The sequence below is a fragment of the Lissotriton helveticus genome, chromosome 9, assembly GCF_964261635.1.
Source record: "Lissotriton helveticus chromosome 9, aLisHel1.1, whole genome shotgun sequence".
In the NCBI taxonomy this organism is placed as follows: Eukaryota; Metazoa; Chordata; class Amphibia; order Caudata; family Salamandridae; genus Lissotriton; species Lissotriton helveticus.
In genome coordinates this window covers 37,023,245-37,095,333 of record NC_136070.1, presented here as the reverse complement: position 1 = coordinate 37,095,333, position 72,089 = coordinate 37,023,245, and the positions used below count along the sequence as shown (strand labels likewise).

Here is a 72,089-nt window from a genome sequence, read left to right as displayed (position 1 = left end):
AAAGAGTTATTTTGCATCCAGAATGCCCTGCAGTCAGACTTTTTTATATTGTGTAGCATTTTGGCCCAAAAGTCGGTGACTCGGTTTTTCTTTTCAGTCCAAATTAGATTCTTATAATGCTTCCTTGTTAATCGGACTGCTTGCCAAGTTTTTGAATTTGCATTGTGCCCTTTTGCTTGCCTTGTGAGCTTCCGCAGGCATCTTCTTAAGGATAGTGTGGACTTTGTAAAAGCGGTGCCTCTCGTTGGATGGATTTTTTTTTATGATTGACACCAGTCCTGGGTAATTTGTTCAGGAAGTCAGACCAAGTTTCTGGACACAGATCTTTTCCTTGGGTTAGCGTTTGGAATAGATTCTTTGCGCCCTGCGCTATTTGTGGTAGTGTGTTACTAGTCCATCTTAGTCGCTTCAGGTGAATTGATGTAATTTCACCGGCTGTCGTTGGTGCTTGTGAGTGCCTTGATGGAGCCAGTTTCATTTCAATGTGCTGCATTGAGTAGTCGCTGTCTAGAGAACATATTATTTGGAAAACTTTTGTTAGTCTTAATAAGGGTAACAAGACTATGGTATAGTCCAAAATTGTGCTTGTACTATGGCCTATGTAGGTGGTAGAAGGGGGTTTGTCCTGATTAGTTCTTCCATTTATCACTCTTAATCCTAATTGCTCGAGGTCCCACATCAACTGCCTAACCACTTTGTCTGTTTTCTTTGCGGGTGAAATCTCCTGGATTTCAACGCCCCAAAATTCGTTAGCTGAAACTCTGTTGTCCTCGTCTTCCGGGCGATGTAGGAGGTTAGTGTTGAAGTCGCCTGTAAGGATAATCTCCCATGCTGGTTGTTCAAGGCGGAAATCTGATACAACGTTACAGATGCGTTTGAAAAGGTCTTTTTTAACCGTGATATTCGGATGTGCGTATATGTTGATTCGAATAATGATTCCAGTTTTGGTCTCAGTTATCGTTTCCAATTTGATGATTTGCATGTCTGCCGCCGGTGTGGCCAATTGGGAGGCCTTAATATTCAATGCGGTGGTTATGTAGACCGACAGTCCCCCTTTCGCACGGCCATGACGTTGAGTGCGGGTCGCACTGACGTGAAAGCATAATTTGCCTGGTACATCAATTGGTTCCATTAACCAAGTTTCCTGTAGGGCTATGATGTCGTACTTATCCCAAAAGTCTGCTTTTCTACTGTCATTTAAAATGCATTTTGCACCGGCGATGTTCCAAGAAAGAAGTTTTATTGACTGTCCTTCAGTTTTACCGACCCAGCTATGGGTTCAGTCATCACTGGAACGCTGTTTCTGTCTGTTCTGGTGTTCGTTATTAATGAATTCAACCCCCTTGGCACCTTGCAAGACTGAGTATACTGGTCAAATTGCCCATGTGTGGTCTTCTATTTTATGACGCTTCCTGAGTAGGGGAGATGGATAACCCGGTTTTACTTCTTCTTTGATGGTGATTCCCCACTCTCCAAATTTGGCGGATTCCGTAGGATTTTTTTTGACAATTCCCACATTCCTCCAAGTTGCTAGGGTGCCTTCCTTAGTTGCGTTGCCACTAAGGGTGATGAATTCTATTGCTAGTAGGCCAGTGGGTGTTATATGGCTAAGACTAGGGATCGCCGTTATCAAGTGAAGGATATTTCCTCGATTTAGGAAGTCTTGTGTGCCTTGTGCTTTGTAATTAGGAATAAGGAGTAGCCTTCCTACTGGTGCTGTTTTCATATCGTTAGTTTGCTCACAACTGATGTATGTGTGGTCATTCTGCCTGGATCTCCTCGATTGGTGTCTTTCATGATTCTTGTCATCATCACATCGGTGTTTTAATATTTGGCAATGTGCATCGTTCTGTGAATGTTCGTTTAGTGTAATTGCCTTAGCCTTTACTTTTCCCTTTACTTTTAGGCAAGCTTGTTTTAGACCACCCAGTTCTGTGTAGTGCTCATGTTCACTTGCAGTGATCGCAGGGCAAGGTTCTGACCTTATTGTATTTATAGATCCTACACTTTGTTTCTGTGATTTCTGATCTGTAGTGATCGTTACATGCAAATGATCCTTAACATTCTTGACCGTATTTGCTATGACTAGCCTGATATTCTTTTTATCCCTATTTTCTGATATATAATTGGCTCTTGGGGTTATCAACGGGATAAAGGAGTATTTGTGGTTGTTGTCCACCCTTTCAGCGACCAACCTTTTGCGTCCATGTCTATTTGACTCGTACTTGTTTTGATTGTGCTCTAATATATGATGTTTTATACCAGGCTGGGGAGTACGTCCTATTTGTCGGGGGTTGTACCCCGTGTCTTGCTGTTCGTACTTTAGGCTCCCTGAGATTCTGTTCAATTGCGTGACCTGGGAGTCTGCAATTTCCGGACTCCAGTCTGTGCCGCTTAAAGTAGTCGATAAGCTCGCATGCTCAGCGTTGGTTGTGTCCACAGTTCCTAAACTTGTTACATGGACAGTCCCCTCTGTAAGCGTCGGTGTTTTTGATGTTACCATACAAACTAGGTCTTTTAGTATTTTGGGCGTGCATTTTTTCCTTCGTTTTTGAGCCCCCTCTTTAAGGTTTTGTGCTCGATCTTGGTCTTTGTGAGTGGCTGATGTGGCCCCTCTTTGGAATCAGATAAGATTTTTGATCGAGTTTTTTCACAATTAAAGATGGGAAAGTTGGGTAAGGCCTGCTTGTTGACAGATATTCAGTTTGTCAATTGATTTCTGTTTTTTATCGCACATTTTTTCTGGCGTTTGGTTAGACCTTTATATTTGTTTGGGTTTTTTTCCCCGTCCTGCTCAGGTTGATCTTTCTCTAAAGATTTGTGGCTGTTGTTGTGCCATGAGTCGGGTTTGTCCCCTGCTGATTTTGTTTCTTCTGTAATATCATCAGTTATTTTTTTTGTTGGTTTCTCTTGCTTCGTTTTTTGGTCTGTTATTTGTTGTACGACTGCTGCTGTTTGGTCTTCCTTCCTCTTTTCAGGTTTAGCTGTATCATTTATTGAAGAGTTTTTACAATTGGCGAAGGTGATAAGGTCACTTCCATTTGATATACTGTTGGTGCCCTGATTTGCATGCTTGCATTCCTGTAGGATATCTTTGAGTATTGATGGGAGGTCCTTTAGTTTTTCCAGTATAGGACTACAGGTACATATCGGCGGCGGTGCCCAGGGGCGAATCTGGTCCTGGATGGTATCAAATGTGTTGACCATTAAGTCCAATTTTTTGTTTATGCTAGATATATGTTCAGCTATTGTACTCATGAGGTGTATTTGAATATAAAGTTTGTCGGACTGCATGTTTAAGGTTTTGATTGTGGTTTCAAGGATGCTACCCAGAGCGCCATGCAAAATGATTATGGATTCCAGGTTTTCAGTGAGGTCGTGTTTTCCTACTTGGTGGCATTGGTTTACGTTGTTATTGTTTACGATGGTTTTCCGGTGTGCGTGCTCTTTAGGTGTCTTATGGATTCGCCCGTTCACACAAATTGTTTTGTATGCTTTATCGGGACTTTTTGATGTTGCTGGATCCGACAAGACCAGGACACTTGAGATTTCTATTACTGAGGATTCCTTATGGCTGAATGAGTCTATAAGCACGTCCTGATTCGACCCACTGAATATCTTTATCATGCTTTTGTCTAATAGCTCCGGGGTTGATGGAAATTTTGGATGCTGTACGTTTTGTGTTATTGCCAGCTCCGGGGTTGATGGAAATTTTGGATGCTGTACGTTTTGTGTTATTTCCAGCTCCTCGGTAATTGTGGTTGCTGATGTGTTTTGTAGTTTTGTCTGCTTGGAGCCACTTACATTTCCACTTATTTTGTTCTCCTGCTTTACTTTGTTTGCTGTTACACTTCCTTTATTGTCTGGGAGTATTTGGTGCTCCAACCAGTAATTAGACTCCTTGATCTTTTTATTAGGGTTTGTCATTGCTAGGTTTAAGCGCGACTCAAACCTTGGGGTTGAGTGGCTATTTGGATGTTCCTTGTAAACTGCGTCATGTATGCTGGTATTATGACATCCGTCATTGTTACCTAAGACCTGAAGGCTAGCAACCATTGAGTGGTCTAGATTTATGTCACTTATTGATGGAACTGATGGTGTAGATGTCGTTTCACTTTTCTTCAGATTTTTATATGATGGGCTCTTTCTTAAGGTTTTTTCCATGGCGCAGTCCATGGTTTTGTTTGTGGTTCCTGATGGTGGTGGACGTTTCACTTGTTCTTGGACTACGTCATGGCTTTTGTTTTCCGTGTGTACTTGAGCTTGAATTTGTATTGTGTACTTGTGCTCTTGAGTAACTTGCATACTTGTACGCGGAAATCTTTGTTGCAGCTACTCCCCATACAGCGGACTGACAGACTGAGGTCGAGCAGAGGAGGAGAACCACGCTATTGGGTTTCTTAGCGCTATTTGGCAGCGCTTGTTCGTCACCGCTCGCGTTTCCCACTCCGCGGGAAACGCTCGTTGCTGGGGGTTAGGTGGCCAAGAGGGAGGCCGAAAAACATCATTGACAACAATTCAACTGGGCCTGGAGCACCTCCCCGCCACGCCCACCACAGGTGATTGAAAATCGTCTCCAGCACCGTGCATCGCGGTACGTGCGCGGGACGAGCCGGGCGAAGCCCGGGCAAAGGGCGGGCCGTCAGTGGCCGTCCGGGGACGGAGGAGGACGGGACGGGCCACCCCTCTTTTGCCTTTACAAGCCCCCTAGGCTGTTGGGAAGGTAGGACATTTTCACTATGTCTACAAACTGTGATAAATCGGTGTCTGCGGGGGGGCAGTAAAGGAACACTAGAGAGCTACTTTACGAGGGCTGCTACGGATCTGGATAAGGATTTTGTGATGGCAGAGCGCAGGACTGAGCGACGCCGCTCCATTGAATCCCTGAAAAATAGACCTTTGTCGGATTTGATGCCTGTATCCGTTTTGCCGGACTCAGTCTCTGACTTTTCCAGCGAGGACCCACTGTCTTTGGACAAATTCCCCCTACTCCTTAGCGACACCTCGCCGCTTCAAGTTGATGTAAATACTGCTCCTTCGCCCAATGTGGCGACCCCAAGTATTCCTAGTACAGGACTAGATGTAATTAATGTGCCTTCTCTTCCAGCTAGGGAGTTACCTAAAAAGAAGGGCAAGTTGCCCTACGTACCCAAAGCTCATGGACCTCCACCATCCAAACGGAGAAGGGGGGGGGTACCCCAGAGGTGTAAGCTCAGTCATTCTGAGTTTGGCAAATCACTAAAATCTAATGCATCAGCTGTATCTATGGTCAAGGCCTCAGAAATTTCTGCTGTAGTGCCACCGGCTCCTGTGGTGCTGGTGCCACCGGCTTCTGTGGTATTAGACACAACTGATATAATGCCTGTTACCGATCCATTATGTGAAATGAGGCCAGCCCTTCCCCCTCTAGAGAAAGTCTTATTGTCTGGTACCCCTAGTGATTCTATTGAGCACCTATTTAGGTCCTTTATGCACCCAATACTAGATATTCTGAAGAGGGTGGAACAACGGCTGGGGAACCTTGAGTTATTGTTTGCCGATAATGCCGGGGCAGGGCCTTCTTTGATTACTGCAAAACCAATCCCCCCATCGATGGTTACAACTCAGGCTCTAATTGCTCCTGTCCCGACCCCGGCTGCCCCCAAGGGCCCCATTAAGGGCATTAATAAAGTTAATAAACCCCCTGTTAATACCCATTCGGGAGCACCAGCAACTTAGCAAGCTCACCAACAGGTCCCTCTGGTGACAACAGTAAAATCAGCTGCACTGGCTGCTAGAGAATCTCAGAAGGGAGGGGATAATTCGACCTCCCCGAACAAGCGAGTGGGACGGGGAAGGTTGAGTCGATCTACTAATGACAAATTGCAGGGCCCTAATGTTGAATTGCCTCCCGATGCTGTGCCTTTTGTGGTCGTGCTCACAGGAGTCCCTACCCTAGAGGTTGGTAAAAGGGAGGGGTACTCCCAGTTAAAAAACAAAACATTGCACTGGTTAGGACTAAACAGACCACTCCCATATTATGTCAATGGAGAGATTGTTCACGTCAGGCGTCTCCCTTGGTTGGGCAGTAGGGAAATTTTTTTAAAGGGAGACCTTATTGTAATAAACTTTAGAGACCCAGAGGCAGTCAGATGTATACTGAATGGGTCCTCAGGGAACTTGAGCGATGCCATAGTTCCATATGACTTAACATACTTTTATCCAAGATCCCTTGTGACCCCCCCCCCTTCTACCCGGGAGGACTAGCTGATACACAGCCTAACATGTATATGCCATCCAATAATAGTTACACGGGGCAAGTTCTTAGACCTTTGCCCATCAGGAACGATCTTGGGTGGAATACAGTACCCGTTAGAAGCTATAGTATGCCTCCAGGGAGGTTGGATCACTTACATGGGAACAGGAGAATGGATCATTTGATTCCATTTACCCCGTTAGAAGTATCTAACAGATTTAACATTTTCTCCTATTTCGATGGGTGTGATTGACAGCCGGGGTACTTTGTTGGCAGTCCACTGGGTACGGTGACTCTAACATCAAACTTCTTATTACATTCAGCATATGAGAGTCCTTTATCTGCACAAACCACTGAGCCTAAAACTGTACTCCCTTCTGTTGACTGTTGCTCATTTTTAGTGGGACCTGAACAGGGGATATCTGTTGGTTTAAATGTTGATAAAGCCACCCTTGGTGAAACATTATTTTCAGTCTTACCTGTAAGTTCCCTACCTTCTTGTATTGATGCTAGCCCAACTCTCTGTCCATCCTGTCCAGCCATATCTAGCTCGGCAGGAGTTGGGAAGGGGGCAACTGACCAGTGTTTACCGTTGTTACGGATATGCTCCTGGAATATTGCTGGCCTTGAATCAAAGCTTGATCTGCCTGACTGGGGGACTTTCATAGACCCTTCTGATATTTGGACATTCCAGGAAACCTGGGCTACCCGGCCTATTTTTCGCGCTGGCTTTCTGAACTATTCTAGACCAGCTGTGAAAGGTGCAAGGGGCAGACCAGTGGGTGGTCTAGTTATTTGGGTACGCCAACATGTGGGAGTAACAGTGGAGGAGCTCCCGTTGGATAACCCCGATATGTTGGCCATACGGGTAAATTCGTCTTCGGGACTGAATATGGTGATTGTAAATATTTATATGCGGGGTATCCAAGGGGGAAAATGCTCTCCTGTTGCACTGGTGTTGGAGGGTCTCTTAAGTTCATTGCCGGTGAATACAAATAGGGTGGTATTGGGAGACTTCAATACCTGTTTTGAACCTATGGGGTTGGACGATGGTATGCTCACCGAAGATGAGGATTCTTTATGGGGCATTCCGGGTTTGGAATTACAACCTATTAAGTAATGGTCCCAATCAGCCATATTTTTGAAGGGTCTATGTTTGAATCAGGGAATGCGTGCAGTCAATGGGCGATTGAAGTCCGATAGGATGGGGGCAATGACCTACGATAATGGCAGATCTGGCTCCCGCATTGACTATATCCTGGTGAATGTGGAAATGTGGCCCAGTCTGCTGGATATGGTGGTAGTAAATAGAGCCGAGAGTGATCACAATCCCCTGGTTCTATCGATCAAAGAAGGTACCTTTGCAGAGCCCTTGGTGGCAGAGGCGTCCCTGCCGCAGGTCTTACTATCCAATAATGAAAGAAGGGTTAGCTGGCCTAAAATAGCCCTTGATGAGGAGGCTCTGTCAAGGATTAGAACCATGCTGAGGGATACAATGATGCAAATCAGCGGATTCAGCCAAGAGTCGGCCCTCCTGGACAATATCACTACATTACATAGGGATCTTTTTATAATTTTTAAAACTCTTTTTACTAAATTCACTGGCCCTAGAAGAAATAATCTGAAGCCCCTAACCTGGTATGACAGTGCATGCAGGGAGTCGCAAAAGGCGCTGCATGCGGCTTTAAAGTCAAGAGATCAGAGCTTAATCCGCAGTTGCAGGGCCACCTACAAAGCTGCGCAGGCCACTGCCAAGAAGAACTGGGACGAGATCCGTTGGAAGGAACTGTTGGAGGCTTGCCAGAGTAATAACATGATTAAATTCTGGCGGCAGTTTAAATGGGGCAATCGCCCACAGGATAGATCCCCCTCAAATTGTGTTGAGCCAAGGGAATGGGTCGAATACTATGGGAATCAATTCAAAGCGAATGTCACTAGTTCTGCAACTCTGTTGCCCATTACTTCCAACGAAGCTTTGGTTTTTACGCCAACTGAAGTGAGGGCAGTGTTAAGGGTTATCCCGGGGGGTAAAGCACCAGGACCTGACTGCATACCAGCTGATATGTTTAAGCAGGAACAGGACCTCTGGGTCCCATACATTGTTCTTTTAGCCAATGCTTTGGCAAGGGGTGCGAAAGTCCATGACTCATGGCTGGGGGCGGAGATCCTCCCTATTCATAAGAAGGGTGATCGCTCAGTAACGGCTAATTATCGACCTATTAGCCTCATTGATGCTGTACAAAAGATTGTGTCTCGCCTTCTTTTGGGTAGGATCCAGAGTTGGATCTCTGATTATGATGTTTTAAGTCCTCTCCAGGCGGGTTTTCGGCAACATATGGGGACCTTAGAGCAAGTTTTTAGATTTATGCTATTATATTGGAAGGTGGTCCATCTTGGGGGAGGTTTGCTGTTTGCGGCATTTGTGGACCTTAGGTCTGCTTTCGACCTAGTGCCCAGGACAAAGCTCTGGGAAGTCTTGTTGGATTTGGGCATGCCCAAAGAGCTGGTGGCGCTGCTGATCAATCTGCACTTAAACACCTATGCCAAAGTAAGATGGGGTTGTCCAGGGGAGGTCACTGACAGTTTTAAAGTTGCCAAGGGGGTTAGACAAGGGTGTGTTTTGGCCCCCACCTTTTTTTCCCTTGTTTATTAATGGGGTGACTAAGTATTTTTCTAACTATCCAATGGACGCCCCCTCCCTTGCTGGAAGGAAAATTCCCCTCCTCATGTTCGCGGACAACACTCTTATTATTTCTAAAACGAGGCAGGGCCTTCAGTCCGCACTGGCCCGTTTTGAGTGTTTCTGCAGCGAGCATGAGTTAGAGGTGAATGTCAACAAGACCAAATTTATGGTTCTGCGAGGCCCCAAGGCAGCGAAGGCCAAGGTGTCGATGAGCGGAGCCATTTTGGATCAAACGAAGGTTTTTACATACCTGGGTGTCACATTAAGTGAGAACTTGAGCTGGAAACCCCAATCGGATCTTATGACCCTGAAACATGCTCAACTTGGGGGAGCCTTATTGAAGGAGCACGCAAAATCTCTCACTAAACCCCTGGCACAGTTGGTAAAAATTTATGGCTCCAAGATAATCCCTGCAACTATCTACGGTGCAGAACTGTGGGGGTATAGTGATTTATCCACTCTGAGGGTGGCACAGAATAGGTTCCTCAGAATGGCAACTGGTCTCCCACAATCAACACCTTGCTTACCCCTGCAGCTTGACTTAGGTGTTAAATCTGTCGAGGACGTGGTACGGTATAGACCACTGGCGTTCTGGCGTAGTCTGTGGACTACACCTGAATTAACCCTGTTTGCTGAGGCCATCGTTGAGGTGAGGGGGCTTGAAGGGTCCCATAGGGTTCCCTGGTTCTCTCATCTCAGGATGCTTTTGAAAAATCTGCGCCTGGAGGAGTTATGGGTTGATCCAGCACGTGCTACCTTTCCATCAAAAAAGGCACTTAAAGATATTTATTGGCATTGGATCGCTGAGAGGAGATCCACTATGGTTGTTGGTCCTACCATGTCACTGGAATTTTTGGTTGTAAAGGATGTCCCTAAATATGAAGCCTATTGGGACTTAATTACTAAGCCAAATGATCGTAAACTGTATCACCAATTACGAGTAGGCTCGTTACCCGTGCGGGGGCTTACGCACTCCTGGTCAACTGGTGGTAGCGATAAGTGTCCTTTCTGTGTAACAGCAGTAGAGAATATTGAACACTTTTTCTTCTGCTGCCCTATGTATTTGTTACCCAGAAAAGTTTGGCTTTTACCAGTCTGCCGCTTATTAGGTACTAGATCTGCTGTTGCAGCGACTAGGATTCTTAAAACTGATACTCCCCCCCCCCCCATCGCCATTGGTGTAGAAAAATTCTTGAGCTGGGCTTGGTCAATCCGTATTCACAAACTTGGTAAATGAAGTTCCTACTGTATATGTTTTTATGACTTTTAGTTCCAACGTAGCATTGTTTTTATGTAGTAAGGGGTCTTCTTGTATATCATTGTCTAAAATTTAATACTTTTCTTAACATGGTTTTAAAATGTAACGTATTTATTATCTTATATGTAAAAGCGTATGAACTGTTTTCTCACTGCATTGCTATTTCCTGTGTTCATGTTAGAACTGGGCTGAGAGGACTGCGAGTTTGTTGACTGTATGCATACTTTGCTTGGGGACATTGTTTTTTGTGGTCCGTTTGGTGTTACCGGCATTGTGTAGATAGCAGATACTGGGTCCTTCAAAAATGAAAATTTGCCAGTAGGATTCATTGAGGCAAGGATTGAATAAGTCGGAGGTATTAATGTAACGGCTGCACTATCCTCTGCGGCGGGGGTAAGGATTTTAGTCTTTGATTTTCTTTTCACGATTTGTGGGGGGTTCCTTCATGTCCTCCCAGACCTCATTTCTTCCGCCGGCCTTGATGTTCTGTTAATGTTGCTTTTGGTAGTTCCTAGTGTTAGTTTTATGCTGGGGTTTGAAGCTGCTGCTACCCCTTCGCTACCCCTTGTGGGGTTTGGTGTTGACTGTGTCTTTTGCGTGGGATGTTTTTTGCCCGCGGTTGACTGTTTCCCACACTCACTTCACTTGTCCTCTGCTTTTACACCAAATGGGCGCCTAATGTTTTGTACGAGAATTTTGTGTTTCTGTGTTGCCCGTTACTCCCTGGCCACTCCCTGGTTCACCGACACGCTGGTGCTCTGGCTCTCTGAATCTGGAGTGAAAAGTGAGTCTGACAGCTCTACCCCCTGCTCAGCGGAGCTCGGTTGTTATGCAGTTATTACACGATTTAGTTATTTCCCTTTTACCTTTTTAGGTCTCGGCTACCGTCGCACTGTGAAGCAGTGGGCGGAGCCGAAGATTTTATGACTTCAACAGTGGGGCTTTAACCCGCCTCTCGCTTACATTGGCTAGCTCCGTAAATGGAGGCTAGCCATTGGAAGAGATGTGTGTCAATTACTCTTTTCCCCGGCTTGATGTGATTCGTGGGCGTTTCTGTGTCTTTTTTTAAGTCCCGTCCCTTTTTTCATCATGTCATTCTGGGCGTTTACTTTTTTTTTTCAGCTATGTTTTGGTCATTTGTATCGTGACTTTTGCCGGGATGTGCTACGCGATTTTTTGTTGCCAGGATGGATTTACTGATTTGTGAGCAGGTAAGCAGCATTTTTTGTTATCTAGTTTGCCCGAGATTGTCCCCGCCGCACGGCGCCCGAACCAGAAGTCAGGCAGGCCGAGGGCGGGACTGTGGGACCACAGGAAGAGGCCGGGAGCCCACCCCGCCTCCTCTGGAAGCTGCAGTGTCCGGAGAGATACTGCCGCCGCAAACTCCCTCCCCCAAGGGCTCCTAAGAGCGTGGGAGAGCCCCGGGGAGTGAGAGGAGAGATAGAAGTCCAGCCGCGAGGCTCCCAGAGTAAAGGGAGAGCCACCCCGCAGCCAGTTAAGGGAGCCGCCGCCTCGAGGAGCAGCGCGGGACCGACGAGGGGGCTCAGCAGTGGTTCTAGAGCGGCCCCAGTTATCGGTCGGCACCAAACCCAAGAGGATATTTTAAAAAAGCACGCAGTTTTGCTTGACCCAAATACGGCGACCATTCAAAATGCCGACCAGCCCCGGTGCAACCTTAGCAGTGCAGTTTTACTGAACTGTAGCCGAAACTCTATGATGATCTGGAGAGCTAGCATACAGCGCTGAGCACTGTGGGATAGGCTCGCCTGGCCGGTCCTCCCAGCTTTCGCTGCCTGAGGTATCCGTAACTTGAACCAAGATGGCGGCACTCGGTTCGGGGTGACTAGAGAGTACAGTCCTCTTCCACCGCTCACCCCAGGCAGCTGCCTCTCCCCTCTCGCTCCGGAACAGCGCAGCCCCCATCAAGCTCACCAAAAGCTTTGTTCATGTCCGCGCGTTCGTGGGCTCCTGCACAGTGAGCGGCCCCAAGAAGGAGCCGGGCCCAGGAGAGGCCGAGGGGTGGCGAGGCCGAGCCACGCATGAGTTCCGATGAGCTGCCGCAGCAGCTGCAGGAGTGTCAGGGCGAAGCGCAGCCAGCTGAGGCGGGAGCCCAGTTCACTGTCAGAACGTTTAAAAACACTCACGGTTCTGTTGAGATCAGAATGTCATACAAGCGGGGGAAAACCATGGGTAGGAGGTTTAAATCACTTTTCTACGAGGGGTGTGTCAGAGGTGTCTGCTAGCGTTTTGCTTGCCAGCAGCAGAACGCAAGAGTTATTGACAAGAGCTCCATAAATATTGACTCGTATATCTAATAACAAGGGACAGCTCAGTAAATGTTAAGTAGTTACAATATTTGAGCACATGGGTTGCGTGACTGTGATGTGGTCTGGATAAGCGTGTATTCCGTACCTACTGGTACTGTGCGATTCAGAACATCAGCTGATCACCCTTTTCTTTTACGATAGACGCTTACTAGCCACTGGAGGCGCACAGTTTATAGTCTGATATGCTGGGATATGTGTACCACACACATCTATATATGTAGTTAAGATCTATTTTTAGGTTTCGCCTTGCCGTAGCACAGCTTCTTTGGCGTTTAATAGATATACGTGTTGATGTTGCTTGGAGCCCGTCTGTATTCCTTTCGCACACTTTGGCAGATATATTTTTGGGTTGGAGTGGTGTGCATTGTTGGGGGTACCGAGACAACTTTAATTTTTGTACTTGCTGAAAATTAATATCAAACAATATTTCGTGATTGCTTGACATGTTGCTTCCGTGCACATGTGTCAATGAGTAGCAATGTCAGGGCTTTAAGTATGATGGAAACACAGGGGGAGTTCTCTCAAAGGGGCGTGGTGGATGTAATTAGGGTGTGGCTTAAAACACGGAAATTAAAAATATGTGCTTTTGGTAATTTGCTGCTTCTGTCATTGTATCCAGATATATCATACAACACGTACCATTACACATCTAACAAGCCAGGAAAACTTGTCTTTGCCAATGGTTGTTAGTTGCATAAGATTAATAAGACACAACTATGGCTTCGTTGTATAGAATATTGAAAAGGCCTCAGTTCTGAAATGATGAGGCAGAAATAAATATATTGCGTCTCTTTGAAGTTGCACCGAATCAGTGAAGGGTGGTACTGCTGCAGAGCTAAGATTTTTTTCCACCCTGAAGGTGAATGCAAAAATATAGCCCAATAGCGACCCATCTCAGCATCTGATTTTTGGAACTGCCGGTGCTGAGCACAGACAGAACCTGGGCTACTTAAAGACCTGAGCAATTGTATAAACTGAGTAGTATACTTAAGATGATTATAAAGATTCGTCGCATGGTGCTGGTTGATGCAACATGCCTTAATACTTAGCTCATTGAAGATGTCATCACATGTATTCATTCATAAGCTGATGAATGGATTATTGTGCTTTGCAACCAAGTTTTACGGTCTTGTTACCACTGAGGTCCCATGCGTCTGAAACTATTGTCCACACATTTGATAACCAAGTTAGTTCCTTTGTACTCTAGATTCTCCAGGAATCGCTTGTCTGGGAAGTCAGAGCTTTGTACCCTTTCCTATGTTGTATGTATAATGGGATCCATGGTAAATGCATCCCTGGCACTAACTCAGTAGTAGTAGATTGAGAGTAAAAGAGGAGCATGTCTATTTTCATGTTTTTCCTTTTCCCTTTTTTATTCCTGTTTTTATTGTGCTTCGGTCAGCAAACGTTGAAATGTGCCATATTCCCGTTCTGTGGTACTGTCTGCGTACTTAAGTTAAGTATAAGTTAAACATACTTAGTCATTTATTGTGTGTTCTGGCTGCAGTATTTATGTAATTTATTCTTGTTTTAGAAAGATCTTAAGCAGGGCTTTAAGTCGGATGGGAAAACTGGGGGGCTGGAGTCTCCCATAGGGGCGTGGCTGTTATAATTAATGGCGTGGCTTAAAACACCTATTACTTCGTTGTATAGAATATTAAAATTGCCTCCGCTCTTGTAGGCGAGGTTGTGGCGTAGGGCTGCAGGTTCGAGCTTGGCATCCGCTCAACATCTGGTCATTCAAAAAATGAACACGTCCTTGTGTAGTGTAACTTTTGCTCATGTTTGCGTTATTAAAAACTGAAAATTAGTCACTTTAAAGTTACTTCAAAAGCAGTGACAGGTGCTACTATTGCAGAATAACGTTTTTTTTTGTTTTACCCCCACCTCGAGGGTAAAAATGGAGAGCCCGATAGCGATAGGGATCCGTTTCGGCAACTGCTTTTAAGAACTGTTGGTGCTGAGCACCGACAAGACCCCGCCTACTTAAAGCCCTGATCGTATGGTTGCCCAGTCCAAGATTACCAATTTTTGTTTTGAAAATCCGTTTCGGCAACAGCTTTTAAGAACTGTTGGTGCTGAGCACCGACAAGACCCCGCCTACTTAAAGCCCTGATCGTATGGTTGCCCAGTCCAATGTTCACTGTTAACACTTACAAGATTACCAAATTTAGTTTTGAAAGGGGGCTCTTATGGGTAATGTAGAGCAGTGTTTGGGAGGGGTGCACTTACTCTTTGAGATGATTATGTGCGATATTTTAAACACCTACTGATGGCCTCATGAAAGTAAAGAAGCTTTTTCCAATAACCAATCCTAAATAGTCTTTCTACAGCAACCCACTGGCTCTCCCTCACTAGGGTCTTCACTTTCTTTTATATAGCCAGAAACTAATTATGGGGCTGATTGGTAAGAGTGAACATCCAAGTTTAGCATTATACCAAATTTACGAGAGATATACCGGCATTTGCGAGAGATTAAGCTATTGGCATTGTAAATGACTATGCCACTTATTTATCTGTTTTCAAAACCAACACATAAATAAAAATGTCATTTACAATGCCAATAGCTCTAACTTTTGCAAAGGCGAGACCGTTGCATTGTAAATGCTTGTTACTTTTCCCTACGCCCTGTTCCCTGTGTTCTTCTAGAGGAGACCTTTTCCCCTCTCTCCGCTGTACCAACAGTCACAGCAAACCACTCACCTCGGCTTACCTCCAAGCCCGTCTGCTCTGCGGGATGCTCGCCCAACCGCCTACCGCAAGCCAGCTGGTGAGTGTAACGGCGGGACAAAGCGATACAGTGAGACGGAGATGTGGCGATGATCGACTTGAGCAGCAGCCGTCAGGAAAGGCAGCCGTTGGATAGCGGAGGTAGCAGTGACAGTGGTGGGGAGGTCCAGCCTCAGTGGTTAGGTGTTAGGAAAACAAGGATAACGTGGAAGGCGGTGCTGCCAGCTCCTGCCGTGCGCCTCCACGATTTTAAAATGAATTATGGGCACTGGGCACCCCCTACTATTCAAGCAACAGTCAGATGTTGGCAATTGTTGGCAATTGGCAATTTGCCGGTAAGAAGCCCCCAGCTTAGCTCTATCCGCGATTCGAGCCACAAGCTGCTCCTGCTGCAATTCTAGCCGCCGGCGGCCCCAACCTGCGACCCGAACCACGAGGGACTCCGGCCGCAGTACTTCTCCTCACTCGTGGTATGTCTGCAAGGCTCAAGCGGCTTCTGCCGCGATTCGGATCACCTGCGGCCCAATCGCGAACCGGACCACTAACGGCTCCGGCCACGGTCCAAGGCCCGGACTCGAGCGGCTCCTGCCGCGTTTCGAATTACTGGCGGCTCCGGCTGCGATTCAGGCTGCAATTCAGGTCACCGGTGTCTGGTCCCAGGTCCCAGGTCACATAGGCTCCGTCCGCGATTCCAACTGCGGCCGCAACCCAGACCACAAACCCCGGAGGGAGAGATACGGCGTGTCCTGGTCAAACAGCCAGAGCGGCTGCCTCCTCCCAACACGCTGCAACTGCCACTGCAACAGGCGACTGGCCGGAAAACACAAAAGGGAGAAAGAGTTCCATGACTACAAGGTACATATTCTTTGGTGCAGTTAACTGTCTTGATTGTGGCTATTCTCAAGTCTTCCACGGGTTATGCCCACATACCCTGCTTAGAAAGATTCAAGGCTCACTGAGTTCACTGGACTCCACACTGGCTTCTCGCTCCTCACTGCTTGCTGCTGCTGCCACTCGCGGCTCCAGTTGATGGTTTTGGGCATTTGATTTTGCGGCTCCAGTGTCTCCAGCGACTCGCGGCTCCTGCCACGGGCTCCTCGCTGCTAGCCGCCAATTGCGGCTCTCAGTTTGAGTCACCCGCGGCCCCTTGCTGCCGCCGCCGCTCTCCTCTCGTGACTCGCGTCACCCGCGGCTCCTCACTGTGAGCAGGCTCACTGCGGGGTCTCTGTGGGGTCTCTGCTCGCGGCTCTGGCTCGTTACCCCGGCGGTTGCACCTCAGCTCCCCGGCTCCCTCAGTGCTTAGTACTCCCGGACACAGGTGAGGACGATTGTGCAAGCAGGAAGGCTTACTCAATCAAGCAGCGAGACAAGTGAGCTGTTAAGCAGTTCAAGACACTGATGACCATCATCAATCCCTCCCTAAAGCATGTCATCTTTTCGGACAACCTCAAGACCAGAGAGGCAATCCTGTCACTGAAGATGGTCAACTTAAGTCAAGACAGCCTAGTCAACTGCTTACTGGAAACCACCTCAACGTAATAGGCAAGAACAATGCTACCAGTTACACATATGAATAAAGGCCAATGCCTATTTTTAGGATTACCAGTCAGGATACAAGTCAGACAGCTCTAAGAGAGGTAAAAAACAACCAGGTATTTGTCGGTGCTCATAACAGAACCAACAACAGGGATCCCATCTTGTTGCTGTCTCTGCAGCATTTAACACTACCGTCCAGCAAGTCCTTGATATGAGCTTTGATTACTTTGTCTTGTAGAAGTTCATCTACTTCCTGATTAATTGGTACCATTTCATCCAGATGAACACCTCAAGAACAAAGAGAATTCCCTTGCACTGCAACATACACAACCACTTCATCACGTCTCCATCCATCTTAAACCCCAACGGAAACCACTTCGGTTACCTATGGCATGCAAGAAAATCACAATTCTTCAAAAAGCCAAACTTAAAAGTCAAGTATGGTAGTGGCATCGACTACTTGGACGACTGCCGTTCCATCATTGTTGCCTGGATGTCAAAAGCCAATCATTGTTGCATGGATGTCAAAAGCTGGTTAAAGTACAGTGGGGCATGACAATCAATGACTGCAAATAACCTCAAGAAGAAGACTGCCTTATGGAATTATCTTGAGAGATGTGTTGCTCAGCTTTCTCCAAGTCTCTCCTATTTCAGGTCAAGAGCAGTCTCAACTAAAAAAACAATAATCACTAGAAAGATGCTCATTACTTGGAACCAACTCTCCTGTCTTAGAATGTAAAGCTAACTATATCAAATTAAAATTTTAAATGACTGGTAGACATTGTCCTTTAAAATCCAACCTTGCTTATGCAGGAGCGGTATCCTCTTTTTCCTGTCTTTCCTTTCTTTTTAATCTTTCTATCAAAACTGGATCCTGCCCTCTATCTTTTAAAGACATTGTTAGCCTACTATATCTAAAAAATGCCCTTGTACATTCAGTGCCTTCTGGTTCCTGACCACGATCACTTCCCCCTTTCTTTCTAAACTTCTTAAACACATTATGCACCTCTAAGTCTCTTCCTTTCTTCACTCTAACTAGATGCTTCGTCATCTTCAATTGGGCTTCTGCTCTGCTCACGTAAAAGGAGCTGCACTTCTTACTATCTCCAATCACCTTTTTTCTGCTTGCCACGTTGAAATATATTTTATTCTCCTTCTTTTTGACCTGCCAACTGTCTTTCATAGAATGGACCACTTCATCCTGCACTTTATAGTGTCAGCAATAAATTGCTGAATGAGTTCTCTACATTGCGCCTCAAACCATCAGAAACAAAAATTATTTTTCTACAGTCCCACCTCACCGTTGTCCATCCCCTCTTCAATGTATTCCCTCCTTTACATCTTTCTTTACTCCTGATGAAATCTAAGTTTTATAAATGCCAATCTTTCCTTCTCCCTGCATATTTCCACTGATATTGCTCCTGTCATTAATACTGCTAACCATCTTCTCTTTAAATATTCCCTCACTACCCTTGCACTGCTACATTGTGATAAAAACAGCAATAAGGAAAAGACTAGAAGACATCCACTGCTGCCACACACAACCTGAAAGCCCGATCACATTGCAACCCAAATGTGTCAAGTCCCATTGGTCCTCCATTTCCAGGTAGAATTGAAAGACACCTTTTCAAGGATGCTATGTGAAGCTGAGCCATCTACTTGTATGTAAGTTGTACTTACATTTCCTCTTGAATCCAACACACCCTCTTTTGAAGCTTTACTGTGCTCCTGGGTTAATGCAATGAGCTTTATAAGCAACCCTATAACTTCTCTTTTGAACAACCATACAAAATAGCACCATGTATCAAAGAAAAGACTAACAAGCTAGCCTTGAAAAAGATCACAAAGAGAGTTACCACTTTCTATTATAGGCTTCCTCACCTTTTGAATATTTTCCCTTACGTCAGACTGGAAATGGAAACTTTTCAACAGTACCCCTGCGTGCCGGTAGGTGGTGCAGTGTGGCTCTGCACTGTCACTGTTCCGCTCCAGAAATTATGCGCGGGGCGCAACACTCCTGCACTGATGTCAGTTTCTTTCTTTCCGTGCAAACAAATATCGCTGACAGATCCCAAACAGGTGTGCCTGCAGTGCCTAGAGTCGATTCAGGGCTCTCAGGCATACAGAGACTGTAGGTTAATGAACCCAAAAGCCATTCAGGACCATGATGTAAAAATGTACATTGCCAAACACAAGAACGCTACTCAATGAGAGAGGGCAAAGTTGCGGTTCAAGCCACAGTTAGGTTATAGTCCCATTCTTGGTCTAGGAGTAGCCAAAGTCTTTTCTAGGGGCTAGTCTTTGTTGACATCTAAATCATCTGATAAGTCGAAGAAGAAATATACAAACATTGAAGCGTGACTCGGCCCCCCGCTTCACCACTCGTGTTCACCTGAGAAGGCAGCACCATGGCATCCAATCTCACTCAATCTGAGTCAGTCGACTTCAGAGTCGATCCTGCAACTGGTTCTGGCAGAGCCCTTGTTTCCGGGACTGTCTGTCACTCCAAAACAGATCGGACTGTCTGTCACTCCAAAACAGATCGAAGTGATCAGTGAAGCTATCCACTGACACTTCGGATCTTTACCAACTCCCTATTGCACGCCTTCGGACCCCAAGGAGCAGAGTAGCGTTCCATCTGCAGTGCCACCGCCAGGTTTGCTCTCCACGCCAGCTCAACCCTCTCGGCATAGCACAATGTCTATGGCTCAGATTCCAACTCTGCCTCCTTAAGGGAAAACAAGACTCTACACTCCATTGTCAGAACAGACTCAGACAACGATTATGAACTGGGTGAGGAGTCTGCTAAGCCCTAGCTTGGGGGCAACTGCATGATGACTTGCAGGAGGTCAGTTGCCTCAATACTGCCCTTGAAATGGGTCTCTTATTGCCACCTGGTGCAGCCACTTGAGAACCTGCTTTCTGCGCCATGGTGATGCATAGGATGGCCAAAGTCCTCGACCTCCAGCTCCTCACTTTGGAGGTTAAAACTAATGTGCTGACAAAGGCATCTTCTGAGCCTCTCCTGCCACTCAATGACTCATTGACAGATACGTTGTTGGGTGCCTGGGTCAAATCCTGCTCTGGCTCCTAGTCAACAGATACATAGCGAGACACCATTGTCTTGCCATGGGTGACCCTGCATTCTTCTCTCATCACTTCTCCACAATCATATTTAACCCCAACACATTTCTGACACTCCAAATAGGTTATGTTTGGGAAGCAAATCTTCTCCACCAGCCTGGCTCTCCATTCAGTTACTGCCAGCTGCCTCCTGGGAAGCTATTCCCAAGACCTTTTGGGACTCTGTGGCGTCTGTTTGACGAAAAGGCTGATTCTGCTTTAGAGTGGTTCAAAGTGAACAGGGTGACTGCATGCTCTCTGGACTTAACCGCCCCATAAACCCAAGCCTTTTGCACCCTCGGCAGAGATGTCCCATATCGCCAGCCTGTCCAGAGTCAGCAAGGAACCCAGCAGTTTCACAGTTGAGGCTGTGGTGACCACAACCCCGCAGTCAGGGCCAATGGCCCGCCCAGTCCATTTCCCCCCGCATGCAGCTTTATCTACAAAACCCCTTTAGCGTGCCTTGAGTGGAGCACAACCGCCTGGTAGACATTAGGATCCAACGATTCTTACTGGATCGGCAAGCCATAACTTCAGACAAGGGGGTCCTGCAGGTTGTTTACAAAGGATATGCCTTACCTTTCCTTCCTTCTCGCCGCACCTTCCACTGTCCCAGAAAAGACTGACGGAGTCCATCTGTTCCTTTTGCAACAGGAAGTACAAGCCTTTTGACCAAAGGGGCTGTGGAGAGGGTGCCTGCTCCAGGTAGGACGTGGTTCTTATTCCCACTACTTTCTGGTGACCAAGAAGGATGGAGGCCTTCATCTTATTCTGGACCTGCATCCTCTCAAATTCTTCCTCCACCAAGACAAATTCAAAACAGGAGATTCTTCCTATCACCATAACCCCACCCTGCACTGTTCAAGAAAAGTTATTTCGGCTCATACTTCTTGTACTTAAAGGCAATCCAGCTCCGTAGTCAGTGGTGGTTTTAGTGGTATTATTATTATTATTATGGAATCTTATATAGCGCGTGGTTACCCTAGGGCAGGTATGGAAGAAATATGTATCTTCTACGCAATCTTCAGCTCCACCATAGACATGTATCTTGCTGTGATGGGAAAGAAGTGCTGCCTTGAGCTTCTAGTGCTTTTTCTTTGCTGGGCAGGTATGATTGGTCACCACTGGAGCCTACAGAATCTATAGAACATCTGGCAGACTTCATGCTCAGAAATAAGATTAGTTAGACATCACAAAGAAATAGTTATCCCCAGTTCAATTATTAGCTTAGAAGATGATGCGAAAGGCCCCTCTGCAAATGATATCTGTCACAGACTTTCTCTGTGTACAACATTCATTCCACTTCCATTTACATGACTCTCTAAAAATCGTATCTTCCTCTGTAGTCCTTTCAAAATGAACAGCCTTCCCGTTTGAATTAGTTAAATAATCTCATATTTAGCATCCTTGGTGGCAGTTATCCTTTTTAGGCAACCTATGTACCTCCTAGGAGAGAATGTGAAACTCGAGTTGTGTTTTCTCATGAAATACAGGCAATATTCCATAAACAATAAATGCCTCTGAGAAATCATTGCTTAACTCTGGAAAGTGATTTGAAATGTTCAAGAAAATTAAATCCTTTATCTACTTTTCTCTTTAGTCGTTAGTTTCCATCTGAAAGAAAAAGTCACACCCTGATTGTGAAATGGATCTTGATTGGCCAAATAAAATAAGGCAAATAAAAAAAACTACTGCTAATTTTGTTACTATTATTCATACAGGTTATGCAGCCTCTTAAAATTATTCAGCCTTATTGAGACTGCCATGTGGTATCAGGAACCTAGAAAACTAGTAAGCAGAATTAGAGCTCAATTATAAAGAGTGAAATCACTTATTTCTGCATTTCTCAGAAATGTTCCTGTTATGAAATATGTAAATCAGCCACACAGAGCTTTGTACTTATATTTGTGTTCACTGATGCCTGGATTCAGACTCCAGAACAGAAACACACGCCAGTCAAGCCTCTTCATTGGAACTTGTTTATTTGAGCCATGTTATTCTGCTCCAGTTTAGCCTCTTTAGTCTCCAGACTGTCCAACCATGTTGTGATTGATATTTCTCCAGTTACTTTATTTTTCTAATTCCGAATAATAGTCTATTCCTTTCCCATAATGCAGAGAGAAAAGTTACAGACTTGTAATCCTGAGTATCAATCAAGGATATCTTCATTATATTCATTAACAACCCTCCCGAGAAAAGCGAGGAAAGTAGATACAGAGCAAAAGGAGAGAATCCTTCCTTCTCATTGATTGTCAATGTGGGACTCTGGCAGCCTGCTGCCTTAAGTGTGATAGAGTCCACTTATTTTTCTGCGGAGCTCAGCATACCCCGGTTCCCTGAAGTGGAAAAGTGGGTTCCTACTGACTTGCCTCTGTGTCTTTCAAGCCTGGCTTAGGCTTGGCAGGCAAACCGGTGGGACATTTATTCAACAAGGAGACATTAGAAGGCTGTCAGGCTAGGGATGGCCTACAAACAGCGATGGTTTGAGTACTAAATGCAAAATTACACCTAGCTTGAAATTTCGGTTACGTATCAGATCATTAAACGGGACGTTCCAAATTCCTGAGCCTCACCTATTAGTTTGGATTTTTCAATTTTTGTTTTTTGTGTGGAAGAGGTAATTTACCTTACACTATACAGCCAAACACATACGTGTAACCAGTTTGAACCAACTAACACCTTACACCCTTGTATGTTTGGATTTGTCTTTTTTGGCAGGTGTTTAGTGTTCGGATGAGTGTGTGCGTTTGGTTGGTGTTTGGCATATAGGTGTGCCTTTGTATTAGGGTGGTGGTTTGGATGAGTGTGCTATTGAGGAGGTTGGTGTGCAGGAGCAACTGACACAGGTAAGAGCGGTGAGGCGGGAAAGTCATCAGACAACGGGATAGGTATAATAAAATAAATGAAACCACCTACTCGCCAAGTCGGCGATGTGGTGAGCGCAAGGTGAGTGGTTTTATTCATTTTGTTATTTTATTTTACCTATCCAGTCTTCTGTTGACTTCCCCCTCGCCCCACCCCACCGCTCTTACCTGTGCCAGCTACACCTGCTGGTGTGGTTGTGGTGCTTGTGGGTCTGGTGGTGGTAGAGGGTGTGAGGTAGTTGTGATTTTTGTGCTGATGGTTGTGGGTCTGGGGGTGGTTGAGGTACTTGTTGGAGTGCAGGCAGTTGTGGTTCTGGTGTTTGTGCCGGTGGTTGTGAGTGTGGTGGTAGTCGTGGTGCTTGTGCTGGTGGTTGTGGTGCTTGGGGCTGTGGTGGTCGTTGTGGTGCTTGTGGTAGTGGTTGTTGGTGTGGTGGTGGCTGTGGAGCTTGTTGGTCGTGGTGGGGGTTGTGGTGCCTGTGGGAGTAGTGTCAATAGTGTGGGTATGTTGTTTCTGTTTCTTTGTGTGAGGGTGCAGGGGATTGGGATGGGACGTGAGATTTGGGCTGAGGAAGGCACCTCTGTTGGAGCACAGGGTTGGGAGGCTGCAGTGAGTGAAGAGGCTATTTTTGCAAGCGATCTCAGCATGCCATCCATAAATGCACCCACTTGTTGCGTTTGTTAACTAAAGCCCTGGATGCCATTAACTATCGCAGTCTGGCCTACAGTGATGCTGAGTAAGAGGTCAATATCCTCCTTACTCAGGGTAGCTGGGGTGCAGGCAAGGGGTGAGGTGCCTGAAGCAAAGGAGACCCAAGCACTTTAAGGGGGTCGCAAATAGCCAACTGGGGGGGGGGGGCAAGAGGGAGGGTGGAGATGGTTCTCTGGGTGGCAGACAATGATGGGGTTGATACAGTTTCTGTAGGGTCCACCACCAATAGGGACTGGTTGCTTGTGGAGGCCTCCAAAAGGTAATGACGCAGTGGTAACACTATAAAGGAAAAGACACGCACAAGACCTGTATTTCTTCTCATATGCCTATCAAGTGCTAAAAGATTCTGGTCCCCAAATGAGATTGTGCTACATATTCAGTACATATTTTTTACAAACCAGATTTATTCTATTTTTCAAACTATCTCACGTTTGTTAAACTCAAACAACGCATATCTTTGTAGTGTCTTTAAAGAGTCTACTGTTACATTTTAACAATTCTTTCCACGTGACATAATCATTGTATCACAAACAGATTTATATTGTAATCATTGCTATAAAAACAAAAATGCAACAATGCAGAGAAATTACCAACATACCAAGACCACTCATTCTTGCATTCATTCGGAATCAAACACTACCATACTCAACATTCATACCACATCTTAGCATGCTACACATACATTGACAAGCAACAACAGAAAACAGATTGAATTTTTTGTATGTTGAGGTGTTGTAGGATGGGATCATTGTTCCATATACAGCCAATGCCCATTTCGGTGTGGGCATGAAATTCGACCAACCACCTTCTCTAGGATCACACAACAAAGTAATAGCTTCAAAGGGTGGTAAAATGGGGGAAATTGATATTTCAAAACACCCAGTTACTTAATAACAGCAATCAGTGACATATCAGGTTGGTGAGGCATCACTTAACTACTACTTAGGTGAAGATTAGCTAAAAACTGATTCCTAGCAAGGCTAAAAAACCCTGTTTCCTAAGAAGGTTTTTTTCCTTTTCTTGGATCGATGTGACATATATGTGATTTTCACCAATTGCAGAATTCAAATCATTAATGGAGGCTCTTGGTTCTAATACTGGATGTCCTCTAGTATAGTATCTTTTGTGACGTTCTCTTCATCTGGGAGTCCATGTGCGTGGTGGAGACTGACGGAGTTATGGCCCCCGTGCAGTCCCTTCGCCCTCTCTGCTACTGTGTCCATCGGTGTCTGATGTCTCACCGTCTGCAACATTGTGGCAAACTGCTTCCTTGCCCTGGTTGCCTATGTCCCCTTTGCCTGCTCTTGAAGATGCTGAATAGAAATATATATTAGTTTCATTGTATCTGTGTAAATAGAACTGAGCATAAACTTTTTTCTCAAAACATTTAACAAATTTTCATATTTCAGCTGCTTCAAGGCTTTCAAACTGTGGTTTAATTGTATTATTAGTACATGCATGTAGGGAACATCGTCAGAAACCATTTGGTCACAGTTTTGTAATTTCCCATTATTGCTCCTATCGTATTTTTGATCATTTCTCTTAACCATTTTCAATACTTAAGTTACTTTTAACGTATCACGCCCTATGTATCGACTTATGCTATTGAAGAAATTCAAAATTAAATTTGTTGCTATTTTAAAATTACTTCTACAACATAAGTAACTACATATGTCTTGTTATATGTACAATCTACTTTAGCATAGAGCAAAAACTATTTTGCATTTGACTCCAAAATATCTTAAGTTATTTTTAGTTTGTTTTACCATTGTGAAAAAAGTCTAAACATTCTGCCTTTCATTTAGGCAAACATTGCTACAACATTGTAGTAATTTTTAAAAACACTGATTTTCCTCAGTCATTTTTTGTGTGCCTAATTTATAGTTTTCCAGGTGGGATACTCAAACATATATGTAACTGAACATTCCATCTGCAGAAGTCCCTTTAATTTATCTATTTTTGTTCATTATTGATTTATCATCTGGGCATGAAGGACGTAAAACTAATGTGTTTGAGTATGTGTTACTCTGTCACCAATGTATTCACATTCCTGTCGGTTTTTTCCATAAATGTATGCCTATCAAATTCATTTTTCAGAAAACAGAATGGCTTACATGCACATTTGTGAATGAGTAAAGCATCATGAAAATCTATCACTTTTAACATAAAGTAAATTGTATTTTTAGTAAAAACCTATTTGTAATATGTTTTTAATCAAAATATGGAGCTATTTATTCTTATCTTTCTAGTCATTTTGGCTCACATGCTCACTATTGTTTGTTTATAATACCAAATCACAAATGTGGCATTGGAACTTCCGCTGTATCATAAGTGCATTATATAGAATATCACCTGTGATAGGGCTAACGTAACGTCCTTCACAATTGTGACACAGCATTACACCTGATACAATTATAATTTTTGGCCTGTTTGGTACAACTGTCCCTTATAACATCAAACAAACTCATGTGTAAGCTTTTTTAGGCAGGCATGTGTCTGCTCCAAATAGTCCTTTGGTAGTTATCCGAAAGATATTGGTTTCATTTTCAACTCCTGAACATACAAAACACATCATCAGACATCTTGTGCAAAAAGTACACCATCAAGCACTCTTCTTGTGCGTTGGACATGTGTTGACCTTTTTGCTGATTCCATAATTTGTTGCTGTAACAAAATATAGTTATTTAAAATGCAAACTCAAAAAATAACTTACCCGCTTGCTGCTGCTGTCGGGCTCTCTACTGCCCATCAAGCTTGTGACAGTCCACCGTAAGCATGCACAACATTAGGGGGAGTCAGGGTGCGGTGCACACGGTTTACATGTTGGGATGACTGGCCAAGCTAGAATTCAGCTGACGTTTTGGTCCAGCATCGTTCCATCACTTTTGGAGGTGAATGCTATGCTGCTTGTAGATCCCGTTGATCCCCAGGGAAAGCACAGTCTTGACAATGTCCTTCTTTTAATGGGAGTTGACCTGTGTGGATACACAAAATGAAAATATAAAAAAAATGTGTTACTTTTTGTTAGTTTGTATTGATGTAAGACAATTTTGAGGAATCAATCCTAAGCAATTTTAACAGCTTAATATTTGCTTATTATTTTTATTTTAAAAATGGCAGTTCTCTTATCCCTTGTTATTTCCTTATTCTTCTTATCCAGGCCAGGGACATTATCTAGGCTGATTTATTTGTGGGATAATACGAATAGCAAAAATATTTTTTCTTTGGTAAGCAAACAAATAGACTTATATATGTAAATTTATATTAAATTATAATATATTTCCTAATTTAACGTAATGTTCATTTTGTAGATTTCCCATGAAATTATTAAATATGCACATATATAGAGAGAAATACACTAAAATAAAATGGGGTGTCAAACACACAACACATACTAATGTAGTGGCATTGTCTAATTAGAATGTGTTTAAAGAATACATACCATAAATTTCCTATGTAATTTAATAGGAACAGAAACTTAATTTCTATCACTACACTTTCTTCGGGGACTAAAAGGCACATTCGAGCCTGTGCTTAAATTGAAAATAAGTCAGCCTGAATGACATTTTCATTTTAAACATGTACATGTTCCTCCGGTGAGCCATACAGCTGTCTGTACAGGACCTCGGTAGCCAGGAACTCCGGCTCCTCTGGCAATAATTTGGGGCCCTGTCTCCTCCTGTTGCTGGCATTGTGGCTCTGAGAGGTTGGAAACAGCAGCAAAAGTTGAGGAGCTGTTGTTGGTTGCAGTGTTAGGAGGCAAGTGAGCTTTTTTTTTTATCTAAAGATGGTGGCTAGTTTGTTTACATGTGCAAAATGTTAATGTTATTTATTTTTGTAACCAGAAAAGTATTATTCAGTGGTGTTTCTGGTTAAATGCGATAGTTACGCAATTTTGTTTATATTTTTATATTCAAATTTTTTCTTCTAAAAATGTGCAAATAATACACTTGTGTTATTTCCACATTTCCAGGAAAAAGTAGAAGACATGTCAAAAATGTTATTCAAAAAAACAATATTCACTAATAAATGTTTTTGAAAAATTATGTTAAACGAAATACATTTTTACAAACACGTCATTTGTGTCCTATATAGAAGAAATGTTTGCAAATTTTATAAAATGTCTTCTATTTTTGAATGTAGACATATGAACCCAGGGAGAGTGAAATGACGACAGCTTCACATTTTTAGACTTTTTCTAGATCTTTTCACCATGGAAAAAAGGGATTTAATCAATAAATTCAGATTGAATAGGCAAATTATTCTTGATTTGTATCATCACCTGGAGCAAGATCTTCTGCCTCACAATCGAAATCCCACATCTATAATACCAATTCTCATGGCAGTACTTCTTCATTTCGTGGCCATAGGGTCATACATTACATTGTGGCCGTATCTGGTGGAATGTTACCACCAACTTTCCGTGGAATGCTCCAAGAAGTTTTTTCTTCAAAAATGAGACACACCAGCAGCTTCATCCAGTTTCCACGAAATAAGGATTTTGCCAATGTGAAGGGAGAACTTTATGCTTTGGGTCGCCTACTACTTGTGGTTGGAGCAATAGAGTTAGTGTCACCACACGACAGAGAACAAGTCTACTGCAGTTGAAAGAAATTCCATACAATCAATGTGCAAGTTGTGTGCTTACCAGATTTATACATCGCAAGCATGTGTGTGCATTTTCCAGGCTCTACGTACGATTCCTTTGTACTACAAAACAGCATCATACCCTTCAAATGTCACAACTTGGGCCTGAGAAGGCCTAACTTGTTGGTAAGTACATTCTTTAAATATTTTTGGGTTCATTTAATTCTATTTTTTTTATTCTTTTATTAAACAACCATGAATCAACATTAAATGGTACAGTATCGACAGAAGGTAATTGCTGTATTACAATCTATTTTGGCAAGTGCGTAATTAATACTCTTGAGTTGGTGACAGAATCATGGCGATGGGTGATTGACAGGTGTTTGCGTGGCGGGGGTACAAATATTACCTCAAAATACATTCCAATCATTCCATATTTGGGACCACTTTTTGGGGATCCCCTTGCCACATACACTGTGTTCCTCAGAACATACACTGTGTTCCTCAGAACATACACCAGTCCATGTCCCTCTTCCATGCTGCAAAAGTCGGCGCCTTTGTGGCCCCCCACATCTGTGCAATATTCTGCTTTGCAATCATCAGTCCCAACGTAACCCATGTGATTTGTTTGCTGTTCAGGTCAGTGGGTTCCCACACATTTAGGAGACATCTTTTGGCTTCTATGTGGATGTCAAGAGTGAGTACCTCACCAAGGGTGTCATGTATTTTCGTCCAGTATCGCTGGATGTTTAGGCATTCCCAGAGTATGTGTAGGAAGGTTCCCTCCCCCCACAGTGCCTCCTGCATTTTTCATCCTCCATCTTCCCCATTTTCACTAGCCACGGCCCTGTAATGTAAATGCAGTGTAATATCTTTAATTGTACCAGCTGAGATGGCTACTTCCCTCGGGGAGGTCACTGCCGCCAGCCAGTCCTCATCGTCCAGGATTATACCGTCCCTTTCCCATGTCTCTCTTAAACGTCGAAGGGGATCGCTTGAGTTGTTTATCAGCTTTTTATACGTGAGTGAAATGGTTTTCGTCGGAAGGAAGCCGTCTAATATTCTGTCCTTGAGGGGCGAGGACTCGGCGGTGGGGGGGGGGGGCATCACCTTTCTGGAGGAGTGTCTGTAGTGCGTGTCCAGCCTGCAAGTTTCTAAAGTATTATTTATTTATTTATTTTAAGGTTTTATAGAGCGCGAACTTGACCCGTGAGGGTATCAGAGCGCTTTACATATTCAAAGGGTAGTATAGAGCGTAGTATATCACAGGACCTGTACATCATAGAGCTTACAGAATTGAGAGGTCATAAGGTGGGCAGGTGATTCCAAACAATACTATACAATTGGGGAAGGAGAGACTATACATTGGGGCATTTTACAGAGACAAGAGTCATACAATAGGCAGGAAATCACATGAGTGCTGTACATAGTCGCAAGATGAGGCAATAGTCTCCTAGATATCTGAAGAGCAGGTTTAGCCAATGAATTTACCCATGAGGAAGGATTTGGCCTCTTTTTTGAAGTGTGCAAGAAAGGGGATTGTTCTGATGTCAGGAGGGAGGGAGTTCCATATTCTTGGTGCAGATCCGGCGAAGGCTCGATAGTAAGTTTTTGTTTTCCTAAAGCGTGCAGGCCGGAGGAGGAGGGTGTTAGCCGATTGTGAGTTTCTGCTTCCTCCAGATAATACCAGCTTCTGTGCAAGATACGCAGGGGAGTTAGAGTGTAAGGCCTTGTGCGTGATACATGCCAGTTTGAGGGGGATCCTAGCCTCTACGGGAAGCCAGTTCAAAGCTTTCAAGTGAGGAGTGATGTGATCGAATTTTCTAGAGCCTGTGAGTAGTCTGGCGGCTGCATTCAGGCAGGTTTTTAAGGGAGCCAGCGAGATCTTGGGTAAGCCGGAGAGGGTGGAGCAACCATATTCCAGTCGAGAAATAACTAATGATTGGACTGCTAGTTTTAGGTCAGGAGCGTCAAGAAAAGGTTTCAATTTCTATATGTAGCTCAGGTGAAATCTGGCAGATTTGGCCATTGCGTTGACATGGTCTTGCATGTTCAAATTGTGGTCCAAGGTGATTCCCAGGGATTTGGCCGAATCCACAATGGTTGGAGAACAGTTTAAGGCAGTGATGGCTTTAATCCATGTCTGGATCTCAGGTTTGTTCTTGGGCGGGGAGATTAAAAGGAACTCAGTTTTCTTAGCATTGAGTTTAAGTTGGTTTGAGGAGAGCCATCTGAAGGTCAGCTTCAGGGCCTCATTCAAGGTGAGGATCTCCGCAAGGGAAGAGATTTTTATGTAGATCTGAATCATCGGCGTACATATGGAAGGAGATATTTGCAGTGCGAAGGACTTCGGCAAGGGGTTCAAGATAGCGATTGAAGAGGGTGGGGGACAACGTGGATCCTTGCGGGACTCCCACCATGACCATGGAGGGGGCGGACAGTTCGCCGTTGATTAAGAATCTCTGAGATCAGTTTTGAAGGTAGGAGCTAAACCAGTCGAGGACTGTACCATCTAATCCCATTCTCAGTTTAAGGCGTTCGAGTAGCATCTCGTGGTTGACCGTGTCGAAGGTGGAGGAAAGATCAAGGAGGATCAGGAGACAGGTTTTTTCTTGGTCAAGGGCTAGAAGAGCATCATTGACAATGTGGCGCATGGTGGTTTCAGTACTGTGACCCAGTCTGAATCCGGATTGGCAGTCGTCGAGTAGATGGAAGTTGTTGATGTGGTGACTTAGCTGTGTTTGGACACACTTTTCCAGCACTTTGGCCAAGAGAGGAATGTTGGAAATTGGTCTAAAGTTGTCTGGGGAGGCTGGGTCCAATGACGGCTTTTTCAGAATGGGGAGGACTTGGCCAGCTTTCAGTGAGGCCGGTATTGATCCCTGTCGGAGAGAGGCGTTGATTATCGCAGTCCAGCTGGAAATATTAGATTTGGCAACGGTCGTGAGAAAGTTCGAGGGGAGCGGGTCGTTGAAATGGTTGTTAGGGTTCAGGGTTGAGAGGATTTTAGCGACAGCGTGTTCATCATAGGGTGTGAATTCGGACCAGTGTGCTTGATTCTTCGGTGCGGACCATGGCGGCAAGGGGAGAGGCGTTGGAAGGTCAAGGTTCGGAGGGGGGAGTGAGGCAGCCTTGAGTTCAATATCTAGGGCTTTAATTTTGTTTGCGAATAATGAGGAGAAGTCCTCGGAGGGGATGAGAGACATGGGGGTTTCTTTCGTTGTTTTGGACAGTTTGTTCGATTGAGTTTGACCATCTCAAAGAGTTTGCAAGGTCTGTTCTGGGCATTTCCTAATTCTGCTCTGAAAAATTCCTTTTTTGAGTTGATGATATTCTTGTTGTAAGTATTTCTGGCCTGGCGAAGAAGTTTTAGGTGATCTGCCGAGGGGTGCTGTCTCCAGATTCTTTCGGTTTGTCGGAGGGATCTCCTCTCATCATTGAGGCAACCAGTGAACCATGGGTTTCTATCTTTGACTTGAGTTCTTTTTAGTTTAAGAGGGGCTAGGTCATCCAAGATGTTCGACATAGTAACCGAGTAGTGATCATTTAGGTCACTGACCGAGGTGATGTGGTGGGGGGGCAGGGGGGACGGTGGAGGTCGGATTTGCAGCGAATCACAAGTTCATTAAGGTCAAGGTTTTTAGTCTCTGGCCCAGCGTTTACGGAGCACCGGATGTGGTGACCATGTCCTGCATGTGCCAGGTAGCAGGAAGGTGATGGCATGGTTGTGTGACCAATCGCAAGGGTCGATCGATATGAGTTTGACGGTTGTCTCCTTGGAGATGATCCAGTCTAGAGTGGCCCCTTTCGAGTGGGTTGGGAGGGGGCAAGCTTGGGTCAAGGATAGATCAGTCATGAGGTCTTTGATGGTGTTGACATGAGGGTCGTTGGGGTCATTCCAGTGCAGGTTGAAGTCGCCTAGGAAAATGTCTTTGGTGTTGGGGGAGTACTTGGTCGTGATGACTTCCATGAGGTAGTCGGTGAAGGATTCTTTAGTGCCCGGGGGGTGGTAAAAAATGTGAAAGTTACATAGGTGGGTGGTGTTACTACGGACAGAGAGCTAGGTATTCACAGGAACCAGTGGAATCTGTTAACCACTTGGCTGCTAAGGGGTTTTCCCCTCCCGTGCTGCAGATTTATGTTTCCCATTATACATGACGAGTTGACCTTGTCATGAACACAGATTCAGTGTGCCTCATGACGAGTTCACCTTGTCATTAGCATGCAAGTGGTTAAAAGCTCTGTGACCAGGAGGTTAGAGCGATGGATGCAGGCGATTCCGCCACCTTTTTTGTTATGTGGTCTGTCTAGTCTGATAATGTTAAAGTTGGGGGGATTAAGAGATCGTGTCATGGGGATGATGCGTCATTAAGCCATGATTCTGTTAGAATGGCTACGTCGGTGTTGTTGTTTAGAATGAGAGCAGCGACATCGGCTGCATGCTTTACTGCGGAACGGCAGTTGATTAAAAGCCTAGACAGATCAGGGAGGGGTGTGGTAGCAGAGGTCGGGATGGACAGTGGTACGGATGCAAGGTTGCTTGTGATCGCCCTTCTATTGCGGAGGGGGGCTGATCTGTATGGGTCAATAGCGACCGTGCAGATGGGGTAAGCGGCACTCACGTCAGGTAGACAAGGAGAGGTAGGGCCTGCGTTATGGTCATTGAGAAGATCCTGGATTTCCTTTTCAGTGAGGTCTTGTGAGTTAGTTGCGAAGAGGGAAAAGTTGTAGGAGAGGGCGAGGTCAAGGGTTTCCTCATCAGATAGGCAGCTAGTGTGCTTGCTGGGGCGGAGATGTCTCAAGGCTGTCTGTAGAGGGCTTTTGGGAAGCTCTGGGATAGGAAGGGAGGGCAGCTGAGGCATGAAGTTTGAGAGAGCGAGAGTTTGGCGAGGTGGAGGAGGTTTGTAAGATCGAGGATGGAGGAGTGGAAGCTCTGAAATATTTTGGAGGCTCTGGAATGCAGAGAGTGGATAGCTGCGGAGGGGGGGGTTGGAGGGTGAGGGTGGTTGTGCGATGGGTCGTGGGGGGGCTTGAGTGTTAGCGGGGCTGGCATGGTCTGCAGCAGCGGGAGTCGCTGGGGAGGGGGGTTAGGGGGGCAAGGGTGGGCTGTGTTGGGAGCCTTGGATGGGGTGACTCTAGTGTTGGCGGGGCTGGCATGACCTGCTGCAGGAAGAGTCACTGAGGAGGAGGGGGTTGGAGGGCAAATGTTAGCGGGGATGGCATGACCTGCAGCGGCGGGAGTCGCTGGGGAGGGGGGCAAGTGTGGGCTGTGTTGGGAGCCATGGAAAGGGGGGGGCTATGGTGTAAGCGGGGCTGGCAGGACCTGCTACCAGAAGAATCACTGAGTAGGGGGTGGTTGTAGGGCAAGGGAGGGCTGTATTGTGGGTCATAGAGCGGCTGACTTTGAGTGTTAGCGGGGCTGGCTTGATTTGCCACAGGACAAGATGGAGGTGACGTAATGGTCTTAGCGTCCGAGCGGGGAGCAAGGCGGGAGAAGACCAAGGGTCCAGCGTTTATTTCGCTCGGGGTGGTTGTGGGAGGCTTGATGTGTAAGAGGTGTGCTGGAAGCCATGGATTCCGATTGGGGATCAAAGACAAATGGACTTACGGGTCTCGGGTCCAAAATGTTAAGGAGGTTGGTAGGAATAGTGAGGGGGTTGCGGTGTTCCATTTTGGGTAGGGGTGTTGGAGTAGGGTTAGGCCGTGGATTGTTTGGCGCCCTGGTGACATGGTTACAGAGAGTGGTAAAAAGATCTGAGAATTTTTCAAGATTTTTTGTTGAGGCTTGGATCAGTACAATGCCGCTCTTGTAGAGGGTGATTGTGAGGGCAGCTTGAAGGGTTGCTGATGGGACTATTGTGAGCTTGGTGCCATGTGGAATGATCCTAGAATAGCGTACATTAAGGAGTATTGAAAAGGTATTGCGCCAAGCGGTGGTTCTATTGGAGTAGAAAACGAGGTCATTAGTGATGAAGCCAATGTCCGCACAGAAGCGAAGGTCCAAGATGAGGGTTTCGGGGTGGTTTTTCAGGGTGAGGTGTTTGTAGGCTTTTGAGGCGCCTTTTGAGAGGTTTGGGGGGTAAACCAAGGTGTAAGCGATTGTCCCAGAGGTTGTTAGACCAGGGCCCACCATGTTGTCTTGGAATGGGCACACTCGTCGGGGCCTGGGATCAATGACCTGCAGTCATTGTGGACATGGCCATAAGGGTAGCGGTGCTTGAAGGGGGGGGGTAACGGCTTGTCTTGGTTGCAGAAAAGATAAGGACAGTCAGTGCCACTTCAAGATGGCCGTCCCAAGATTGAAGGAGTGAGCAGTCCTCTTTCTGTTTCAGTAGCTAGTGGATGAGTAGTCCTCTTACAGTTACTGCAGTCAGTCTGTGCCACTACAAGACGGCCGTCCCAAGATTATAGCAGTGTGCAGAACTCTTTCGGTTTCCGTAGATAGTGGTTGCGCAGTCCTCTTTCAGTTACTGGAGGCTGAAGTTGAGTAGTCCTTTTTGGGGGGGGGGGGTGGGGGGGGGCAGATTGAGGGCAAGCTTGGTTAAGGTCCAGTTAGGGGACCTTGTTTGCTTAGAGGAGCAGTCCTCTTTCTATGGACTCTGTCCATGGGCTGCCATTTTGAGTCCGTTTTGTAGGGTTTATCTCTTTTTATTCAGATAGCTTAAAATACGTTTTTTTAAAAATATTTAGGTGGGTCCGGGTACATGAGGTTGTAGAGGCTGCCTTATGAGAATATGAAGAGTGTCGATTGGCTGCACGTAGCAGATACAAAATAATGCAGTGCTCGAGGGTCAATAGAGAGCTCCAAGTCGGCAGCAGAGCGTTTCTTTGCATGCCTCGTAGTCGCTCAGCCCGCGTGCAGTATGGAGCCTGAAAGCGGCTGGGGGCACCATGAGATGAAGCTCCCCGGGATCTCAGGTAGGATCAGTGAGGTTGGGGGCTGCAGCGGAGAGGAGTTCAGCGGAGTGGGAGGCGAGCAACCGGGAGAAGGCTGCGGTGCCCCAGGGGCACGGGCGAGGATCGCCGCAAAGGTCGGGAAAGGTCCGGACTTTCGGAGAGGTGGGGGTCGGGCGAGTTCATGCGACACAGTTAGGTGGCAATCTCCGCTTATAGCGGGACGGGGGTGCAGGGGGCCACCCTTACCTTGTGCAACCTGCAGTGAAGATCCCAGTTGACGCAGTCCCCGCCAGCGGCAGTCTAGCTTATAACGGGATGGAGGGGCAGGGGGCCACCCTTATCTTGTAGTTCATCGCGCATCAGCGCAGAGCCCAGTGGATGAAGTCCCCACCAGCGTCAAGGGAAGCAGCCGCTTCATCTCAAGGAGTTCTCGCAGGTCGGGTGGTGGGCAGCTGGACCCACAGGACAAGCAAAAACGAGCCAGAGGAGACGGCGGAGTCCCAGGCTGGGGAGGGCAGCAGGCGACCCTCGACGAGTCCGGAGCTCGAACGGCTACATCGTAGAGGTCCGTGGGCTTTGGTGCAAGGTAAGGGGAATAGTCCTTGGATTTGCAGATATTCCGAACAGTGCGATGGGTGAGGTTTTCAGGGGATTTACACAGATTGTGATCCCTAACCCCAGGAGCACTGTAGAAGAGCTCCTTCTCTGTCGGCCATCTTAGGCCTCTATAGCAGCCATGTTGTGTTCTTACTGCAAGGGAGTAAATGGTTTGACCTTCCCTTTAACCCAGAGGTCACCAACTCTAGAAATACCTATGAGGTCCCACTTGTCCACATTTGTAAAGCGCACAATCACCCGTAAGGGTCTCTAGGCGCTGGGGGCCGTCGGGAAGATTAAGCGAGCTATTGCCCAGAGTCACATGGTGCTGGGCTAACCTGCCGCCGGAGCCGGGGATCGAACCGTGGTCCCCAGATTCCAGCGTCAGTCGCCCTGGCCGCGGCGCCCTTGGATTGCCACAGATTCCCAAGTAGTTCTGAGTCCCACAAAGGGGTTGCCAGTGTCACCTCATTTTCCCACCCCAGGCTTCTGTTAGCTGCATGTCAGACTTGCACCGAATGCTTAGTCTGCCCCGACAGATTTCTTTCCCCCGTCTTGGAGTATAAAGCCATATTATAGTTCCTTCCCGGTAGTAGCCACCTATCCATTGCGTAGCCTGGGTCGTCAGCTTGTCTATACGTTCCGTGGTTGATGGCGGCCAGATGTGCTGCCCAGTAATATTATTTGAGGTCAGGAAGGCCTATATCCCCCATAATACCAAGCAAGGTTAAGTTTGGCGAGTGCAATACACGGTCTCCTATTCCACAGCAGACTTCTCTGCAGGGTTTCAATTTATCTAGAGTCGTTTGCAGGTACCAGGTTCGAAGAATTTTGCAAGACATACAGGAAGCGAGGCAAGGACATCATCTTGAATAGAGATGCCCTGCCCAGCAGGGAGAGTGGAAGTGCTTTCCAGCGCTCAGTATCCCTCTTCAGACTCAGCAGGGGTGGGAGGAGATTGTGGGCAAATCTAGTCGCTGGATCAGCTGCTATATAGATACCCAGTTACTTAAAACCCGTTGTGGTGACTTACACCGGACATCCCCATGGGAGGTCAGGCAGAGGGCCGTTAAGGGTGTATAGCACAGATTTACTCCAGTTAATCGAGTATTCTGGGTACCTGCCAAAAATCGCAAATATGTCTAGAACAGATTTGAGGGATGCCTTTGGAGAGGCCAGATATAGGAGAATGTCATCCGCATACAGTGAGATGTGGTCTTCCCATGTGTCAGTCGATCTCAGTCCTTGTATCACTGGATCCCTCCGTACCCATGATGCCAAGGGTTCCAAGGCCAATGCGAAGAGAAGGGGAGAGAATGGGCAGCCTTGACGAGTTCCCCTACTCACGAGTGAATGCGTCTGACTTTTTATTATTAACAACTACTTGTGCTAGGGGATTTGAATAGAGGGGCTGCACCCATTATATAAATCAGGGACCAAATCCCATTTTGCCGAGAACTGCAAAAAGATACAGCCATTCAACCGTGTCAAAGGCCATTGCAGCATCCAATGAAACAATGATCACCGCCTCCTGTATGGTGGCTGCCCTCCCCATACACCGTGAACTCTGCGGATGTTCAGAGCTGTGTTGCGCTGAGGCATAAAGCCCGATTGATCCGGGTGAACCAACCCATCTATCACTTTGACGAGCCTGGTAGCAAGGAGTTTAGCTAAGAAATTTGGTTCAGCTATTAATAAAGAGATTGGCCTCTAAGGAGCACAGTCTGTCCGTGGCTTGCCCTCTTTGTATGTAGTGGCCAGAGTTCCTAGCCTCTGGTCTCGTGGCAGTTGCCCCTTCTCTCTACTTTCCCCAAACATCGCTCACAAATATGGGGCGAGTTTGTCAGGTCTGAGCTTGTAGAGCTCAATCGGCAGGTTATTGGGACCAGAGGCTTTCCCAGATCTAAGGCCTCTGATCGCTTGGGCTATCTCATCCGTCGTGAGATTCCCCTTCCAGGAATTGTAACTCGTCAGTCGAAAGAAGTGGCAGGGTAATGTCCCCGAGGAGACCGTGGGAATCATCTATCGTGTGTGGTGACCGAGAACGATATACTTCCCAGTAGTGAGATGCAAATGTGTTAGCTATTTCCTGAGGGTCGTTAATCGGACGTCCCGTATCCTCAATCAATTCAGGCACTAGTCTACTCGCAAGTTCTTTTTTATCTAAAAACGCAATTAGTTTCCCCGCCTTGTCTCCATGGTCATATATTCTACCCTGGGACTCCTTTCCCAGTGCCTTGGCCCTGTCTGTTACAAGCGCCTTGTAGCTATCTCTCTTTAGTTGCAGAAATGGAGCTGATCAGGCATGGACCCCTCCCCCATCTCCTCCTCTAAACGGAGGATGTCTTACTCTAGTATAGCTTCCTCCTTAGCTGTCTCTTTCCTCACTCTCGCTATTTGGGACAGTGCTTGTCCCCTTATCACTGTTTTGAACACTTCCCACAATGCCTGGTGTGAGCATACCGATCCGTCATTGTCTTGAAAGTAATGCTCCATTGCTATTTGTAGTGCTTTGCAAACCACCGGGTTACGGAGGTGCCAGGGGTTAATGGGGGCCCCCCTTCCCACTCTATGCTGCCCAATTACCAATTGGGCCCATACTGGGGAGTGATCTGAGATACCCCGCGCCATGTGCCTAACTTCTTGAATGTGTATAGTTGGGTCAGAAGGATCAGTAGATAGTCGACCCACGACTGACGCGAGCGTCTGAGTGGTAAGTGTGTTGGACGATGTCAGGGTGACAAGCTCACCAGACGTCTATCAGCCCCAGAGATTCCAAGAAGTCAGGGAGCCAGCAGTTGGAGGGGCGAAGGTCTTGGGGGTGTCTGTCTAGTGTGCCGGAAACCACCGAGTTGAGATCCCATCCCACCACCAAGAGTCCGTCCGGTACCAACAGTAGGATGGAGCGCAAATCCTTGAATGTGAGCTCCTGGAGGCCAGGCGGCACGTACACCGAAATGAGGGTTAGCGCATTTCCTCCCCATTGTCCTGTGATGCCTATGTACTCCCACTTGCATGCAGGGTATGAATGCCACTACTGTGTACACAGATTTAGGAGAAAGGATAACCATAAGCAAATCCTTATATTGCAAATCTGAATTTGTAGTACATGTTTTAACATGCCCCTGCAAAACGAAATATGTAGGTAGCACTATAATACAAGTGCATAATAGAGTACTGCAACACTTTAGGGCAATCAAGAATGTAGATGACTTGTACCTTGTGGCCAGACATTTAAAACAACATCATGACTGTAACCCAATTAATTTATGGTACACAGTGATTGACCAAATAGAAACATCAAAAAGAGGTGGTGACAGAGAAAGGGCACTCAGACAGCTGGAGTACAGATATATCCTCAGATTGAACACAAGGGAACCGGTTGGTCTTAACCCCTTTGACGCTCATGACGAGCTCAGCTCGTCATGAGTTACGCCTGTCGTACGCTCATGACGAGCTGAGCTCGTCATGATACCCAGGCTTTCGCAAAAGTCAGCGCACAGCGGGAAAACCCGCAGCGCGCATGGGGTTAATGTTGATGAAGAGATATATACCCACTTGCAGGGACAGTAAGATTGCAGCCTGTTTTCTATTCTCGTCATTTTATGTGTTTTTAATCTCAATAGTTACATGGGCAGGGAGAGATTGTAATTCATATATATGAGTATAAGTTTCCATGTAGCTGAACTTACATATATCTTTTGTATCATCTATTTTTCAGGTCCTGGTCAGAAGTCAATGTCTGATATGAATCTGGATTCCAGTTCAATGAGCAGGAAGCAAAAGAGCTGAGATATCTTTCTTCTTATTTTTTGTTTATCAATTTTGTTCTATTTCATTCTCATCATTAAGATGTTTTCTCCTTCGTAGATTTTGTAAAATTTGGTGTATTCCTTTGTGATAGAGCTATAACAGCGTATTATAGGTTGTATCTTTTGTTTATGATATGTCTGGTACTATGTTCATTAACCACTTGGCTGCTAAGGGGTGTGCGAGGGGTTCCATTGACTTTCCATTGAAATCAATGGAAACTCCATGACGAGTTACCCTTGTCATTAGCACTGAAGGGGTTAAAGAAACAGGAGTAGTAGGTCATTGTGACAGAATACTAATACACCCAATGGGGTAAGATAGATTCCACAGGTATTGGATGATAGTCATCCAGTTACCGATGTATGTTATTAAAGCCCAGAACATTAGTGGGCACGGGTAATTGCCCAACGGGGCATAAAATGCAATTTGTATTTTAGAGAGGGAGAGGTGTGGCGCCGCGGCCAGGGCGACTGACGCTGGAATCTGGGGATCACCGTTCGATTCCCAGCGCCGGCGGCAGGTTAGCCCAGCACCATGTGACTCTGGGCAATAGCTTGCTTAATCTCCCGACGGCCCCCAGCGCCTAGAGACCCTAACGGGTGATTGTGCGCTTTACAATTGTGGCATATTATATATTATTATTATTATTTTAGGTCCCTTACTATTCCCTATGCCCAATGGGGAATGAGTTTGAACATGTATTTACAACAGCTAATTGTATTACCATGTTACAACAATTTTATACAAAAGGGGGGAGAAAAGGGCCAAGGAGCTAATCAAGGTCCAGTGTCCATGCTCCTAATATCTTACATAATATCAAAAGGGGGGAACACTGTTCCTACACGGCGGGGTGCAAACAGTCACTCACGCCTTAGGGTGCTAATAGTCACCCGTGCACACAAGATAGAAAAGTGAGATAGAAAGAAGAATGTCCCAGGTTAGTGTGACCCACTAGTAAGGTGGGACAAGCATTTATTGTCCTGTGTTGCCCTCACACACCCCGAAAGGTGTCATGCTTCATCATCGGGCAGTTGCTCCTCGTAGGGCCGGCGCTGCAATCCCCTACGGGTCCCCCGAAGGGTCTCTTTATCGGAGATCTTTTCAGGACTGCCGGATGGTGCATGAGGGTGTGTGGGGTGTGGGTCCAGTGAGGGTATTGAAAGGTGCGTGCAAGTGTAGTGATGAAATTTAATAAAGGGTAAATATGCAGCGAATATCTATATTGTATAAACCCTTTGCAAATAATTGCTAAATAAAATATTGCCCCAAAGGCATACTATGCTTGGGTGTCTTGAAGTTAATGGTCAACATGTTTCGGGCCTGCGTCGCCATAAGGGTCATTGGCGCTTCGTCAGGACCGGAGCTATAATTAAAAAAGGTGCACGTGAAAAATAAAATTGGACCCTCTAAACCCAAACAGGGCGGAACGGTAACCACTATACCTATAATGAGGTTACAGCTGTATGGTGAAACAATGCTCCTGATGGGAACCTGGGAACCAAAAACAAAATAAACAACATTAAAAAACATCAGTGACAACTTGATACCTTTACGATGTGTCCCATCCGGGTATACATCTATTCACTCAACCGATGTGAATACGAGAAATAAATAAATAAAGGGAGCAGGGCTCAGGAGACATAAAAATGTATTCAATTAGGTCCTGACCCGTTAAGTTCATGTCCACGCACCACCTCACTAAGTCACATCCCCACTGGCACTCTTGACTCTCAATGTAATCTAATGTGGGAGTATGTTCCAGATTCTGCCGGTAATCTGATCAAAATATATATGTAAATCTATGTGTTCCTGCAGCCTCCGTTAGACCCCAATAGCAAACGAGGTATAGAAAATGCTTACCTCGCCACAGTTGGAAAAGCCTCTACAGCATGGAACACTGGCACATTACCGGGCTATCGCCCTGTATAGCCCGGTAATGTGCCAGTGTTCCATGCTGTCTCGCTGGAGAGGCTTTTCCAAACTGTGGCGAGGTAAGCATTTTCTATACCTCGTTTGCTATTGGGGTCTAACGGAGGCTGCAGGAACCGTGAGCAAGGCCAGTTGTGGCTGAAACGCGTTGGTGGGGTGAAGTCTAATAAACAGACTTAAAAAAGTATCCTGGTTGTGCCGCCTCTTTTGTATGACAAGAATCTTCAGGGTCAGGATCCGACCCCTGGGCAGAGCACACACTGCAGAGCGCTCTCGACTGGCTTGGGGATCCCTTTGGATGTCGATATATGTATATATATATATATATATATATATCTACACACACACACACACAAATATATATATGCACACACATACACATTCATTTTCTCTTTCTTAGGTGACCCACATATGTTGGTTTCGCCTCTGTCCTGTCTTAGGTTCAATTTTAAAACATCCAGGTAAATACAGCAGATATGGCTGCAATCACAAACACTAGCAGCAGCCTCCATCTCCAAACAAACATAAAACCTTGTGATGCTAGGTCAGCTGATTTGAGATATACTGTAAGATAAGAGATTGATAAGTCCAACCTGGCCTTGTAAGGAATACATAGTTAAAGCCTGCACAATTCACAGCTGCAGATAGTAAACTCTGAGACAAAGCTTCAAATTTGGAAACCTCATACAAAAGGGAATGATGAAGCAACACTGGAGGAGACACAATACGGGAGTTTGACACTGAGTTCTAAAAGCTTACAAACCTGAGAATGGATTGAATTTTTTTTAACTATTTCTTAATAAAGATAAAACCTGAAAGGCCACACATAAAGAGGTGGGCTAGTTTGGAACCGTTTGCTTTCTGCACAGGTCCCTGTGCTAGCCTGCACCCCTAATATGACATCTGAAATAAGGACAGCCCCTGAGTAACTTTGATGCTAGTCTAGCAAACCTCTGGCTTTCGTTTTAAGTTGGGTCCTATTATATGAAGGACCTAATGAACTTGTTCTAACTGTGCTTGGCTGAATGACAGACTGTTCCAGTGAGAGGTTAGGTACACTCAAATGATGAGAGGGAAACTGAAAGCACAAGAGAAGTTCTCTCTATCACCTGACGACCAGTGGAGTTGTGGAGAGATTACATAGCATAATTAATAAAGGTATTCAACTGGCCAGGATGAGTGGGATTATTTTGGAAGGAGGAAGTGGAAGATGTAGTTCTTAATTACTAAGCATGACTTGGGAGAACATCATAAAGGTGTAGAAGGTTGCATAATAAATTGGTAACAGGGTGGATGCCTCAGAACAAAGGATGGTGGGTGGATGTGTCAATAATGGGTGAATAGAGTTAGAATGAGAATGAAGAAAAGGAAGGTTTATTATGATAAGTCACATGGTGTGTAGGTTTGTAAAGTCAACGTAGAAGATTGGGTACGTCAGAGCTCCAATCAGATGCGTACGGTGCTTTACTAAAACAGTTAAAGTAGTCAAATGTTTCAATAAAACACTTAAAACCGGCAATGGAAGAATCTGGAACTTGAGTCGCAATAGTTGTGTGATGGTGTTGTGTGGGAACCTCCAAGTGTTACAGCTCATGTTGACAAATGTTTTGCTGGTAGAGTTCTGATTGAAGTTAGAAAACTTTTGAAAACCCACCTCTTCACACAGACTGGCTAGACCCTCGTCTCTCCATCTCACCTGCACTCAGCCAGCGCCAGGAAACCTCTCGGTGTCAGTGCGCTATACAAGTTCCCCCTAAAATAAGATAAGATTGGGTTATAATTTAGAGATGTACTTGAAGAAAGCCTAGTGATCTCATTATGTGACAAGCTTGTTTTGTGTGTTTCAGCTAGCCAAATCCAGGAGTGATTAGAATGTGTGCATTTATCTATCTTTCTCACGTTTTCCTGCCATTTCATTACTTCTTCAAATTTTGTTCTCCCTGCTCAGACTATGGCGGCTCATTTGTTGTGGGTGTTTTGTTTTATTGTTTGTGGAAATCCTGTACCTGATTTATACTCTAATTGTAACTGTATTGATTGGTGGTTACTCAGTATAGGGAAAAGGCGTTTAATTAGAGCGATGGACATGTGAGCCTGTTAGTTGGATTTAAAAGGATAATGGAGGGATAGAAGAGGGGAGAGTCTTAATAGTAGCAAAATGAGTTGTTGGGGTCAGTCTAGGGAGGGATACATGAGGGAAGAATTTAGAAAGGGTTGTTTGGGAGATCGTAGTAGGAAAATGAGGTATTGTGTGACCCAAGCAGGGAAGAGTCTAGAAGGGATAATTTTGGAAATCATAGTGGTTGAATGAGGTTTGGGATGGGTCAGAGTGGAAGTAAATGATATACTGAGAGACTTATCGGGTGAAGCATAGAGACGTGCATTGGAGAGCCTCAAAGTTTTTTTTACAGTAAATGTAAATAATATATAAAACAAGAGTACAGAGGGTATACATGCATAAAGAAAGTACTATATCAAGATTTAAGTTGTATTTAACAAACTCAGACTTTCAAGTGTTGCTGTACTTTAAGCTAATTTGTGTATTTAAAAAATATATTCAATATTTCAATAGTGCAGCAATTGTAGATAAAATAGTTATGATAATATTTACATATTATGATAAACCGAGAACCATAAGAATTTAATCAAGTAACTTATATGAAAACTAGACAGTGACTTTTATACATATTAAGCATAGAATAATCTATATATATATATATTTAACCCTAAGTAATACGTACATTTGTTAAGCAGATCTGAAGTAGGTAGAAAACGAACGGAATTGAATAAAAAACCATGTCTGATTAAAAATTAGGAAGGAAAGCATTGAACGTTGATGTGGGACACGTGTTGAAAATTAAGAATCTTTGGAATGAGGAGCCAAGATGGCGTCCGGGACGGGCGCCTAGTCCCTCGGCTCCGAAGACCGTCTCCTCCTGTGCGCATATCCTGCCGGTGATCCTGCACTGAAACGACATATTGAGGAAAATGCCAACTTCCGACGACCCGCGGAGAAATCCTGAGGCTCGAGCCCACTCGCAAACGGGAGAAACACTCGGCTAGAGGTTGCGGCCCGTAGCAGCCCTGCGACCGGGGCCTCGAGTAGATATCGGGGCTGGCCACCAAGTGAACAACAACGGGCGTCTGCGACTAAGAGGTGCCGGTCGGATCATTTCTGACGCGAAACGGCCGACTTTCGAGACACATATCCTGCTGGACTGCAGGCACAACTCCCAGGCGTGCCTGACGAATTGTTTGGGGTGAATCGCACGATCGCAGGTAATTTGATCATCTGCTGCCGAGAAAACTGCTGGTGCATTGTCCCGCTGTCGGCGGGAGGCTCCCGCATTTCTGCTTACTTAACATCGAGCGGGGCTGCCCCCCCCCCTTTTTATAGATAGTGGCTTATCGCACCATATTGGTTTTGTCGGTCACTATTGTGCTACGCAGATTTCTGGTGCTCCTTAGTGTGTTGCCTGACCCGAATCAGTGGGTCTCTGCCAATGAACGCACCGTGCACTATGGAGTGCTGCCTCGAGGAGACTGAGTCACAAGGGGGACGTGGACGTATGGAGCAGAGAGACATGGAGAGGGGGCACGGAAGAGACGGGTACTTTGGCGGTCTTATGGCAGCTATTGTCGCCCTTCGCCACGACCTGATGCATTATGTCCGAACCCTGACCAGCAAGGTGGATGATATTGTGTGTGCACTGGGGCGATCGAGAATGGCTGCTCAACGGGTACATAGCGACATGCCTCCCTCTATGCCCGACTACGACAAGATGGCGGCACTGTGCAGCACTGATGGATTTGAGGCCCCTAGCCCCGAAACGTCCCTTGCTGGAAATATTGCTTGCCCGGGACGACATGTGGCCTTCGGATTGGAATCGCGACGTGAGTGCTCGTCCTACGTCGTGCTCCCGGTCACCCGGGGGCCACTCCAGCTTTTGTGCGACACTGAGGCTCTCCTCCCCGGCCCAGCTCCGCTGCGTATCATGTGGAAGGTGTACTTTTGGCCCTGGCCGGGATCACTGGATCAGCGTGAAAAGGGTATGGCCGTGATGTGGTTGAATCAAATTGACGCTTTTGGGCTGCTGTTCACGCTCGCTTGGGACACTTTGGTAAGCAGTGGCAGAAAAGATAAGACGGGACAGGGATGAACACTGCCCACTGCAATCCTACAGTTTCTTCGTTGCTGACCGTGATAGATGTGCGACGTGCTGATTTCCCTGATTGCGCCATATGCTGAACTTGTGCTATGAAACCTGTTTGCTAGTGATGGTTCTTGTTACCGGACTTTACACTCTGTGCTGTTATTGACTTACGGGAGGGAGATGCCGGGGGACTGGTGGAAGGCTCCTCCCCGCTTCCCACTACTCTTATTGTAGTTATAGGTTAGGACCTTTTTCTTCCTTTCTATACTTCGGGACTCCCTTTTTGGGGCGACAGGCACACTGCTAGGGGGGGTAGGACGTAGCCAACTGCAGGGGTGCGGGGTGGGACGGAGGGTTTTTCGTTTATTTCTTTTTTGTTCTATGGGCCTTCTATTCTTTTTTCTTTTTCTTCTGAGCTATATAGTGGATTGACTTCCCGATTATTGAAGTTTAATTGGTGTGTACTACTGATCATTCATATGCCTCCTCCTATGAGGATAGTTGCAGTATTTGTATAACGAACGAAAAGTGTACTTATTTCTCCTGATCTTAGCGGTTGAAATCGATGCTCTGTTTTAAATTATCCTGATACTACTTCTCCTTACGAACTGAAATTTGACCTCTGTAAATCTGTAACTGATCCTCTATACACTGACGTATTGCTGTGTACTGTACTATTAAGCCTTCGGGCTTTCTGTTGGGCTTTGTGTACCACCGTTATAAATAAAGGTCTTCAAAAAAAAAAAGAATCTTTGAAATATTTGCAAGGGAAATTTACCTATTCTAATCCCATGAGAGGCGGTCAGGAAGGTCAGTTAACATTCCAGATAGGTTTAAGGATTATGATTTGTGAAACCTGTACATATTGTAAATAACTGCATTTATTACACCTTAATCACTGAAACTGAAGGGGTTCCAGAGTCTTTCTTCTGTAAGCTGATGGTATTGATAGAGCAAGCTTCGCATCGCGACTTGCTCGAGTCATGAACCTCGCCCGTGTGTAATCAATTAATAAAATTTGTACGTCTCACTAATCTTTTATTTTATATTCGAACGAAGTAGAGGAAGCTTGCGTATGTGTATTTCTAATACAACTAATCCGTGTTTCTAAACATGGCCGCCGCTTGGTAAATGGCTTCTGCGCATGTGTCAGTCACACTCACGTGACCTGACGCAGTTATAAGTTTGGTGGGAAAGGGTGCGCATGCGTAATACACAGCTCTCGTGAATAACGTGGTGATGCTCTTGTGAGTGTGTATATGTTGCTAACATTTAAACTGCATAGTATAATTTTATAATGATAAGTTTAAAGTACACAACCCATGATGTGTTTTTCATACCGTCACTTCTATGTTTTAATTTGTTTTCGCTTACTTTTCATGTATCCTCGACTCGGAGGGGTGCTGGGCTGGGGAGTCCATCTTGGAGGGTATTTCTGCGCAGAATCTAGAAGTTGCCATGGCATTGAACTCAGGCCAAAGAAGGTTGATGCCAGAGCCACCCTGGGAAAGAGCACCTTCACCCAGCAGAAGCATCATGATTATGTTCTATTGTATCGAAATGTATTCTTCTCATTGTATTCTGTGCGGCTTTCTCATGGGAACCCCAATCTCGCTAGGCGGTACCTAGAGATGCAAAGTAGGCCTCCAAATAGTCTATTCTGATTGGTGTGTTACCCAGACCCTACCTTAGGACCAATCCAAATTGAGGGATTCTGACACTTTGCAACATTGGGGGGTGGTACACCGTCCCAAAACAGTATATCTACCCTGGGTTCACCTAGGGAAATTGTCCGACTTGTCTGGTTTAGCTGACCTGTCACTGACCCAACGCACTCAATAGGTGACTGAAGATACAGAGCGCTGCGGAGCTCTCTGTCCGAAATTTGACCATAGACTCTGAAGGTTTTACTGAACCTTAAGTGCTGGCGAAGCACTTTGCTGGGGAATTCGCTGACCCAATCGGGGTCGTGATCGATAGCTGCAGAGAGGGTGGAGCGCAGGCGTTGCTTCCGAACTGCGGGTGCCGGTCCTGTCCTGAGGGTCCTGTCCTGATCCTAATCTGGTCTTCCTGCCCTGTCCTGGGTGTCCATTCTGCACCTGCTGTCCATTGAGGGGTATCCTTCCTTGAGGGTTTCCTGTTCTTAACTGACCCGTGGCCAGGGTTTGGTTTCCACACCAGTCTAGGTAAATATTGCTCTGAATCTCCTGAAACTGCACCTTTCTATTTTTCTGTCTTTTGCTTCAATAAAGACATACCTTTGCACGTGAATTAATTTTCCATGCTTTCTCCCGCAACCATTGAATCATAAAGTCATTTGCATTTGTTTCATAACGTGTTCCTATGTTACCCTATCTGTTAGAAATTATATTTTGCATTGCAGTTTGTCATTTCCTGATATGGTCTAGAACCTCCTTACTTAAACTGTCTAAAGAACTTTTGCCTTAAAGCATAGCGTGTCTCTCTCCATAGACTCTCCTATAGTTATATAAATGTCCCGAACTCCTGTCTCATATTTTGAGATAATTCTAGAATACTAGTCCTAATCAAAGCCTATCCCATCTTTAGTGATTCATCTTAAACGTTCTAATTCCTGATCCTTCATTTTAAACGTGTCCTGGTTCCATTAGTTTATAAATGGTTGCACTGACTTATTTGCTATTCAGCTATGTACTTTCTGTTATTCTGATTATCGACTGCTTAATTACTGTGAATTTCATGATTTCTGAATTTTACTAAATTAGATAAAGACTTTAAAACTTCCAGTTGTCCGTGGTCATTTTACAAAGAGTATTGAATGTTATTTGCTGGGTTTGTATTTTGCTGCCTTTCCTTTTACAGCTAGCTCCCTGATCCATTGTGGTCATAGGTACCCGCGTCGGCGGATGGTAAGTCGGATACTCTGAGGAATAACGAAAGGAACTCACAAATATCTGATAGCAGACCGTGAGGTCATCCGATCAATGTATATGGTGATTTGAAATATATGGGGCCGAAGCCGGAAGTGGCGAAATTATTGGTCGGGTGACCCGCGCGCTCTATCAGTATTTTCTGGTAGCAGAGGTATGGTTAGGGAATAGTTAAAGGTTAGGTAGGACTAGTTAGGCTAGTCAAGTCGGTATCTGCTAAACATTATTGCTGCTATAAGAGCGGCCATTTCGGGGGACTTGATCACTCTCTTGAGAATGCGCTGCTTTTGAAATATATGAATTGTTTGAAAATTGTTATTCTTGTTCTTATATTGTTATATGTATTAATCCATGCGTATGTAAAACGTTTTGTTAAGTGTTGTCGGAACTCCCCGGGGAAATTGAATGGCAAGTGGTGAATAGAATCCATTGCCTTGAGGTCGCAGGCTCAAGGAAAGTTAGGTGCAGGTTAGGTAGAACCAGAAGCACTAACTAGGGTTTTTTCTGAATACATGTGTGAATAAATGTTAGTAACGAGGTTCATTGGCAAAATTCCCATAGTGGCGTAACCTAATAAGGGTCACATCGGAAGAGTAGCAGGTTCATCGGAGCTTGGGTGAAAGCAAAGGGGTCCGCTGGGAAACCTTAGACTCGGATATATCCCGGAAAGAGTGGATGGGTCTAGGGAAGTAACAGGTTCACTGATGCTAGAGTGAAGGGTGGGCGGAAGAGATCTACCCGTAGTGTGTGAAAAGTAAATGGAAGTAGTTTACTTGCAGTAAAACAACTCTTTCCTGTCTAGACACTTGAGCACTGTGGCGAATGTGTATTCATTGTAAAATAACCAAGCACTAGCACTTTAGAAAGAAAGAAAGTTTCCGTTACCTTGTGAAGGGAGGGAGTCAGTCGCGAAGCGTCTCTGACGTCACTCCGTGCCGCGCTGAGATTGGTAGAAACAGCGGGCGGGTAGAGGGGCTGGAATTGTGAAGGAGGGGTGAGCGCCGAAGCGTGAGAACTGTCTCGGGAAAAGGCCGCGCACCCATTGGCCGAAAATATTTGAACTCGTGCACCCCATTGGTCGCACGGAATTGCAAGAAGCATTCTGATTGGAAGTAATTTTGTAAACAAAGTTAAGCGTAGAAATCGTATGTGGCACTCGTATACTCCAGAGACTAGACCCGATCCAAGAAACCTAGGGTTTGAAAGGGATCAGTGGAAGGCTAATAGATACGGCATTATGTACGGAAATAAGCGAAAAATGTCCCTTGTAAATAAGGTAAAGAATTACTTCAAAAAGGACAAGCCGATTCAAACTAGAGAGGGCATTGTTATTCCTCCACCAAATACTCCCGCCTCTTTCATGATGTTCGACAGAGGGTACAATACATGTGTGTGGTTAGAAAATTGGGTGAAATACACAAAAGATGACGGAATAATGGCCTTTCCGTTAGAAGGTACCTTTAATGGTAGGATCTTATTCAATTTAAGAACCCGAATGAATGAATTACATCCCAGACCGAGACTAACGCAGGATGAGGCATTAGAGGAATGGGAGATTGAGGCTTTCCAAAGAGAAAAGCCCCAAATGGACAAAGGGCTGACAAAGTATTACCCAAAACTGAAACAAGAAACCCGAGACAAAAGGATGAAACAGTGGAGACAGAGCATGATTGTTGAGGGTCTGTTTCCCATGATGCCAGCAGAAGATCCTCCTGGGGGGGGGGGAAAGGACGGAGAAGTCCAAGCACTGGGGGCCCCTAGGAGAATCAGATGACGAATTGTTAGATGACATATGCATGAGAAGTCCGCCTCCTTATAATGAGGGACACCGACCTTCGAGTGCAGGAGATATTCCCCGGAGACCCCTCCAAAGGGAAGAGGTCAGGTCCGCAAGTGTAGGAGGGGATTATCTAATTCCTCCTTATACTGAAAATCTAGGACCCGTAGAAACAAGAAGTATTTACCCCAGGAGACCCGTGGGTGGGGAAACGGGATATTCACGGGAAGGAGATTTTTGCTCTCGTCCCCCCTACGGAGGTGAGGTAAGGTCCTTAAGTTCAGGAATGCCACTATTGCAGCCCCGGGATGAGGAAGAGCAGAGAATCCTAGGCACAGGAAGTTTGTTTCAGAAACCTAATTATGGTGGAGGGCCGAGTGAGACACATCCCACTGCTCCGAGTTATGCTCCCATTCTAACCCCGCAGGTGTTACATGGAAACACTTTGGACAGGTTATTAGAAGAAAAGGAACGAGAAGCGCTAGGAAATCAGAGAGCTGAAATTATACGGAAAATGTCACAGCTAAATGCAAGTCCTGAAGCCTTGACGATCCCAGTAACTATCGGACCCGTTGTTCCGTTGTACGGGGACCGTCAAGGAAGTCCAAAAACTCCAGTAATTACTCCTGTCATTGCACCGACCAGACCAGAACCATTAATTGTAGATGACCAGACAAGTGAGTGTGAGTCGGAGGTCTCGCTGCTAGATCTGCCCGTTAGAAATACAGGAAAGAGGATCCAGAAAAGACATAATCCTTTTAACGCGAGGGAAATTCAGATGGAATCGACCTCAGGTACTAAGAGTGTCACCTTGGTGACTCCTGAAGAAATCGAAAGATGGAGTCAAGAATTTGAAAAACAAGCGTCCCCAACGAAACCTTTAGATCTCTACAAGCTGAGAATAGAAATAGAGGAATTGATGGCAGGAAACGTAGGATTAGACAGATTAAATACCTACTCCGAAGACGAGATGCTGTTTATCTGCAAGAGTCTCACCCGAAATACCCGAGTACTTCATGGAAAACTGACCGACACTGCTGCTAGCATGGGAATAGATATTTCAAGATCGAAACCGCTGCAGAAACCATATAGGGCAGATTTCTCAGACAAGGATTTGGAAAACTTGAATGTTTCAGGGAAGAAAGCACAGGTCAAGGAACTATTGACCGTATTGCAAAAATGGGGAGATGTGGAAAGGTGGAAAGCCCGATGGGTCAAGAAAAGGGATGAGGCCAGGTCTAGGCAGGCAACTCCCGAATTCGCTCTAAGAGAAGCTGACAAGCCAGAACAGTTATGCCCTATGCGCGAAGTACCAGGTGGAAAGTATGTGCACGTTCCATGGTCCAGACAGGATATTGTGTCCTTTACTAACGATTTCCCGAAATTGCGCGAAAAGCCAGTCGACTGGTACAGGCAGGTGGAAAGGTTCGAAAAGGTGCAAAAATGCCTGTGGAAAGACCTGGATGGGTTTTTCGACATTGTGGTCCCGGTAGATCTGTGGACCGAGTGTAAAATAGCCATAGCTTGGCCTAGTGAGGAATACCCGAGAGATGACAAAACAGGGGAACCATCGAAAGAAGTGATGAGAAAATATGAACAAGTAATTCAGCATCTGAAACTAAAAGTGCCAGCAAAGGAAACTGATTGGACCAAGATAGATAGAACCACGCAGGAAAGAGACGAGACAGTGCAAACCTTTTATGAAAGACTGTTGCAGGTGTTCAAAACATACAGTGGTATAGATAACATCGAGATGAAGGATATGACACATTTTATTTACAGGTTTGTAAATGGTTTAAGACCCAAAATTTGTCAGTGGATAAAAGATAACAAAATCTGTTGGCATACTAAAAAGATGGATGAAGTCCTACGGTACGCAAAGTACTGTGAGGACGAGATGGCAGAAAAGAAAAAGGCTCTCAAGGAGAAGGTTATGTGGGCTCAAGTGAAGCTCGCAGAACAGCAGGAAAAACAATTGAATAAAATGGCCAAAACTACTCAGAATCCAGGTCCTGGGGGTGGGGGAGGAGGAAAGCCCCGGCCCAAAATGAGCAGGGAGGAGGCTAAGAAGAAATTTCCCTGCCACCAGTGCGGAGAAATTGGACACTGGCGAGATGAGTGTCCCTATTTGCAGGATGATAACTCCCAAACACCTGATTTAACTCCACAGACGCAGAATGAAAGACCAAGAAAGACCCAACAACAGGTAAAAAGGATTCAGTTGCCCCGAGCACCAAAGCAAGTGTTTAAGGGAAAATCCACGCAGGGTGATGACGTAGAAGTCTGGGGGAGCAATGAGAACAGAAATGCAGCAACTTCGCAGTATTTACTAAATGATACCTTCTTTTGTGATGACCAGTACTGACGGGGCCTGAGAGGGGAGGACGAGGAGTGCGTACTTGGCGCCTCCTTGCCGGTAGACCAGTCAGGGCCATACATTGAAGGAAAGGTTGACGGAAATGATGTCACTTTTCTGTTGGACACTGGCGCTACCCGTTCTACTGTGAGAACAGTGGACGTTCCAAACCTACCCCTCTCGGGAGAAGCAATCCAAGTAGTGGGGGTATCTAATCAACTGATTAGTACTCCTGTTACAGAGCCCATGGAGATCTCAATTGGAAACTTTAAAGAAATGCATAGATTTGTCGTTTGTGACACCAGTCCAGTGAACTTACTGGGACGTGATTTGCTGTGCAAAATGAACTGTACCATCTTTTGCACACCAAAGGGTGTTGAAATTCAGACCCCAGATGAAGATGGCATTTATAAATTAATGTTAATCAGACCCGACTCAGAAATTAAACGAATGACTATGCAGGATTTGCCCAAAGAACTCCAAGCAACAGTGAAGCCAGAGGTATGGGACTTTACCGGGAAAGATGTAGGATTAATGAAAAACGTAGACCCCATACAGATAGCCATAAAAGACAATGCAGTATACCCTAATACTAAACCCTACAGAATGAATGCAGAAGTGAGAGCAGGTGTTGCCCTGGAAATACAGAAACTGCTAGAAGGAAACATCATACAGGAAGTAATGAGTAGCCCATGCAACTCACCGATTATGGGCATCAAAAAGCCTAGTGGCAAGTACAGAGTAGTGCAGGACCTAAGAAAGGTAAACAAAATAGTGGTTCCTTGCTGTCCTATTGTCCCGAACCCAGCAGTGATTCTGTATCAGATTCCCTGGGATGCTGAGTGGTTCACTGTGATAGACCTATGTCATGCATTCTTTTCCATTCCCTTGCATCCAGACAGCAAATTTCTTTTCTCATTTGCTTTCAACAGTCACGTGTATGTCTGGAATAGGGTCTCCCAGGGGTACACAGAGAGCCCATCTATCTTTAATCAGATCTTGAAAAAATGCTTGGAAACTTTGGTCTTACCTGGAAATTCTGTCCTGGTGCAATACATTGACGACCTCTTGGTGGCGTCCAAAAGTCATAAGGACTGTGTGATTGACACCATTGCCCTACTGAATCACCTGAGTGAAAAGGGACATAAAGTGGCCCCTGAAAAATTACAGTTCTGTGCAAAATCAGTAAAATATCTGGGGCACCAGATAGAGAAAGGCATCAGGAAAGTAACGTCAGAAAGAGTGAGAATAATTCAAAAGATGCAGTTACCCCGTACTCAGAAAGAAATCAGAATGTTCCTTGGGGTGATAGGATACTGCAGGCAATGGATTCTGGGATTTGCAGTCCTAGCTAGGCCTTTGATAAAAATGACCAAGAGAGGAACACCGGATGTTGTAGAATGGGATGATGAAAGCTTAACAGCCTTCACAAAATTGCGAGATTGTCTGTGTACAGCCCCTGCATTAGGAATGCCAGACTATTCCAAGGAATTTGCCCTGTTCTGTGACACTCGCGATAATTGCGCGTTGTCAGTCCTAACCCAAGAGCATGGCACAACCAGGAGGCCAGTGGCATATTTCTCTGCCACCCTGGATCCAGTGGCTGCTGGATTACCAGGATGTCTGAAAGCAGTAGCTGCTACTTGCACAAGTCTAGAACAGAGTGAATCCATTGTCATGGGACATCCTGTAACCGTGTATGTTCCACATGGAGTGGTGATTTTACTAACCAGAACGAAAACTCAGTATCTCACCCCTAGTCGGCTGACTAAATACGAGAGGATTCTCGTGGGTGCTGCAAATATAACAATTGTCAGGTGCAACATTCTGAATCCCGCCACTCTGCTTCCCAACTCAATGGATATGGAAGATGGGGAGGAAGATGAGCATAACTGCATTGATTTAACAGAATTTTGCACAAAACCACGCCCAGACATTAAAGAAACACCTTTGCCTAAACATGACATGGAATTGTTTGTGGATGGTTCATGCCTAAGACATGAACAAGGAGGCCTGAGTGCTGCCTATGCGGTAGTCTCCTTAACCAAAATTGTAGAAGCAGGTTATTTATTTGAAGTAAAGTCTGCACAAGTAGCCGAATTGATCGCTATGATAAAAGCTTGCAAATTGGGGAAAAACGTACGCCTAACAGTGTATACTGACAGTCAGTACTGTTTTGGAGTTGTGCATGACTTTGGCCAATTATGGCTACAGAGGGAGTTCCTGACTTCATCAGGTACCCCTATTCGAAATGGAAAAGTTGTTCAAGACCTTTTAGAGGCAATCCAATTACCAAAGGAATTGGCAGTGGTCAAGTGTGTTGCCCATAAGAAGGACTTTGACCCTGTATCTTTGGGAAATGATTTCGCTGATCGAGTGGCACAATTATGCGCCAGGGATCGATTGATCATAAATCCAAAACGGGGGGGGGCCTGGAACCAGCTGCCAACTTCGAGTGTTTGAAGAAGTGCCTACATGGGATGAAGTGAGAGAATGGCAGCAGGCGACACCCTGGCAAGAGAGAGAGAGAAGTGGAAGGAAGAAGGGTGTAGACCAAGACGTGAGGATGGTGTCATCTTGGGCCCAAATGGTATGCCTGTGTTACCCAGACACTTGCTTGGCACAATGGCTAGACTGATACATGAGGGATCACACATTGGTAGGGACGCCATGATTCTGGTATTCCAACAGACTTGGTACAGCAAAAAGTTCAGGAAAGTAGCAGAGTCCCTCTGCCAGAGGTGCCTGTCATGTCAACAGATGAATCCAGGCAAGAGAACAATGGTGGGACTAGGGAAAATTGGGAGGTCAGGGGGTCCCTTTGTGAGAATACAGGTTGATTTCATCACCATGCCACGTTGTGAGGGGAAGCGTTATGTCCTTGTCATTGTCTGCCTATTTTCAAAGTGGGTGGAAGCTTACCCTACTCCCCAAAGTGACGCACTGACAGTAGCAAAGTGTTTACTGAAAGAACTGATACCTAGATTCGGGGTTCCAGTCACTATTGAATCAGATAGAGGCCGACATTTTCAGAATGATGTGATCGACCAACTCTGTAAGGCATTTGGGATCTCGCAAAAACTCCACTGTGCATATCATCCAGAGGCTTCTGGAGTAGTGGAACAAATAAACGGGACTATCAAAACAAGACTAGCGAAATTGTGTGATGCATCTGGCATGACCTGGGTAAAGGCCCTGCCTCTGGTTCTGATGGGACTCCGAAGTATTCCAGACCGGAAGACAGGCCTGAGCCCACATGAAATCCTGATGGGAAGAGTGATGAGACAAGCGTGGGTACCAGGAAGCAAACTGTTGAGTATTACTGATGATTTGGTGCTTGAATACTGCAAGAGATTAGGTGACCAAGTACGTTATATCTCTCGCCAGATCGGAAAAGACGCCGTCACCAATCCAACGACTCCTCTCCACAAACTGGTTCCAGGGGACTGGGTCAAAATAAAGAAGCATACTCGGTCGAGCTGCCTGGAACCAAGGAGGGGACAGAAGCGCCAAGTAATCCTGGTGACGACCACAGCAGTGAAGTGTGCAGGTGTTCCCCATTGGATCCACGCCAGCCACACCCAGAAGGTACTACCAGACGAGGAGCCTGGAGAAGAAGGCCGTCCAGCAGAGGGGCCTGCAGAAGCAAGACCAGAAGTAACTGACGACGTACAGCCCAGTACCAGTCAAGCTGAGGGGTCCGCAGACGTTGGTCCAGGAGTAGTTGATGACGAGCTACCAAGAGTCCCGCCTGCTGAGGGGTGCCCAGAAGTTGGTCCAGAAGTAGCTGATGACGAGCTGCCGAGCATATGGCCAGATGAGTGGATACCCTTGATTGACCTCACCGAAGACCCAATCAGAACAAGAGAGCGAATTTTGGAAGGTAGAGAGTGGAATAGAGAGGAAAAGCAAGGCACAGGCGAAGAACCTCAGACTATTGAGATTCACATCAAACCTGAGGAAGGAGAAGGTCAGACAGGGACTGAGCAAGTAATTGATACACCTCCACTGACTCCTGATGTCGAAAAGGGACAGACTAGACATAGTATAATAGTTCGAGCAGAAGAAAATCAAGGGATCGAAGTGCTCGAACAGGATCAGACAGGGTTAGAAGAACGTGTTCAGGAAACAGAAACAGAGACATTTGAAAAGCAAAAGCAAAACTCTCCTGAACAAGGCCAGTTTAGTAACCAAGCAGAAGAAATAGATACGAGCCCTGGAACTAGTCAGATAGGAAGGGAAGTAAAGGAAGCAGAATCGCCACCAGCAAATGAAAATAAAAGGGCAATAAAAGAAAACGAAGTCCCAGTGCCAACTAAAAGACTTAAGAAAAGAAAGCACATTGAGCCTGGATTCATAAAGAAATTGAGACTGAGGATAAAAACGGTAGAAGAAAAACGTGCAGAAGAAAGGAGGAGTTCTCGCATAGCAGAACAACCAGAAGACACTTCCAAAAGAAGGAGCGATCGAATAAAAAGACAAAACAAAAAGTACAAGTCTCCTGAATGGACGCTCGTTTTGGAAGAATTTGAGGATCTTGATATAACTGACGAAAGCGACGGAGAACCAGTCGCTGAGTACTCTGCCGAAGAAGAAGACGAGCCACCGTGAATTTGCACAAAGTAAGCTACTGGTGCAAAGAGACAAAGAGGGGTCGAGAAACTTCTTCTGAGCCAAAATGTCTGATTCAAACGTGAGTGGTAGACCTAGTCGCAGCTGTTGAAAAACATGCTGCAAGGTATGTGTATGTAGTGTAATTATAGTGATATTAGTTTGGATAGGACTTACAGTTTTCATTCCTTTTGCGGAGAGCAGAAATACTAATATTGACCCTACTGAGATTGTAAATACTGACATTGAAGAACTGACCACACAGAGTGTAGCAAGACATGAGAGAGCACTCAGACAGACAAAACGTGACTTAGAAGCATCAGATGAGGAAGGACTACATTACCACGGAGTTAGAAACAAGACACATTTAAATGTTTTCGCAAACTTGTTAATACACTATGTAGAGACTATGGAAATTGAAGATTGCTATGTCTGCATGAAGCTACCTACCTCTGTGGCTGAAGGCGTGACATACCATCACCTGCCACTGACATATGGAATATCCTGTAGCATTTTAGCAAGCTTATTTTACAAAAGAGGACCGTTACAGTACTATTACTCTAACAATGACGTGATCTTTTCTGAACTTCCTATACGTGGGAACCTGAATCCTGTACATACCAAAAGTGACGTTACTCGCTATATGGGCGAATACTTCCTGACTATAGGTAATATAGACATAGGTGACGCACACAGAGATAACTTAACCTGCTCTTTGCGTGAGCAGGAAAAGATTTTCCTGAACATGGCAGAGAAGAGGAGAATAAAAATAAAAAGAAAGGCAGATGACGAAAAACAGAAAATGCCAAAGTGGGCTGAGGACATGGAAGGCACCTCAAAGGGTGGGGCAGGACCTGCTCTGTTGCTGGATTTTGAAAGGAAGGGAAAGCTATGTCTTCACCGCGAGAAGACTAGCTACTATAATAACATTTTCATTGGTTCCAGTCAATGTGAACATAATTACAAGGTAATTGGAGGATGGGGTTTCAAAAATGGGTCAGAGCCTGTGTTTCCTGGAATTTATTATATATGTGGAGACAAGGCTTATTTCAAATTGCCGGATCACTGGTATGGAAGCTGCTATTTTGGCATTGTCTTCCCGAAAATATACCATGTGAATGAAGTTGCTGGAAGCAGTGAAAATACTAATGGCTTAGTGCGTAGTAAAAGAGAAAGCGTAGGTGAAATAATGGGTAGTATTTTCAGTGCACTGATACCTGGAGTGGGAGTGGTTCTGAACACTCACAGAATTTGCAAATTATCCACTATAGTGGATGTGTTGTCTACTGACACAGCTCATGGATTTCTGCTGGTCAATACCGAAATGGTTGCGATCAGATCAATGGTTTTGCAGAACAGACTTGCTCTTGACACCTTATTAGCAAAAGAGGGCGGAGTCTGCCGGATGTTGAAGGCGCAACATTGTTGCACTTATATTCCGGACAAAAGTGTGCAGCTCAAAAGATATGTGAAAAACATTACTAATTTGGAAAGAGAACTCAAACCACTCGAGGTTGACAGTGCCTGGAAGAGACTGGTAGATGGTCTCTCAAATGTAGGTCATTGGTTTGCTAGTTTAGGTAAAAGCTTATTGTTCAAGGTACTGATGCCAATTGGAATTATAAGTCTTATCCTATTTTTCATATTCGTCTGTTGCAAATGCCGTAAGCACACCAGAAAGCATCAAGTGAATGCCAGAGGAGTGAAACGAAGTGTGGATGAGCTTGAATTAGAGGAAATGAATAATCAGATATACAAAAAGGTGAAAAATTCTCACCCTACCAAAAATGAAAAAGAGAAGCTGGATCGCTTGTTGGAAGAGATAGAGCTGTATAAAGTGTGAAGAAGTTGGCATCTGGTTGCATTATTTTTGTGATGATAGTAAATATCATCAAAGAGGGGATTGATAGAGCAAGCTTCGCATCGCGACTTGCTCGAGTCATGAACCTCGCCCGTGTGTAATCAATTAATAAAATGTGTACGTCTCACTAATCTTTTATTTTATATTCGAACGAAGTAGAGGAAACTTGCGTATGTGTATTTCTAATACAACTAATCCGTGTTCCTAAACATGGCCGCCGCTTGGTAAATGGCTTCTGCGCATGCGTCAGTCACACTCACGTGACCTGACGTAGTTATAAGTTTGGTGGGAAAGGGTGCGCATGCGTAATACACAGCTCTCGTGAATAACGTGGTGATGCTCTTGTGAGTGTGTATATGTTGCTAACATTTAAACTGCATAGTATAATTTTATAATGATAAGTTTAAAGTACACAACCCATGATGTGTTTTTCATACCGTTACTTCTATGTTTTAATTTGTTTTCGCTTACTTTTCATGTATCCTCGACTCGGAGGGGTGCTGGGCTGGGGAGTCCATCTTGGAGGGTATTTCTGCGCAGAATCTAGAAGTTGCCATGGCATTGAACTCAGGCCAAAGAAGGTTGATGCCAGAGCCACCCTGGGAAAGAGCACCTTCACCCAGTAGAAGCATCATGATTATGTTCTATTGTATCGAAATGTATTCTTCTCATTGTATTCTGTGCGGCTTTCTCATGGGAACCCCAATCTCGCTAGGCGATACCTAGAGATGCAAAGTAGGCCTCCAAATAGTCTATTCTGATTGGTGTGTTACCCAGACCCTACCTTAGGACCAATCCAAATTGAGGGATTCTGACACTTTGCAACATTGGGGGGTGGTACACCGTCCCAAAACAGTATATCTACCCTGGGTTCACCTAGGGAAATTGTCCGACTTGTCTGGTTTAGCTGACCTGTCACTGACCCAACGCACTCAATAGGTGACTGAAGATACAGAGCGCTGCGGAGCTCTCTGTCCGAAATTTGACCATAGACTCTGAAGGTTTTACTGAACCTTAAGTGCTGGCGAAGCACTTTGCTGGGGAATTCGCTGACCCAATCGGGGTCGTGATCGATAGCTGCAGAGAGGGTGGAGCGCAGGCGTTGCTTCCGAACTGCGGGTGCCGGTCCTGTCCCGAGGGTCCTGTCCTGAGGGTCCTGTCCTGATCCTAATCTGGTCTTCCTGCCCTGTCCTGGGTGTCCATTCTGCACCTGCTGTCCATTGAGGGGTATCCTTCCTTGAGGGTTTCCTGTTCTTAACTGACCCGTGGCCAGGGTTTGGTTTCCACACCAGTCTAGGTAAATATTGCTCTGAATCTCCTGAAACTGCACCTTTCTATTTTTCTGTCTTTTGCTTCAATAAAGACATACCTTTGCACGTGAATTAATTTTCCATGCTTTCTCCCGCAACCATTGAATCATAAAGTCATTTGCATTTGTTTCATAACGTGTTCCTATGTTACCCTATCTGTTAGAAATTATATTTTGCATTGCAGTTTGTCATTTCCTGATATGGTCTAGAACCTCCTTACTTAAACTGTCTAAAGAACTTTTGCCTTAAAGCATAGCGTGTCTCTTTCCATAGACTCTCCTATAGTTATATAAATGTCCCGAACTCCTGTCTCATATTTTGAGATAATTCTAGAATACTAGTCCTAATCAAAGCCTATCCCATCTTTAGTGATTCATCTTAAACGTTCTAATTCCTGATCCTTCATTTTAAACGTGTCCTGGTTCCATTAGTTTATAAATGGTTGCACTGACTTATTTGCTATTCAGCTATGTACTTTCTGTTATTCTGATTATCGACTGCTTAATTACTGTGAATTTGATGATTTCTGAATTTTACTAAATTAGATAAAGACTTTAAAACTTCCAGTTGTCCGTGGTCATTTTACAAAGAGTATTGAATGTTATTTGCTGGGTTTGTATTTTGCTGCCTTTCCTTTTACAGCTAGCTCCCTGATCCAATGTGGTCATAGGTACCCGCGTCGGCGGATGGTAAGTCGGGTACTCTGAGGAATAACGAAAGGAACTCACAAATATCTGATAGCAGACCGTGAGGTCATCCGATCAATGTATATGGTGATTTGAAATATATGGGCCCGAAGCGGCGAAATTATTGGTCGGGTGACCCGCGCGCTCTATCAGTATCAAACACACACATACACATGCAGACAGACGCAGATCCAAATATAGATATGGATGTATGTGAACAAGGCCACAGGCATTGGCCAAAAAGTGTTAAACAAACATGCTTGACAAAATAAATGATCAAATCAGCACTTTAATTTGGAGTCTGTGCTCTGCTTTATGCCAGGAGCTGCATAGGGAATTACTTCTATCATATATATATATATATATATATATATATAGATATATATATATATATATATACACACACACACACACACACACACACACACAAGGAGGGCAGTAATATACTACGTTGCCCTGACAGACTATATTATTCTAAATTATAAATAAGGCTCTCTGTTTTAACACATCTTAGCTTGCTGCTGCATCTTTCGCTTAGCAATGCTTAATTTTAGAAAAAAGGTGGCTTGGACTGCTTATTCATCTGCGTATTCTGTGTGTCAGTTGCTGGTTTACTGATGGTGGGTGAGTTGTCTTTATAAAGCTCACCACTTATTTCCATATTCTGCATGTGGTGGCTCTTGTAAAACAATAATTGTAAAACAAATTTTTAGATCAACACAAGCTAATGAACCTAGAACATTGGTTAGAACAAACAGTTTATGTGGCTACGGAATTAACTGTTGGGCACCTATATCTAGGTATATATATTGCTTTAATCTTGAATTGTTCCTCGGCTTGGGCAGTGTTCTGTGTCCAAACAACAGGAGTGGAGACACTAAATGTTAGGAATAAATGTGGTTTTCACCATCTTATTGGCATGATCAACATTTGATCAAGGGCCCAGACCTCATACACTGACAAAGGCGAGAAGGTCACACCACAATTCAAAAACTTCTTCAAATGTATAAGCCACCGTTCTGGGATGGGAGAAGTAAAGTGTGGTTTAACAGCACAAGGTCGAACTCAAGCTCCCACGGAATGGAAGAAGTGTGCTTTATTACCTGCAAAAGGTCACAGTCTGCTCAAGGGTCATTGTTAGGTCAGTGTTTTAACTCCTCAAGTATGATATCATGATAAACTGCAGCCTCTAGTTGCATGACCTTCAAACTTCTTTCAAGCAAGCACCAATCAGCACTTCTCTATATCTGGCCAGTCTTTCTGTGCCTGCAGCCAAATGGGCACACTTACAAGGCACCATAAATCCATCAGACAGCCTACGATTTCTGACAAATCTTTAACCCCTGTGTGTGTAAAATATAGTTCATCTGTTGAAGGGCGATCCCACCGTACTAGCCGGAGAATAAATAAACAATGACCATGTTTTAAAAACATTTACGTTTTCCTAGCTAGCATTAGGCAGACATTGAAACAAGAATGCGTTCCAACCTTCGTTTAGCGTGTGCCAACTTTTTCGTGTGTTGTTATTTGCTGAAAATTGAGGCATTTTGTGCATATTTAATGTGGTTTTACCAATTACCTTTCCCGTGGGAGTATTTAAGAATTGGCTTTGTCGTCACTACTGTCATCCTTCTAACCACTGTTTATTTACATTGGTGGACCTGCGGGCTGACAGATGAATTTTTACTGTTACCAAATACTGTGTATCGAAGCCCGCGTCAGGGATCACATATCACCTTTGATAAAAGGGGTTCTGGCGCAGGGAGAGTTTATAATAAGGTGATTGATCGCCAGCTATTACCCTACCGGACAGACAGGAACTTGCTGCACAGAAACTGAAAATGGAGCTGAAATGAAGATAAATTCAAGGATGATTAAGGTAGAAGCTTATTTAATCGAAGAGCACAGTACAATTAATCCAGCATAGATCAGCATCAATGGATAACTGACTCTTACCAAGAATGCACATCAGAATGACATATGCAAGGTTCTACATTCAGCAATGACATAGGAAAGAATGTATGTGGTTAAAGGAGCAGTACAGAAGTAAGCAACACAACACATCCCCCTATCTATAATAACAAGAAAAAAAAAGAAACAGAAAGAAAAGAAACATATAATGAATAAAACAATTTGCAGCAACATAAAACAAATGCAGCAACACTAACAAAGTTGTGATAAAGTTCTGACTGTTACTAGTGATATGATCTTTAACTGTTACTAGTAATATAGTCTTTAAGCCACGAAGGAACCACCCTCTTCCTCGAGGAATGGCGGAGAGAAGAATCTTCACCAGAAACCAAACAATCCTCCCTAGGGGTGACGACTGACTCCTCGGAAGTACCGCTGGGAGAATCTGAGTTATTGTTACTAGTGACAACCAAACTATGATCTGGGACTTCACACGAATTTGGGCAACTCATAATCCCAGAACCATGGGAAGAATCCAAATCACTATTAGAGTCATCAACCTCCAAATCTTCAGGTTTCCACACTCGACTGGAAACATTGACCTTAAAAGAAGAACTAGGATTGCATCTGGCAACTCTACCTAAATTCCAAACTTTCCCATTACTGAGTTTAACAGAATTTTTCAACACTTCCGAAACTTGGAAGGGTTCAGAAAAAGAAGATTCACCCTTCTGTACCTTGAAAGGTTTTTTTATTCTGACCCAGTCTCCAACATTTATTGTCACCTCCTTTGATCCATGTCTCGAATCATGATATCTTTTACTTTTATCGTGGACCTGAACTAACCGTGCCTTAACTAAATCTTTTGAGTAGGGATCAATTTCACCAGAAAATAACCAAGTGGGACTGGCTTTAGAACGCGGGTTCCTACCCTTCATCAAAACAAAAGGAGAAATACCTGTAGAGTCATTCACAGTAATGCGATAGTTCCAAACAACTTTTCCAATCTGAGTTTGCCAATCCAGATTGTTACTAATAGAAAGTTGAATAGTGTTCTTCAAAACCCTGTTAAAACGCTCCACAACACCATTGCCACCAGGATTGTAAAGAGACGTAGTCCTGTGTCTAATACCAAGTTTACTAAAATACCTTTTTGCCTTAATTGATAAAAATTGAACACCATTATCGGTGAGAATGCAAGAAGGAATACCTTCAGTGACAAAAGTTTCATCCAGAAAACTTAAAACAGAATCAGTATCTGCTCTTTCTACAACTTTGACCACAGGCCATTTAGAAAACAAATCAATGATCACAATTAAATACCTCTGAGAACCATCCTGATCCTGAACAGGACCCATAATGTCTACGGAAACCGATTCCCAAGTAGATTCTGGAGGAGAACACTCCAACATAGGAGGACGGCAGGTACGCAAGGTTTTGTCTGCAGAAGCACAAATGGTACAGTCTCTAACAATTTTTTCTATTTGAGAATCACAACCAGGCCACCAGAATAATTTCTTTACTAAGGATTTGGATCTAACAATCCCAGGGTGACCTTCATGGCAAAGTTCAATGATTCCTTCCCGCAACCCACCAGGGGGAACGATTCTTTCACCCCTTAATAAGGTGTCATGAGAAACAGAGAGTTCGGACCTAATCTCCCAAAAAGGTTTTAAATTATCATCAAGAACATCTTTTTTATCTGGCCAACCTTCAATAGTGAAAGAGATAACTTTCTGTAAGCATTCATCAGCGAGATAGTCCTTGTTCCACTCTTCCTTGCTAAAGGCTGAAAGTCCTTCATCATGAACATATGCTATTTGCAATTCATTCCACTCATTATTATCAACTTCCTCTAACATTACAGGCATTCTTGACAGAAAATCAGCCAGAACGTTGCTTTTACCTGGCACATAAATAATCTTGTATATGAAATTTTGTAATCTCATAGAAATCCTAGCCAGGCGAGCAGAAGCATTGATAACTCCTTCGGTAGTCAAAATCTTAACTAATGGTTTGTGGTCACTTCGTAACAAACACATTTTGCCCCATACAAAAGACTTGAAATGATCAAGTGCCCAGGCACAAGCTAAGGCCTCCCTTTCTATTATAGGGTACTTCTCTTCACAAGGAGAAAGGGATCTAGAGGCATAAGCTATTATATTTTCCTTCCCCTTCTCATCAATCTGCACTAAAACCGCTCCCAAACCCTTGTTACTTGCATCTGTGGTAATTACATTCTCGAAGGATGGATCAAAACTGTGCAAAGCAGTGGTCTGGGCAATAGCATTCTTAATATTCAAGAAATCTTCATCACAAGACTTTGACCATTCGAACTTCACACCCTTTTTTAAAAGTTGTCGAATGTTGTATGAGACACTCGCAAAATTAGGAACATATTTTGAGCAAAATTCAGCCATTCCTAAGAACGACTTGATGTCATCTTTACTTGCAGGAATAGGAGCCTCAGAGATTGCAGAAACCAAGGAGGGTTTGGGTTTAACCCCTTCTGCGTCAATGATATGGCCTAAATAAGTTACACTTTTCTGAGCAAATTTACATTTGGAATGTTCAACTGTAAGACCCTTGCTTTCAAGAATATTCAAAACTTTATGTAGCCTTGATAAGTGCTCATTCTCATCGTCTCCAAAGACCAGAATATCGTCTTGAAAATATCTGACACCTTTCTCTCCCTTGAATAATTGGTACATGAGCCGTTGAAAAACAGCAGCCGCTGAGGCTAAGCCAAACGGCATGCGTTTATAACGGAAGCAACCAAAAGGTGTCACAAAAGACGTAACCTTCATTGAATCAGGGCACAGAGAGAGCAGTACAGAAGTAAGCAACACAACAGGAGCCCGCCCCAGAAGCCAACACGAGCCAGCTGTTCCCCTCGCGGGGCTAGTCAGGTGAAAACACCGACCACGGCCTTTGACAGACATTTAAAAAACAGAAATTCATTTTATTAACGTTTGTAATTTTAGCAGTTAAACATATTTCATGGCGCGCGCGCTTTTGACGCGAGTAAACTGAACCCAAACCCTGGCACGTATTTTTGAGACACATTTCAACCCTAAAATACATGACATTTGCATTCGACTTTACTAACCTTCCGAGTCCATAGGTGGGGGGCTATACTCTGCGATATATAACGTCGACTAAAGCACAATCGTGCGCCAACTGCCCCTCCTGACCAGCTAACAGACAGGAAGCGGAGAACTGTGTCGTCATCCTGCCTAGGACGCGTCACTTCCTGTCTCACCATGCCGCTAACGGGCGGGAAACGGACAGCGGTGTCGTCATCCAGCCTAGGCTGCGTCACTTCCTGTCCCACCAGGCCGGCTAACGTATGGGAAGGGTAGAGCTGACTCGTCATCATGCCTAGAACTGCGCCACAGGAAAAAGGAAGTGACGTAGGCACCTGGCCGGTATTTTTGGGACAAGGCCGGTAAAATTGTTAAGTAAAGTGACAAAAGCTGGTATTTTTCTGTCTTTCAAATATAAACTTAAAAGAGCAAATACGGATAGAAAAGGCATCAAAGGGTATTGGTGCTGCAGGTAAGGTGTTTAAACCGTTATTAAAGCAAACGCATGCAGCATAGCCATGTAAACGAGGTTACAGAGGAATTTAGATACAATTGTACTGAAGTACTAGCTCAGAAGACATCGAGAATCTCATAACATGCCCAAATAGCTGCTATTTTTTAGATGCCACAGTTGGCACTCTACTGGAGACAATTCAACAGGGTACAGGCCTCATTCAAAATGTCTGAATCCAGAAATTTGGCATGGGTGTGGTGTGACACGTGGGTGAAACCATTTGAAATATTCTATGATGCTACAGGGCAGTAAGGATGAAGACAGGTGACTCATGCAATGCAATTTTTGGGACGCTGCAGCCTATATTTGAATAACCAGTGAACATGCTAACACGTATGTCAAACTCAGTACTGGTTTAACTAAAAACGTTATGCGCTTGAAAAATATGAATTGTATGTATATATATATATATATATATACCACAGCATTCTCCTTCCCACCTTTATTTGACCTGTCATGACGCGTTTCGGATTGCTTCCTTTTTCAAATGCCTTAAGGTTAAAAGTTCCACTGGTGCACGGAGTCACTGGTGCTTCCGCTGTTCGGACTACATTGCCCAGCATGCAGTGTTTCTTGCTTGCTGGTTCGAGGTCCGTTCCATCAGCTTTCACTCTGTGTTCCCAATCATGAAACCAAATTGCCATGTCAACAGGTAAGAGCTGTTGCACTTGTACGGGGAGTTGGAGTTACCATCCCTCACTCCCAAGCCTCGCAGTCCCTTCGGCAAACAGAGTCAGGGACCTCGATAAGGTAAAGATATCCCTCCATGAAGTATAGATTGCCATTGGCAACGTTGTCTCTGCAGCTTCCGTTGTGCGAGGCGGTCCGGGTGCCCCCATTAACACCCTTTCTTCAGACACTTGCGGGTGGGCCATCCTCGCGTGTTAATGGGAACACGCAAATTATACCACAGCATTCTCCTTCCCTCGAAGATGAAGAGGCAGCACAGCGGGGATTGGTTAAAACCTTTATTTGACCTGGCATGACGCGCTTCGGATTGCTTCCTTTTTCAAATGCCTTAAGGTTAAAAGTTCCACTGGTGCAACCCGCTCTTTCAGTTCAGTCACTAAAGTAGTGTTGAGGATGCCTGTAAAACATTGCACGGAGTCACTGGTGCTTCCGCTGTTCGGACTGCATTGCCCAGCATGCACTGTTTCTTGCTTGCTGGTTCGTGGTCCGTTCCATCAGCTTTCACTCTGTGTTCCCAATCGTGAAGCCGAATTGCCATGTCAACAGGTAAGAGCTGTTGCACTTGTACGGGGATTTGGAGTTACCATCCCTCACTCCCAAGCCTCGCAGTCCCTTCGGCAAACAGAGTCGGGGACCTCGATAAGGTAAAGATATCCCTCCATGAAGTATGGATTGCCATTGGCAACATTGTCTCTGCAGCTTCCGTTGTGCGAGGCAGTCCGGGTTCGCCCATTAACACCCTTTCTTCAGACACTTGCGGGAGCGCCATCCTCGTGTGTTAATGGGAACACGCAAATTATACCACAGCATTCTCCTTCCCTCGAAGATGAAGAGGCGGCACAGCGGGGATTGGTTAAAACCTTTATTTGACCTGGCATGACGCGTTTCGGATTGCTTCCTTTTTCAAATGCCTTAAGGTTAAAAGTTCCACTGGTGCAACCCGCTCTTTCTTTCAGTTCAGTCACTAAAGTAGTGTTGAGGATGCCTGTAAAACATTGCACGGAGTCACTGGTGCTTCCGCTGTTCGGACTGCATTGCCCAGCATGCAGTGTTTCTTGCTTGCTGGTTCGAGGTCCGGTCCATCAGCTTTCACTCTGTGTTCCCAATCATGAAGCCAAATTGCCATGTCAACAGGTAAGAGCTGTTGCACTTGTACGGGGAGTTGGAGTTACCATCCCTCACTCCCAAGCCTCGCAGGCCCTTCGGCAAACAGAGTCAGGGACCTCGATAAGGTAAAGATATCCCTCCATGAAGTATAGATTGCCATTGGCAACGTTGTCTCTGCAGCTTCCGTTGTGCGAGGCGGTCCGGGTTCCCCCATTAACACCCTTTCTTCAGACACTTGCGGGAGGGCCATCCTCGCGTGTTAATGGGAACACGCAAATTATACCACAGCATTCTCCTTCCCTCGAAGATGAAGAGGCAGCACAGCGGGGATTGGTTAAAACCTTTATTTGACCTGGCATGACGCGCTTCGGATTGCTTCCTTTTTCAAATGCCTTAAGGTTAAAAGTTTTACTGGTGTAACCCGCTCTTTCAGTTCAGTCACTAAAGTAGTGTTGAGGATGCCTGTAAAACATTGCACGGAGTCACTGGTGCTTCCGCTGTTCGGACTGCATTGCCCAGCATGCAGTGTTTCTTGCTTGCTGGTTCGTGGTCCGTTCCATCAGCTTTCACTCTGTGTTCCCAATTGTGAAGCCGAATTGCCATGTCAACAGGTAAGAGCTGTTGCACTTGTACGGGGATTTGGAGTTACCATCCCTCACTCCCAAGCCTCGCAGTCCCTTCGGCAAACAGAGTCGGGGACCTCGATAAGGTAAAGATATCCCTCCATGAAGTATGGATTGCCATTGGCAACGTTGTCTCTGCAGCTTCCGTTGTGCGAGGTAGTCCGGGTTCGCCCATTAACACCCTTTCTTCAGACACTTGCGGGAGCGCCATCCTCGTGTGTTAATGGGAACACGCAAATTATACCACAGCATTCTCCTTCCCTCGAAGATGAAGAGGCGGCACAGCGGGGATTGGTTAAAACCTTTATTTGACCTGGCATGACGCGTTTCGGATTGCTTCCTTTTTCAAATGCCTTAAGGTTAAAAGTTCCACTGGTGCAACCCGCTCTTTCTTTCAGTTCAGTCACTAAAGTAGTGTTGAGGATGCCTGTAAAACATTGCACGGAGTCACTGGTGCTTCCGCTGTTCGGACTGCATTGCCCAGCATGCAGTGTTTCTTGCTTGCTGGTTCGTGGTCCGTTCCATCAGCTTTCACTCTGTGTTCCCAATCGTGAAGCCGAATTGCCATGTCAACAGGTAAGAGCTGTTGCACTTGTACGGGGATTTGGAGTTACCATCTCTCACTCCCAAGCCTTGCAGTCCCTTCGGCAAACAGAGTCGGGGACCTCGATAAGGTAAAGATATCCCTCCATGAAGTATGGATTGCCATTGGCAACGTCGTCTCTGAAGCTTCCGTTGTGCGAGGTGGTCCGGGTTCCCCCATTAACACCCTTTCTTCAGACACTTGCGGGAGGGCCATCCTCGCGTGTTAATGGGAACACGCAAATTATACCACAGCATTCTCCTTCCCTCGAAGATGAAGAGGCGGCACAGCGGGGATTGGTTAAAACCTTTATTTGACCTGGCATGACGCGTTTCGGATTGCTTCCTTTTTCAAATGCCTTAAGGTTAAAAGTTCCACTGGTGCAACCCGCTCTTTCTTTCAGTTCAGTCACTAAAGTAGTGTTGAGGATGCCTGTAAAACATTGCACGGAGTCACTGGTGCTTCCGCTGTCCGGACTGCATTGCCCAGCATGCAGTGTTTCTTGCTTGCTGGTTCGTGGTCCGTTCCATCAGCTTTCACTCTGTGTTTCCAATCGTGAAGCCGAATTGCCATGTCAACAGGTAAGAGCTGTTGCACTTTTACGGGGATTTGGAGTTATCATCCCTCACTCCCAAGCCTCGCAGTCCCTTCGGCAAACAGAGTCGGGGACCTCGATAAGATAAAGATATCCCTCCATGAAGTATGGATTGCCATTGGCAACGTTGTCTCTGCAGCTTCCGTTGTGCGAGGCGGTCCGGGTTCCCCCATTAACACCCTTTCTTCAGATATATATATATTTTACCTACTGGTGGTCGCCCGTAGGTAGCTAGAGTTAGGACCATGTTTACATAGAAAAATCGTTTTTTGACTTGCCTATATCTTTGGTGCCATTTGAAGGATTTTTGCAAATTGTGAATCTAGTTGTGCATGGAGTGCTTTAGGGTCATCCGTCAAGCGGGGACACCCCTGGGTACTGCCACATCCCTGGGGCAATTTGTTTACATTAAGGGGATCCCCACAGCCTTCCCCAGCCCCAGGGACCACCACCACCTCTCCGGTTCTATGTAGCACAATGTAGGATATCTGCGGCTCCCTTACTGGAGCCATAGATGGCCCTGGGAATTTCCACAACCCTGGGCTGGCTCCTGCTATGTCCTGGAGTGCCCACCCCGGGACATAGCTGCTTGCAGTGGCTTGGCGGGAGCTTTTACTGCTCCTACCAACTCAGAGCCAACACTCAGGTTTCAGCAAGCGAGAACAGTGAAAATGCTCTTTCTTTGAAAGCGGATCATTCGTCTATTTCCATGCCTGCTCTCAAGCGAGCAGGGAACGACACAAATTGCTTTCAAACACAGGGGGCTGCATGTTCAGCAGCTTCCTGTGAAAGTGTGAAAGCAATACTGGCTCCCTGAGGCAATTTATTTACATTAAGGGGGGCCGCACAGCACCCCAGCAGTCCTGGGGACCACCACCTCCCCGGTTCTATATAGTACAATGGAGGGGATCTGCGCGGCCCCCCTCCTGGAGCCATAGATGGCCCTGGGGCCCGCCACCGCAAGAGCTGGCTCCTGCTATGTCCCGGAGTGCCCACCCCAGGACATAGTTGCATGGCAGGTGCTTTAACCGCTCCCGCCAACCCAGAGCAAAAACACCGGTTTCAGCAAGCAAGAATAGTGAAAATGCTCTTGCGTACTAAAAGCAGACCATTCGTCTGTTTCCATGCCCGCTCTCAAGCTAGCTAGGAAACAGACAAATAGCTTTCGCACACAGGGGGCTGCATGAGCAGCAGCTACCACTGTGTGAACGCAGTGTCGGCTCCCGCTGGAGGCGGGGAGACGGCAGAGACTGCGGGGACCTTGAGGCTTCCTCCAAGGTCCCAATACAGACTGGGGGCCCTTGGGCATACAATGAACCCTGTCTGGGTACCAGGGGATGGTGCCCCTAGTTCCAAAGTCGGCCGGAGGGACTGTGCAGTCCCCCTCTGTTTACTTTACCAAAGCAAGTGCCAGAGTTGAAGCATCACTTCTGTAAAGTACTAATCATCCCATTTTCCTGAGCATGGACAAGGCAAAGCAAGTATGTTTTCTCTGCATTTCCACTGTGAAAAGTTATCTGTAATCCTTGATGAAGTTGTTTGGATCCTTCGTTTTCTCAAGCGTAAAATCTGTCTGTGACAAAGGGGTTCTTTCTTGACATCTGCTCCTGAGACCAAAGATTGTGTTCTAAACTTTTACAAACTAGAAGCATGTAAACTTGCCTATAAGCCCTGTCCGGTTGACCCCACCCTTTATACATTAGCGTTATACAACGTCTTTCTGCCTTTTTTCCAGGATGATGGACAGCTTACTAAAAGGACATCCCAGTATCTTTTCCCCTCCAATTTCGAAGACGTGTTCCTCATGCCTAGGAATACAATCCCATCTACCCCAAATAAAGAAGCACTTACTTCTGCAAAGGAAAAGTCATCCTAGTGTGTATTGTCTGCTGTTCTACTTTCTAAAGATATCTGGTGAAGAGGCTCGAGGGACAATCCCATTGGCACACAAGGTCATTGGAGACATTTTATCGGCGTCCTTTACACAATTGTAGTGTAGGAGATACACTGTACAGTTACCCAACTGGG

At 45.3% G+C, this 72,089-nt stretch overlaps 1 long non-coding RNA gene across 1 annotated transcript; it reads right to left on the bottom strand.

The window, feature by feature from the left end:
- Nucleotides 1-21,876: 21,876 nt before the first annotated feature.
- Nucleotides 21,877-66,141, bottom strand: LOC144782604 (uncharacterized). Its single transcript, XR_013601166.1, has 4 exons — nucleotides 65,973-66,141; nucleotides 42,943-43,041; nucleotides 26,179-26,440; nucleotides 21,877-24,778 (listed from the first exon to the last, which is right to left on the bottom strand). It is a non-coding gene; the product is annotated as an uncharacterized LOC144782604 (long non-coding RNA).
- Between the last annotated feature and the right edge of the window lie 5,948 nt (nucleotides 66,142-72,089).